The 72089-nt window shown below is 46.8% G+C and overlaps 1 protein-coding gene across 1 annotated transcript; it reads right to left on the reverse strand.

Moving 5' to 3' along the window:
• Window positions 1-21328: 21328 nt before the first annotated feature.
• On the reverse strand, window positions 21329-49607 carry LOC147725664 (kazal-type serine protease inhibitor domain-containing protein 1-like). Its single transcript, XM_086964568.1, has 4 exons — window positions 48652-49607; window positions 37468-37628; window positions 24927-25074; window positions 21329-22961 (listed from the first exon to the last, which is right to left on the reverse strand). Exons 1-4 carry the CDS (start codon window positions 49118-49120, stop codon window positions 22831-22833), a joined length of 909 nt encoding a protein of 302 aa, XP_086820694.1. The 5' UTR covers window positions 49121-49607; the 3' UTR covers window positions 21329-22830.
• Window positions 49608-72089: the final 22482 nt, after the last annotated feature.

Consider the following 72089-nt stretch of genomic DNA (forward strand, 5'->3'; position numbering starts at 1 on the left):
CAGTATCAGGGACAGAGGTGACAGTCGCCCAGCGGGGGGTGGAGCCAGCATTGTGGCAGGCAGGCACAGCCCTTCACTATCAGGTGCCATCTCCTCCCACTTCCCTGGCAGCAGATGCTGCCTTTCATCCATGGGCTGACTCAGATAACCTCGTGGGCTCTCCAGCCCCTGTCACCCTCAAACCAGACAGTCAATCCACAAGCAGGCCCAGGCACTCCTGGACCAGGCTCACCAGCCAATCACACGCCAGACACAAATTACACAAATATGCCAACTTCTAAAAGTGGCACTTCTCCACTAGACACACTCATGCCGCATATACCATTTCGCAGCATTCAGTCTCACGAGTTCTCTCATACCAAACTCGCCCCTGCACTCCCCACACATCAGGAACTACCATGGGCATACATATTCCCCATTCATTCCTATGGGAGGGCAGGTCACTCACCACACAAACACAGAGAGCTCAAGCACTTTACACTGTACCACAGTGAAAAAGTGTGCAGAGGCCTAAAATCACCAACACCAGGTCATAGAAACAGGCTAGGAAAAAGAAAAAAGTCTCGGGGTGAACCTGCTTAAAGGGCCGGGCCCAACACTAACCTTTAGCTAACTCATCAAACTCATTAAACTCATTAACTCATTAAAAAACACTAACATTCTCTTCCATATGTATGCAGATGATACGCAACTCTATATGAAAATCTCTTCCCCGTAAAACATCATCTCACTCAACACTACCCTAACATCTACTCAAAACTGGTTAACTGAGAACCATCTCTTGCTCAACACCTCCAAAAGGGAATTCCTGCTCATCTCCCCTCACAACCACATCCCCAAGCTTGACATGTGGCGGAGTCACCTCACTGCCTTCAACTGCACTCCTCTCATCATAGACTCAGCCAAATCGCTCCGAGTCACCATGGACAAGCACCTAAATATGAAAAATCATATCAGCAAGGTGTGTAAGGGAGCAAACCACTTGATGAGGACACTCAGAAACATCAAACCTATCCTTCCACAAAATGATTTCAAGCAGGTGGTCCAAGCGCTTGCCTTGCCGATGCTTGACTACGGCAGCGCTACCCTCTGTGGTCTTTGCAAATACACCATGGCTCGACTAAGGGCATCACTAAACACAGCGGCTAGACTGGTTACAGGCACCAAACGAAATGAGCACAAATCCCATGTCCTAAAATCTCTTAAATGGTTCTCCTACGAAGCACGAAATCAGTTAAAGAGTGCTGTTCTGGCACACAAAGCCATCCACTTCAATACTCCCAGGTATCTTGCGCAAATACTTGAGCTATCTTGTGGTGGAAGAGCCTCAAGAAGCGCCACTACTTTCCTCTTGAAACCACTCATCCTTAGCAAAAAGAGAACTTGTCACCGAGCCTTCTCCGATGCTGCCCAAAGATATGGAACTCTCTTCCACCGGAAGTACTCAGACTCTCCTTGACGACAGAGTTCAAATTGAAAGCCAAAAGATTCCTTATGAATAAATTCCTACCCTAATCGGGCACGGCTCATCTGTTCGAAGACATCTTTTCCTACGTCCATTGTGCCATCGTTTGTTGCTGCTCTTCTTTATCGCAGACTGCGACCCCCTTCATTGCCCGCTTATACTTGTTTTATAGTATTACCTTCCATGGTGAAATTGTCCTGGAATCTGTGATCAATCCTGTTTTTTGTCTTTTTTACTCCTTGATGACAATTTTGTATTTATATCCTACCTTCTATCCTATTGTAAAGCAGTCTGATATCCCGCGGGATCTTTTTTGCGCTATATAAAACTTTATAAATGAATAAATAAATAAAGGAAGGCCTCAATCCCTGCCTAGGTCCAGTTAGAAATAGAGAGTGAGATTGTAAACGCGGACTCTCGAGACATCCCACCAAAGGCCCCTCAAGTGAATTCAACCAGCCTATCAGGAAGGGAGAAAAAAGCTAAAGAGGCAATCTGAGCAGCTACGCCGTCTAAGAAGATCCACAATTATGTACAATATTAATAAAACATCTGAGAAGCAGGATTGCACAAAGACAGACACATTATTTCCAATCGTCCTGCCCCCATCAATGCCAAAAGCTCAGCTCCCTGCCCAGGGACAGCAGCAGTTCAAACATCATTACGCGCTATAGTTAGCAGGGACGCAACTTATACCGTGGCACAATTAAGGATTCAGAGAGACCTCTCGGACCAAGGTATCAAATCCGATTGGAACCTACAGCATGACCCTTGAACCTTAGGAGCACAGTAGAGCACCCATGTCCAGGCAGAGAGAGCAGCACAGCCCAGGGAGAGCAAAGGGCGGAAACCGAGCATCAGTCGTAGGGAGGTTACTAATGGGAAGACGGAACTCATAGCATCATAGCATCCCCCCCTGAGTGCCCAGGGCTTAATGTACCATCAACGTCCAGGCAGTGGGAGATGAGCACAGCCCACAAAGAGCACAAGGCGGCAACTGACCAACAATGGCAGGGGGCTGCAAAGGTCCTACCCAGTGGACTGAGCGCATCGTTCACAGTGAACAGATGACTGAGTTCACCCCAGGCAGGCCAGCGGAGGTCTCTCCGCCGCCCACACTGAAGCCCAGCTGCCCTCTTAGGCCTCATTTATGAGGCCGTGCGTCACTTTTACGCCGCCGGTGTGTCACTTTTTGTGAATGAAATGAAAAGAATGAAATGGAGCCCAGGGTATGCGTCAGTGGTAGCAAGCTGGCCCATCAACCAGCCCCCTGGAACTGGATCAAGGGAGCAGGATCGGATCCAGAAATGGTGGGAGAAGACCACCAGAGGCCTTAAAACCCTTCTGAAAGGAGATGTAAACAGAACCCACCTGACACAAGCTGGTGGGGCCAGGAGACAGGCGCTCCAATACAACAAATCTATCATTTCGACAAGAAGGGCCTTTTCAGAGACAACAGTTATACCATCAAAAACCTACAACCAACACTGCGGCTGATGTTAAACAAAAGAGACGGATCCTCAAGAAAATAACCTAGAAACTCAAGGTGGCGAGAGATCAAAAGGAATTTCAGTTGCTGAAGGATCATAACCACTCATGCTTTTGGAAGCACTTGGACAAATTTAAGACCCATGATGACTCAAGGGAGAAAAGAGTTCCAGAAGCAGCCACGATACAAGCCTATATACCGACAACCTGATGTGGAAACTAGCAGAAATCACTGTTTGCACAAGCTGAAGCCATTTTGTTTGTGGCAGCCATTTTAGTTAGCCATGTGCTCGCCATGTGCTTTTCCCTCTTCACTGTCACCTGCTTTTCTATTCTGCTTGAGTCATCAGTTACAGTTAACTCCTTCAGCACTGAGCCAGAGCAGTGTATGATCAGAAAGGCCTGCAGCTGCCAGAGTGCATATTTCTAAGTATATAACTGTCAGGCTATTCCAACTGATGTGAGGGTTTTTGTTACTCCTCCTACTCTGTTGACTAAGTGAGTCGCGTGTACCCTGATATGTAAAAAGCTGTTTACACTTCTAATGCCTCTTTTTGAACCTCTGTGCTTACATTGCAACTATAACAGCATATAAGGCCCATAGTTTCTGTACTCCTTGGACTGCCTCATACAGTGGCCTGAGGGTACAGCGTTGACGTAGTCTCCCTCATGAGAGGTTAATACATCTATTTCTTTAATATTACAGCTTCCGTGCCAATCTCTACTTTGTCAGTCTAAAGGGGTATAGAGACAAAATATCGACTCCAAAATATCGACTGGACATAATATCGAGTTTTTAATATAGACTGGACAAAATATCGACTGGACATAATATCGACTACAAAAATATCGTTTTTCAGGTAAGTGAAGTAATATCGACTGTATAAAATATAGATAGCAAAAATATCGATTTTTTAATAATATATAAAATTTTATAGTGTATTTTTATGTAATAATATGTGTGAATAGTGTGTATTAATGTTATAAAATATTTTATTACATGAATTTTGTTTTTATAATAATTGCGTAATGTAATTCTGTAGCGGGTTGTGGGTTTATAGGGGAATAGGGTGGGAAGTAATTTAATAATAATTAATTAATTAATATATGTTTGTTAATATTTTTAATTAATAATTAATTGATAATTAATTAATATTAATTAGTTAATTAATTAATATAATTTTGAACATATTTTGTATTAGTAAATAATTGTTAATTAATTAATTGTAATTAGTTAATTACATTAATTAGAGTACATTTTTAATATATATAATTTTGTGTAATTTTTAAGTAATTAATTTTGAAAAAATAATATTAATTATTAAAATAATTACAGCTAATGTTCTAATATATTTACTTTATTGTCATTGTTAATTAATAATTAATTGCTAATTAAATAATATTGATAAATTTAGGGTAAAGGAGCATTTTTAGGGTTCAGGGTCAGTTTTCAGTTCATGGGTAAAGGGGTATTTTTAGGGTTCAGGGTCAGTTTTCAGTTCATGGGTAAAGGGGTATTTTTAGGGTTCAGGGTCAGTTTTCAGTTTATGGGTAAAGGGGTATTTTTAGGGTTCAGGGTCAGTTTTCAGTTCATGGGTAAAGGGGTATTTTTAGGGTTCAGGGTCAGTTTTCAGTTCATGGGTAAAGGGGTATTTTTAGGGTTCAGGGTCAGTTTTCAGTTCATGGGTAAAGGGGTATTTTTAGGGTTCAGGGTCAGTTTTCAGTTCATGGGTAAAGGGGCATTTTTAGGGTCAGGGTCAGTTTTCAGTTTTTGGGTAAAGGGGCATTTTTAGGGTTCAGGGTCAGTTTTCAGTTTTTGGGTAAAGGGGTATTTTTAGGGTTCAGGGTCAGTTTTCAGTTCATGGGTAAAGGGGTATTTTTAGGGTTCAGGGTCAGTTTTGGGTTTTTGGGTAAAGGGGTATTTTTAGGGTTCAGGGTCAGTTTTGGGTTTTTGGGTAAAGGGGTATTTTTAGGGTTCAGGGTCAACAAATAAGATTTTAAAAAATTATTTTTATTATTTTCATTTATTAGTTAATTATTATAATTTAATTTAAGTCGTTTTAAGTATATTTTAGTAATAAAAATTTAATATTAATTTAATTTAACACTGTTTTTAATAAAGTCGATATTTTTTACATCTATATTTTTGTTAACGATATTTTGTACTCGATATTTTTGTACTTACCTGTTTGTAGATACAAACTCGATATTTTGACTGTCGATATTTTGTCCACGATATTTTGGCAACTCGATATTATGTCCGTCGATATTATTTCAGTGATCCGTCTAAAGGACCAGTGCACAAAGAAGGGCGAACCCCTGCACCGGTGAGCCTCAGTACGGCTCACCCCCACAACTAACACTATCGATCGCGATTTCCCCGTGGATAGGAAATATGCTCAAGCAAACTGCCTCCATGGAGGAAGCTAGAGGGGGAAAACTATCAGGGGAGAAAGCCAGCATAATCACCAGGCACATGCGCTCCACCCCATCTGCCAAACCCGAACACACAGAACCTAAACATGCATCCCCCAGGAGGGTTGAAACAGTCATAAAGCACATAAGGAAGGATGGGTCCTACAGCCCCAATGGTCTGCCAGCATTTCTGTGTGAAGCAGCCCCAGACACCTGGACAAACACACTGACCCCACGTTACAAAACAGCGTCCTAGATGGGGCTGGGCCCAGAAATGTGGAGGTTGAATCAATATGGCCACTTTGCGTACACTGCATCCTTAGATAACGCCCTGGAACAAGCACACTGTGGGACTTGCTAAATAATCTTTCAACAACCTTGCTTTGTTCGTCATTCCAAGTTTAGACTGGATCTTGATTTGGTATCACAGACTTTAGATTGTAAAGAGGCCATGTTGAAGTACTACATTAGGGTAAGGATGGCAGACACACAATCATTAAAAAGCCATCTAAAGTATATTTATGAAACCCCAGGCAGTCCTTGGCATGACCAAGTAAACAACGCATTGTGCTCGCTTAAGATGAGAGGCTCGGTTCACCAGGTGGGAAGCGTCCCATTCACCACCTGGATATTTTTTATCAATCAGCAATTAAAGCCGACCTCGATGGACCAAGATCTGCTGAGCTTTAGGAACTCGGAAGTGACACAGGAATTAACCCCCAGATGCATCAAGAACCCATTTTGCGATTCCTTAATAGCGAAAATACCGATTCGCAATTAAGGAATAGCAAAATGGAATGCATCAAGAAATCACAAAAAATTGCGATTTCTTAGAATTCCTTAATTGCGACTCACAAATTGCGAGTTGCAATTAAGGAATACCTCCCCATTCATTTCTATGGGCCTAGAGGCCCATAGGAATGAATGGGAAGACAAGACACCCTGTTGCACCCCTGAAATTGATCGTGGCACATATGTTGCGCACACACATGGCCTTAGGGGCATGTGTGTGCGCAACATGAAACTTTGAAAAATGCACTTTAGTGCATTTTTCAAAGTTTTTGCAAATTACCATGAAGTTGTACTTCATGGTAATTTGCGTGCCCTATTAGCGAATTCGCTATTTTTAAAAACTTTCATGCATTGCATTTAAGGAATCTCAATTTGAGATTCCTTAAATGTAAATAATCGCAATTTAGTGATTTCTCAATTTGCGATTTTTGCATTTGGGATGATGCATCCCAAATGCAAAAATACCGGTCGCAAAGGGGCAGATTCTGAGAATCTGTCCCTTTGAGAGCAGATTTTTGTTTGATGCATCTAGCTGTAAATGTCTACAGCTCAGTCGGGACTCCACAGCCATACCTATGGGAAAGCTATAGATGCAGGTACTCGCAGTCAGATCCTTTATGAGATCACTAGCTCTGCCAATCACAGATTTCAATCCTTCCCAGGACAGCTTCAGAGGCAAGAGATCTTGTAGGTTGTGTCCCTTTCAAAACGAATCATGGTTACACCTGCTCTGTTGTTGCCCCCACCTGGAGCATCAGAGACGACAATTAATTAAACGGGTATGCCAGGCTGCGGGGATTGAACATGTCAGGAAGCTTCCAGCAACAGCTTTTCAAATCCTGCCCCCTGGGTTCTGGCAAGATGTGCAAAATGTGTGGCCAGACTCAGACGGTGTCCATCATCGAGCTCGTCGCAGGCGGCATGGAGATGCAAAGTCGAACAAAATAGACTGACCCTGCTCTACAGTCTGAGTTCTGGTTGAAGAATCCTGGGGGCATATTATCAAGCACATGCGATAATTATCACAAATCGCGCATAGTGCAATTGTCATTATCGCCGTGTATCACTGGATTTCTGTGCTGGATTAGCGACGTATTATTAATGCATTTCACCCAGGCAATGTGAAATCCAGCGATAGAGGGTGATAACATGCATTAATTAGCGTGAGAAAAGCAGTGAAAAATTACCTGTGATAATGTAAAGCTTGATAATAGGCAGGTGTGGATTAAGCTCTGAGATCCACCTCCCCATGTTACAGATGGCTAATTCAGATTAATAATTAAACAACAAGGGGTGGTGATGGACAGGGTTTCTGAATTAAGCAGAATACTCTCACCCAGTCAAGAGATCAGGGCTTGATCCAACAGCGTTTTTTAGCTCACTGCACCGGTAGCTTGTCTCCTTTCTGGTGAAGAATTGGCTTGGTAGTTTAGTCTGCCCTGTTCCCATCATGCACTGGGCCAGGGACAGACTGATTTGCATATAGCCAGGTTCTGAGCTGGGATGGTGCAGTGAGATAAATAACGGTGATGGATCAAGCCCTGATCTTTGGACTGGGTAAGAGTGGTCTGCTTAATTCAGACACTCTGTTCATCACTACCCCCTTTTCTGAATCGTTTTTGGCCACTATAGGTGTGGAAGGGTATACTCAGACATGAGTCCCTTTCTCACTGCACCATCAGGATTCAAGCAAGCCGGGCCGAAGAAAGCTGAAATGCCAGAAACCGGTCCCCGGTAGCTTGTCTCCTTTCTGGTGAAGAATTGGCTTGGTAGTTTAGTCTGCCCTGTTCCCATGATGCACTGGGCCAGGGACAGACTGATTTGCATATAGCCAGGTTCTGAGCTGGGATGGTGCAGTGAGATAAATAACGGTGATGGATCAAGCCCTGATCTTTGGACTGGGTAAGAGTGGTCTGCTTAATTCAGACACTCTGTTCATCACCACCCCCTTTTCTGAATCGTTTTTGGCCACTATAGGTGTGGCAGGGTATACTCAGACATGAGTCCCTTTCTCACTGCACCATCAGGATTCAAGCAAGCCGGGCTGAAGAAGTCTGAAATGCCAGAAACCGGTCCCCGGTAGCTTGTCTCCTTTCTGGTGAAGAATTGGCTTGGTAGTTTAGTCTGCCCGGTTCCCATGATGCACTGGGCCAGGGACAGACTGATTTGCATATAGCCAGGTTCTGAGCTGGGATGGTGAAGTGAGATAAATAACGGTGATAGATCAAGCCCTGATCTTTGGACTGGGTAAGAGTTGTCTGCTTAATTCAGACACTCTGTTCATCACCACCCCCTTTTCTGAATCGTAATTCAGATTAATAGCAGGAGTTTAAAATCCTGCGATAAAGAAACCTTAATGTGACTTTGATCATCGATTCATGGGTCTGGGGGATCCTTGTCAATATTGCGATACAGTTTTAGCGATGTTTACCCATATTGTTCTGTGAGGCACGCCCAATTTGCATGTCCTCAGGAATAATAATCGCTGACATGTAAAGTGGAGAAAAGACGGCTGCTAAATCAAGGAAACACACATTAGTGTGTCCTCGATAATAGAGGGATATTTAAATCGCCGCTTTTTGGCCGAAAACAGCAGCTAAAGCGACAAAATTGGGCTTGATAATATGCCCCCTGGAATGCCCTGATTGCCTCGGTAAACTTTAATGTACATAATTTAAGGGATGTATGACGTTACAACGCATACTTTTACTCCGCATACCATTACAACGTGGTATTTACAACGCATACCGTTACAACGCATAGCGCTTTGAGGTGCTGGATAGTGGTAAGTATAATTTACTATTCTAACTCCAGTCCCCGTGGACCCTAGGGAAGGTGTTGGATAGTAAATTATACTTATTCCCTATCCTAGAGCGCCCCCCAGCGCAATGCGTTGTAATGGTATGCGTTGTAATGCCTGCGTTGTAGTGGTAGTGCGTTGTAAAAAATGCGTTGTAACAGGTGTATACCTAATTTAAGCAGTAGAACTAAGGACTTATTCAACCGACAATGTTGTTACATATCAGGAAACACAAGTCGCACTACACCGACCAATTGTTTACAAATGATTCATTTGCACACATTATTATACACAGAATTTTTTAAAAGAATTTTATCGGATTATTGTTTTTACTCTTTATAGATCTCATCCATTGTACTGGTTTTAATTAACTAAACAATAAAGCTTACAATTATACACAACAACGAAAAGATACCGCAATGCTGTTGTGAAATGTTCAGAGATTATTGTTAGACTTTCATAATATCATTTTTCCTCCTAACTCTCCACAAACCTCTACTTTCCCTATTACTTCATCCTCCCAGCTCCTGCTCGTCGCCTCATCTGTTGGGGCACAGATGTAGTAAACTTCATGAAAACAGCGCGGCGGTGAAATGTGCTCTTCGATATTGTGTGAATGGAGAAGAAAGTTCAGTGCCGTATTTACAGTTTACATGAACAAAAGTTTTGCATTGTGCTAAACATTGAGGGGCTTATCTATGGGATTTGGGTGTATGGCATAGCTGCAAGGAACCTTGCTGAACTGCCCTACGCCAAAGAGAAAGGGCAGGAAGGCATCGTATTTATGCAGTCTGGCGCATTCTTATCTCCTTGCGTTGGTGCACGGGTGCCTCCGTTGCAGGCAGGGTTATTTTTGTGCAGGAAGTGACACCTTCTTGCACAAAAATAACTCCAGAGGAGTTTTCCTCGTTCTATGTGTGCTGCAGAATACAGCACACATGAAAAGAGGAATAAGTGAGGAGAAATGAAAATATTATTCCCTGTTACGGCTGAGGAGGCATAAAGTTTTGGCTCTTCCTGAGGTTTGCATGAATAAGTAAATCTGGGGCAACCTCAAAATCTATCGGTGTTGCAGGGGAAAAGCCACCGCAAGGGCCATGGGACACCTCCCCGGTGCAAAGTAGGACAAAGCAGTGACTTGCACCTGTTTGTCTTACTCCACATGCATGAGGCCAGTCAAGCCACGCAAAGGGGTTTTGAAAGGCCTCATAGATATGGTTGAGAGGTTTATGCTGCCGCAGCATCCGAAAAAGTGGCGATACGGCGGCGCACGCCTCTCATGAATAAGCCCCTGAGTTTCAAGTCAAGCTATTGGTTTCTTGGGTGAATTTGAACTTAAGAAATTACCCCCAATCCAAATTTCTATGCAATGATGACGTCCAAGGATATGTCACATAAAATGTGTAAACTTTTGAGCAAATCTCAGCACATTATACTTTATGAAATCCGTCTTAATGTGAAATTCTATGAATGTTTACAATAGTTCCACCCACTTACGTCCCTTTTGCATAGATAATAGGGTGGTTGGTACTCTGTGCTGAAATGCCATTTTGTGCTGTGCTGGTGCAAAGTATATTTTGATCCACACAAGCTCTAATGCTCAACAATAGTAAAGGAGGAACTTAGTTGAGTGTCTCATGGGGAGTGCTGGGAAATCTCAGGCTCACCCCTCCAAGTGTTACTGACTAGGCTACACCCTGCAAGGCAGCACACTGGAATAACCTTGGACCCATGAGGAGCGTCGGACGAGGCTGAATTAGTGCACAGTAATATTAAGATGTTAGCAGTACTCAGACCCAACCACTGGCAGGAGTTGGCCAGACATCAGGGGAGGGTCAGACATCAGCAGGAATTAGAAATCCAGGCCTCACTGACAAAATGTTGGCGCAGGGCAGCGCCGCAAGGTTTCTTGCAGTGCTGCCCCCCTATGCCAAAAGAAAAGGGCATGAATGTGCCATATTTATGAGATACGATTCAGAAAAGGGGGTGGTGATGAACAGAGTGTCTGAATTAAGCAGACCACTCTTACCCAGTCCAAAGATCAGGGCTTGATCCATCACGGTTTTTTAGCTCACTGCACCATCCCAGCTCAGAACTTGGCTATATGCAAATTAGTCTGACCCTGACCCAGTGCATCATGGGAACAGGGAAGACCAAACTACCAAGCAAATTCTTATACTGGGAAGGAAACAAGCTTCCGGGGACCGGTTTCTGGCATTTCAGCCGTCTTCGGCCCGGCTTGCTTGAATCCTGATGGTGCAATGAGCAAGGGACTCACATCTGAGTATACCCTTCCACGCTTATGGTGGACAAAAATGATTCAGAAAAGGGGGTGATGATGAACAGAGTGTCTGAATTAAGCAGACCACTCTTACCCAGTCCAAAGATCAGGGCTTGATCCATCACCGTTTTTTAGCTCACTGCACCATCCCAGCTCAGAACTTGGCTATATGCAAATTAGTCTGACCCTGACCCAGTGCATCATGGGAACAGGGCAGACCAAACTACCAAGCCAATTCTTATACTGGGAAGGAAACAAGCTTCCGGGGACCGGTTTCTGGCATTTCAGCCGTCTTCGGCCCGGCTTGCTTGAATCCTGATGGTGCAATGAGCAAGGGACTCACATCTGAGTATACCCTTCCCCGCTTATGGTGGACAAAAATGATTCCGAAAAGGGGGTGGTGATGAACAGAGTGTCTGAATTAAGCAGACCACTCTTACCCAGTCCAAAGATCAGGGCTTGATCCATCACCGTTTTTTAGCTCACTGCACCATCCCAGCTCAGAACTTGGCTATATGCAAATTAGTCTGACCCTGACCCAGTGCATCATGGGAACAGGGCAGACCAAACTACCAAGCCAATTCTTATACTGGGAAGGAAACAAGCTTCCGGGGACCGGTTTCTGGCATTTCAGCCGTCTTCGGCCCGGCTTGCTTGAATCCTGATGGTGCAATGAGCAAGGGACTCACATCTGAGTATACCCTTCCACGCTTATGGTGGACAAAAATGATTCAGAAAAGGGGGTGGTGATGAACAGAGTGTCTGAATTAAGCAGACCACTCTTACCCAGTCCAAAGATCAGGGCTTGATCCATCACCGTTGTTTAGCTCACTGCACCATCCCAGCTCAGAACTTGGCTATATGCAAATTAGTCTGACCCTGACCCAGTGCATCATGGGAACAGGGCAGACCAAACTACCAAGCCAATTCTTATACTGGGAAGGAAACAAGCTTCCGGGGACCGGTTTCTGGCATTTCAGCCATCTTCGGCCCGGCTTGCTTGAATCCTGATGGTGCAATGAGCAAGGGACTCACATCTGAGTTTACCCTTCCACGCTTATGGTGGACAAAAATGATTCAGAAAAGGGGGTGGTGATGAACAGAGTGTCTGAATTAAGCAGACCACTCTTACCCAGTCCAAAGATCAGGGCTTGATCCATCACCATTTTTTAGCTCACTGCACCATCCCAGCTCAGAACTTGGCTATATGCAAATTAGTCTGACCCTGACCCAGTGCATCATGGGAACAGGGCAGACCAAACTACCTAGCCAATTCTTATACTGGGAAGGAAACAAGCTTCCGGGGACTCGTTTCTGGCATTTCAGCCGTCTTCGACCCGGCTTGCTTGAATCCTGATGGTGCAATGAGCAAGGGACTCACATCTGAGTATACCCTTCCACGCTTATGGTGGACAAAAATGATTCCGAAAAGGGGGTGGTGATGAACAGAGTGTCTGAATTAAGCAGACCACTCTTACCCAGTCCAAAGATCAGGGCTTGATCCATCACCGTTTTTTAGCTCACTGCACCATCCCAGCTCAGAACTTGGCTATATGCAAATTAGTCTGACCCTGACCCAGTGCATCATGGGAACAGGGCAGACCAAACTACCAAGCCAATTCTTATACTGGGAAGGAAACAAGCTTCCGGGGACCGGTTTCTGGCATTTCAGCCGTCTTCGGCCCGGCTTGCTTGAATCCTGATGGTGCAATGAGCAAGGGACTCACATCTGAGTATACCCTTCCCCGCTTATGGTGGACAAAAATGATTCCGAAAAGGGGGTGGTGATGAACAGAGTGTCTGAATTAAGCAGACCACTCTTACCCAGTCCAAAGATCAGGGCTTGATCCATCACCGTTGTTTAGCTCACTGCACCATCCCAGCTCAGAACTTGGCTATATGCAAATTAGCCTGACCCTGACCCAGTGCATCATGGGAACAGGGCAGACCAAACTACCAAGCCAATTCTTATACTGGGAAGGAAACAAGCTTCCGGGGACCGGTTTCTGGCATTTCAGCCGTCTTCGGCCCGGCTTGCTTGAATCCTGATGGTGCAATGAGCAAGGGACTCACATCTGAGTATACCCTTCCACGCTTATGGTGGACAAAAATGATTCAGAAAAGGGGGGTGGTGATGAACAGAGTGTCTGAATTAAGCAGACCACTCTTACCCAGTCCAAAGATCAGGGCTTGATCCATCACCGTTTTTTAGCTCACTGCACCATCCCAGCTCAGAACTTGGCTATATGCAAATTAGTCTGACCCTGACCCAGTGCATCATGGGAACAGGGCAGACCAAACTACCAAGCCAATTCTTATACTGGGAAGGAAACAAGCTTCCGGGGACCGGTTTCTGGCATTTCAGCCGTCTTCGGCCCGGCTTGCTTGAATCCTGATGGTGCAATGAGCAAGGGACTCACATCTGAGTATACCCTTCCACGCTTATGGTGGACAAAAATGATTCAGAAAAGGGGGTGGTGATGAACAGAGTGTCTGAATTAAGCAGACCACTCTTACCCAGTCCAAAGATCAGGGCTTGATCCATCACCGTTTTTTAGCTCACTGCACCATCCCAGCTCAGAACTTGGCTATATGCAAATTAGTCTGACCCTGACCCAGTGCATCATGGGAACATGGCAGACCAAACTACCAAGCCAATTCTTATACTGGGAAGGAAACAAGCTTCCGGGGACCGGTTTCTGGCATTTCAGCCGTCTTCGGCCCGGCTTGCTTGAATCCTGATGGTGCAATGAGCAAGGGACTCACATCTGAGTATACCCTTCCACGCTTATGGTGGACAAAAATGATTCAGAAAAGGGGGTGGTGATGAACAGAGTGTCTGAATTAAGCAGACCACTCTTACCCAGTCCAAAGATCAGGGCTTGATCCATCACCGTTTTTTAGCTCACTGCACCATCCCAGCTCAGAACTTGGCTATATGCAAATTAGTCTGACCCTGACCCAGTGCATCATGGGAACAGGGCAGACCAAACTACCAAGCATATTCTCATACTGGGAAGGAAACAAGCTTCCGGGGACCGGTTTCTGGCATTTCAGCCGTCTTCGGCCCGGCTTGCTTGAATCTTGATGGTGCAATGAGCAAGGGACTCACATCTGAGTATACCCTTCCACGCTTATGGTGGACAAAAATGATTCAGAAAAGGGGGTGGTGATGAACAGAGTGTCTGAATTAAGCAGACCACTCTTACCCAGTCCAAATATCAGGGCTTGATCCATCACCGTTTTTTAGCTCAGTGCACCATCCCAGCTCAGAACTTGGCTATATGCAAATTAGTCTGACCCTGACCCAGTGCATCATGGGAACAGGGCAGACCAAACTACCAAGCCAATTCTTATACTGGGAAGGAAACAAGCTTCCGGGGACCGGTTTCTGGCATTTCAGCCGTCTTCGGCCCGGCTTGCTTGAATCCTGATGGTGCAATGAGCAAGGGACTCACATCTGAGTATACCCTTCCACGCTTATGGTGGACAAAAATTATTCAGAAAAGGGGGTGGTGATGAACAGAGTGTCTGAATTAAGCAGACCACTCTTACCCAGTCCTGATCTTTGGACTGGGTAAAAGTGGTCTGCTTAATTCAGACTCTCTGTTCATCACCACCCCCTTTTCTGAATCGTTTTTGGCCACTATAGGTGTGGCAGGGTATACTCAGACATGAGTCCCTTTCTCACTGCACCATCAGGATTCAAGCAAGCCGGGCCGAAGAAGGCTGAAATGCTAGAAACCGGTCCCCGGTAGCTTGTCTCCTTTCTGGTTGAGAATTGGCTTGGTAGTTTAGTCTGCCCTGTTCCCATGATGCACTGGGCCAGGGACAGACTGATTTGCATATAGCCAGGTTCTGAGCTGGGATGGTGCAGTGAGATAAATAACGGTGATGGATCAAGCCCTGATCTTTGGACTGGGTAAGAGTGGTCTGCTTAATTCAGACACTCTGTTCATCACCACCCCCTTTTCTGAATCGTTTTTGGCCACTATAGGTGTGGCAGGGTATACTCAGACATGAGTCCCTTTCTCACTGCACCATCAGGATTCAAGCAAGCCGGGCCGAAGAAGGCTGAAATGCCAGAAACCGGTCCCCGGTAGCTTGTCTCCTTTCTGGTGAAGAATTGGCTTGGTAGTTTAGTCTGCCCTGTTCCCATGATGCACTGGGCCAGGGACAGACTGATTTGCATATAGCCAGGTTCTGAGCTGGGATGGTGCAGTGAGATAAATAACGGTGATGGATCAAGCCCTGATCTTTGGACTGGGTAAGAGTGGTCTGCTTAATTCAGACACTCTGTTCATCACCACCCCCTTTTCTGAATTGTTTTTGGCCACTATAGGTGTGGCAGGGTATACTCAGACATGAGTCCCTTTCTCACTGCACCATCAGGATTCAAGCAAGCCGGGCCGAAGAAGGCTGAAATGCCAGAAACCGGTCCCCGGTAGCTTGTCTCCTTTTTGGTGAAGAATTGGCTTGGTAGTTTAGTCTGCCCTGTTCCCATGATGCACTGGGCCAGGGACAGACTGATTTGCATATAGCCAGGTTCTGAGCTGGGATGGTGCAGTGAGATAAATAACGGTGATGGATCAAGCCCTGATCTTTGGACTGGGTAAGAGTGGTCTGCTTAATTCAGACACTCTGTTCATCACCACCCCCTTTTCTGAATCGTTTTTGGCCACTATAAGTGTGGCAGGGTATACTCAGACATGAGTCCCTTTCTCACTGCGCCATCAGGATTCAAGCAAGCCGGGCCGAAGAAGGCTGAAATGCCAGAAACCGGTCCCCGGTAGCTTGTCTCCTTTCTGGTGAAGAATTGGCTTGGTAGTTTAGTCTGCCCTGTTCCCATGATGCACTGGGCCAGGGACAGACTGATTTGCATATAGCCAGGTTCTGAGCTGGGATGGTGCAGTGAGATAAATAACGGTGATGGATCAAGCCCTGATCTTTGGACTGGGTAAGAGTGGTCTGCTTAATTCAGACACTCTGTACATCACCACCCCCTTTTCTGAATCGTTTTTGGCCACTATAGGTGTGGCAGGGTATACTCAGACATGAGTCCCTTTCTCACTGCACCATCAGGATTCAAGCAAGCCGGGCCGAAGAAGGCTGAAATGCCAGAAACCGGTCCCCGGTAGCTTGTCTCCTTTCTGGTGAAGAATTGGCTTGGTAGTTTGGTCTGCCTTGTTCCCATGATGCACTGGGCCAGGGACAGACTGATTTGCATATAGCCAGGTTCTGAGCTGGGATGGTGCAGTGAGATAAATAACGGTGATGGATCAAGCCCTGATCTCTGGACTGGGTAAGAGTGGTCTGCTTAATTCAGACACTCTGTTCATCACCACCCCCTTTTCTGAATCGTTTTTGGCCACTATAGGTGTGGCAGGGTATACTCAGACATGAGTCCCTTTCTCACTGCACCATCAGGATTCAAGCAAGCCGGGCCGAAGAAGGCTGAAATGCCAGAAACCGGTCCCCGGTAGCTTGTCTCCTTTCTGGTGAAGAATTGGCTTGGTAGTTTAGTCTGCCCTGTTCCCATGATGCACTGGGCCAATGACAGACTGATTTGCATATAGCCAGGTTCTGAGCTGTGATGGTGCAGTGAGATAAATAACGGTGATGGATCAAGCCCTGATCTTTGGACTGTGTAAGAGTGGTCTGCCTAATTCAGACACTCTGTTCATCACCACCCCCTTTTCTGAATCGTTTTTGGCCACTATAGGTGTGGCAGGGTATACTCAGATATGAGTCCCTTTCTCACTGCACCATCAGGATTCAAGCAAGCCGGGCCAAAGAAGGCTGAAATGCCAGAAACCGGTCCCCGGTAGCTTGTCTCCTTTCTGGTGAAGAATTGGCTTGGCAGTTTAGTCTGCCCTGTTCCCATGATGCACTGGGCCAGGGACAGACTGATTTGCATATAGCCAGGTTCTGAGCTGGGATGGTGCAGTGAGATAAATAACGGTGATGGATCAAGCCCTGATCTTTGGACTGGGTAAGAGTGGTCTGCTTAATTCAGACACTCTGTTCATCACCACCCCCTTTTCTGAATCGTTTTTGGCCACTATAGGTGTGGCAGGGTATACTCAGATATGAGTCCCTTTCTCACTGCACCATCAGGATTCAAGCAAGCCGGGCCGAAGAAGGCTGAAATGCCAGAAACCGGTCCCCGGTAGCTTGTCTCCTTTCTGGTGAAGAATTGGCTTGGCAGTTTAGTCTGCCCTGTTCCCATGATGCACTGGGCCAGGGACAGACTGATTTGCATATAGCCAGGTTCTGAGCTGGGATGGTGCAGTGAGATAAATAACGGTGATGGATCAAGCCCTGATCTTTGGACTGGGTAAGAGTGGTCTGCTTAATTCAGACACTCTGTTCATCACCACCCCCTTTTCTGAATCGTTTTTGGCCACTATAGGTGTGGCAGGGTATACTCAGACATAAGTCCCTTTCTCACTGCACCATCAGGATTCAAGCAAGCCGGGCCGAAGAAGGCTGAAATGCCAGAAACCGGTCCCCGGTAGCATGTCTCCTTTCTGGTGAAGAATTGGCTTGGTAGTTTAGTCTGCCCTGTTCCCATGATGCACTGGGCCAGGGACAGACTGATTTGCATATAGCCAGGTTCTGAGCTGGGATGGTGCAGTGAGATAAATAACGGTGATGGATCAAGCCCTGATCTTTGGACTGGGTAAGAGTGGTCTGCTTAATTCAGACACTCTGTTCATCACCACCCCCTTTTCTGAATCGTTTTTGGCCACTATAGGTGTGGCAGGGTATACTCAGACATGAGTCCCTTTCTCACTGCACCATCAGGATTCAAGCAAGCCGGGCCGAAGAAGGCTGAAATGCCAGAAACCGGTCCCCGGTAGCTTGTCTCCTTTCTGGTGAAGAATTGGCTTGGTAGTTTAGTCTGCCCTGTTCCCATGATGCACTGGGCCGGGGACAGACTGATTTGCATATAGCCAGGTTCTGAGCTGGGATAGTGCAGTGAGATAAATAACGGTGATGGATCAAGCCCTGATCTTTGGACTGGGTAAGAGTGGTCTGCTTAATTCAGACACTCTGTTCATCACCACCCCCTTTTCTGAATCGTTTTTGGCCACTATAGGTGTGGCAGGGTATACTCAGACATGAGTCCCTTTCTCACTGCACCATCAGGTTTCAAGCAAGCCGGGCCGAAGAAGGCTGAAATGCCAGAAACCGGTCCCCGGTAGCTTGTCTCCTTTCTGGTGAAGAATTGGCTTGGTAGTTTAGTCTGCCCATTCCCATGATGCACTGGGCCAGGGACAGACTGATTTGCATATAGCCAGGTTCTGTGCTGGGATGGTGCAGTGAGATAAATAACGGTGATGGATCAAGCCCTGATCTTTGGACTGGGTAAGAGTGGTCTGCTTAATTCAGACACTCTGTTCATCACCACCCCCTTTTCTGAATCATATTTATGAGATACGGCGCATTCCTGTCCCCTTTCACTGAGCCCAGCGCCAACACAGGCCCCCATGCACCATGGTGCCAGGATGTCCACATGGTAGAAAGTATTGTTTCTGTGCAGGATGAGACTACTTCCTGCGCAAAAACAATCAATGGAGGCATTTTCCTCTTTCTATGTGTGCTGCAGAATGGAAAAAATGAGGAGAAATAATGTTATTTCTCCTCATTACGCTACCTCTGGGGAGGCACACGGTTTTCAAGAATGCCCAGAGTTACATTGTGTTGTAAATCTGGGAATGTCTGAAGTGATATGGGTGTTACATGGGAACACCCACCGCAATGCCCATGGCACGCCTCCCTGCGTGACTTGCAATGTGTTTCCTCACACTGTCTTTGCTAGGCCATAAAAAGCCACCCAGGGTGCCATTTTGTGGCCTCGTAGACATGGCTCTGCACTGTGCGCTGCCGGAACTTCAAAAAAAGCGACATTCCAGGGTGCACAGGGCTTGCTAGCATGGACAAGATCTCTGAGGGAGGATATAACCATCAGAAGGGGCCAGCACACGGGTGCAAACAAAGGAGGAGAGCATTCAGGCATCGGAAAAGGCTCAGGCAAAAATAACAAGCATTGCAAAACCAGAAGTTCTGGCCCATAATGGCCAGCTTCCAAAACTTGTATACACACAGGGGCCATAATTCAATGGGGTTCCCCTTCTTTATTATTTATAACGTATGTAAACACCTTTGAATGTGTTTTTAATATAGCCTTATGGCCCGCCGTAGCAGGCTATACCGGCTATTAAAGGTCCGCTCCACCGTTAAAGGCCCCGAGCCGAAGGCGAGGGACTTAAACGAGACAGCGGGACTTTAATAGCCAGTATAGCCCTGCTACAAAGGGGTATAAGGCTATTAGAACATTCTGCCACTAGAGGGCAGACTGTTCTAACAAATTAAACAAAGGGTTCTCGAAGCTTGTGAGGATTTAAATCCCCTAGAGCTTCGAGAAGCTTTTGCAGAACATTGGAATGTTGCTCTGCGGGCCTTTACCGGCCCGTAGAAGCAGGGAGCACTCCATTGTCTGCAATGGAGCTCCCAACATTCCAATGTTCTAATACTTTATAATTGTCGGGCAAATTGGAAGCATATTGGCCACCTTAGGATGATAAGGAGTGATGAAGTATTCAAACATCCTGTTAAAGCTAGCCGCAGTGGCACTTTTTGGAATACTTTATTAAAAATAAATAATGTGAAACCCAATCCAAGATGGACGCCGTAGCAGTGCCTGCATGGGAGACCGGGCACAGTAAACATCAGCGAGTGGCCACAAGGCAGTAAGTGAGAAGAGGTTGAGCCATTGATGAGATAAAATAAGAAAATCAAGTTTGTATGAAAGAAAAAGTCATCTTTATTTAAAATAAAAAATAGAAATCAAAGTGGGCCATCCCCTGTGGCACTGAAGAGGCTATTTCTAAGTCGGATGACCACATAGTGTGCAAGCGAAATGCCTTCAGTCACAGAGAGGGGAGCCCATGGCTGAAGTGGGCTGACCCCTTCATGAAGCAAACATGAATCACAACATAACAGACCATTGGATAAACTCCTCTCACCCAAAGTCTAAGAATATGAATATATTTTACTTACAATTTTTTTTAACGAGTTTTGCGAAATAAGTAAAGTTCTTTCGAAGGCCGGACCTAAAAAGCAGGGTGAATGAGTAGGGTCTGGGTCACGAAATCCAGCAAACTAAACCAGTCCCATGAGACGGGGCGCGCAATGGTCCTCTCTCTATATATCTTTGGTTGTTGATTGATTTTCCATTAAACACCCTGGGAGTTGCTGTGGTCTACAGTTGTTTCCAAAATGAACTGGACAATGTGGAATTAGCAGGCTTCCAAATGAGACATCATCTTGTGCCTCGTGTCGGCGTGCTCCATAGCGCCCAAGCCTGCCAGAGAATGGAGCCTTGCACTCTACGACACAGTCTATGTGGTGTCAGCCCACAAAGAGCCAGCGCGGAGCAGGTGCGGGTGGTGCTAGGGAACAGCAGCCAGGGAACAACAGGCCAAGGCATCCATTTCCTCACACCCTCATCTTAGTCTCCTAACCCTACCTCGGACACACATTCTTTCAGCGCCTCAGCTCCTCTCCTCTTTAGCTTGGGCAGGGCCAACAAGAATGCTCTGTTCTAAGACATCCTGTGATAACTGAGGGCCATATTATCAAGAAAGGGCGATACATTATCACCGCTTTTATCAGCAGGAAACTGCCACTAAAGCGGCGATAATGGGCTTGATAATATGCCCTTGTAAATTCCCATAGAAGCCCAATTTTTTTTTTTACATTTACAGGTTAACACCAGAACCTGGGCTGCTATGGGAATTCACAAGGGCATATTATCAAGCCCATTATCGCCGCTTTAGCGACAGTTTCCTGCCGATAAAAGCGTCAATAATGTATCGCCCTTTCTTGATAATATGGCCTTGAGGATCTGAGTCACATTAACTTACACTTTTGTGTAAGTTTACGATTGTTTACTATTCACTATGGACCTAATCCACAAAGATAAAGTTACACTTTTGTGTGAGTTTACTATTTTTTAGTACTCACAAACTTCAAGTTTAATTTTACTAATAGTGATTTAACAACTGTTGTGGATCTGCACTTGTGGAGGCGAACTCCGTTCATGAAAAGATAGGACAGGCAAATCTTTTTATGTGCGGATTTGTCAGCTGTGACTGCCGAGTCTCTGCGGTCGTAAAACTACTATTATCAAAATGAAGCTTGCATTTTGTGAATACCAAAAAATGGTAAACTTACACAAAAGTATAAGGTTACCTTTGTGAATCAGGTATTTTATAAGTAGTATCTTAACGACTGCGGAGTCTCCGCACATAAAAAGATAGAACTGTCCTATCTTTTAATGTGCGGGAACTCCTCAGTCGTAATGATAGTACTAGTAAAACACCCTTGTGAATTGCCAACAATGCTACATTTACTCAAAAGTGTAAGTTTACCTTTGTGAATCAGGCTCTGAGAGACTAATGCAAACTGCAAAACACAATGCACTTCTGTAGGCTTTTGAAAGAATGTAATAGAGTTTTTACCTGAGAAGTGCACTTTAAATTTTGTGTGACCTTGTGGTGAGATATTCCTTACAATTTCTCAGACCTTCCTGGGTATGAGTTAGCGGACATCAACTTGATTGTCCTTATCCATCTTTGCTCACTTAAGTCTACAAAGAGACCTTAGGGGGCTCTAGTGACTGCCATGGAGCTGCTGGAACTCACTAAGTCTACTCTTGAACTGTCGCTGACCAACCTGGTCTTTCTGCATTTGTAGTGATCCAAAATGGAACTCTGCTCACCCTGACATGAGCAGACATGAGCCGGCATGCACAGTGCTGATTTTCATCTAATCTACCAAAGTTCACCTCAGGCACAAAGTGACATGTTTTCTTTTTCTCACATCTTCTGCGCTGTCTCTAAGTAGTCATCCAAGGGCATCCAGGACCTCGAAGCTCTTCAACCCGCCTTCTGTGTTGGCGCCTGCAGTCTCTGAGTTGGAAACTGAAGCTCTTGACCAGCACCAGCCAACATCGTTCCTCCGGAAGCCTCCAACCACCTGTACATCTCAAAAGATCACTGTGTAGCACATACTAAGGTGAATGAGGCTACCAAGGAGTAACTCTACAAATGAGCTAGTCTAGTGTGTAACTTGTAGAAAAGACCAGTCAATGTGAAACAAAGACATTCACTTGGCCAGAGTCAAGCCCAGGCAGCTGGACAAATGATCCGACTGGTTATTACTGGACAGACCAGCGACACGTTTCAACTAGTTGTAAAGTAGATCATGTTAAGGGTCTCTGGCCATCTGCTAGGCTAGGCTATAACATGAAAAACTTGTGATCGGATGGTTGGATGGGTCATTGATCTTTTTGAAAACAGTATTTAATGTCACAAATTGCTAAATATCACAAATGCAAAAAGATAATAACTACTGGAATGTTGCAGAGCGATCAACACAGATGCATGAGGGGTTTTCAGGAACCAAGAATGTGAAGAATTTACACCATTTGCCAGTCATGAATTATCCTTCAATGCAAACAGACCAAGAATGAGTCTCATACTCTGTGGCAATGCTGCCACTTGTGTGTTGTGTTCGTCCTCAGTCTCTTTCTAGAGTCCCTTGTTCAAAAGAAAAGCTTGTTGAGCCTTCCACCTCTTCACTGTCTTCATCGTCGGAGATATCGTATACGCCAACCCGATAGGCTTGAACCTCAGCGGCTAGTGGAGAATCTAGGAGAAAAGAAAGAAGAGTGTTGAAAATGTGTCAAAACTGAAAATAAATATGAAAATGTCCCTTGGTGGAGTGGAGTGGTTGGGAGCTACTAAATAAGAGAATATCCCCAAAGCCACAAACCACAAGAAACTTGTTAATGAACAAAATCACCACTGCTAAGTCTTCTAAAACCAAAGGTTTCACTGTCACCAATCTCTCACAATCGGCAGGTAGAAAAAGGTAGTCAAGTCATCGCCTACATCTGCCTACCGGAGGAGGTCACCGGCCGTCGTTTTCTTTTTTTTTGCGTGTATTTGTGCGGAGTGTCATGTTGGATGGGTTTCATGCTGACTCCCATCTGTGGCTGGTATTTTTCTTCCTTTTCCCTTAATGTTGGGAATGAGACAGCTTGGACACACTAAAAGAATGCAAAAGCCCAAAGTATTTGTTCCTATCTATAGTCAGTGGTGTATCCTACAGAAATATTTAAAATATTAAGAAAAAACATCTCACCCACAAGATAGTGGCATGCTTCATCATTGGCATTTTTCTCTCCCTGGTAGGGCAGTACCGCTAGGGTGAGCTCAACCCATCTCAGGAGCGCTTGCATAATCATTTATTCTGGACATTTCTGGATGTCCAGTTCAGACTAAAAATGGTTGTGGATTTACCCAAATAACTTTATTAAGCTGGAACTCATACCATAATTAAAAAACTAAAATTCAGATGCTTATGAGGAATCCAATGCTTCCGGCATCTCTAATATGCCTACATGTTTCAGCCAATTCAAACATGCCGAATGGGTCACTCGTCCTTCTTCAGGGCACCTAGACCTCCCGGCCTACCCTCAACTAATTGTAAGGGAGTAGTGAATGTAAGAAGGTGTAAGGCTCTCCTACCTGTATATGCATAAACCTAAGTAAGGTTTTTAAACAGGCCCCGTCTACTCTGAGGGGGTAGACGCTTCCCCGTAGTCACACTTACTCCAAGGGCACAGCATCTTCACTCGGACCATTTTCCCTGCCTCGACTGAGTGTGAGCCCTAATTTGTGCTTGAAGGAAGGGTGAGTGTAACTTGAGCACCACTTGTTGGTCACATTGTAATAAGTCTGCTTAGAGCTGCGGTGCATAATTGAATTTTCAATATGCCTCTTTCACCTTAAACATCCAGAGTAAATGTAAATGCTGTTGTTTCTCCTCTTGCTTGTCACCATTCTCCTTCTCCATCTTGGAGTTAGTAAACCTGGGACACCAGCGCTGACCGGTCATTAGGAATCAGCTCAAGGGTTGCTATGGGAATGTCAATTTCTATCGGAGTGAGTGGGTGGAGCCATTATGCGCATTGACGTTCTGGGATCGTTTTCTAAATGTTTTTACATAATGCCTCTTTTTAAGATCTTAGATGATGCTTTATTAAATACCTTATATAATGCTATAAAATGAATTTGAAAGCTAGCAATGACTGTCTATCGTCTATCCTCTGTAGTTGTGTATATGTGTCTCACTCGAGTGCTGTCTATATTAAATTCCTATGTTTCCTTCCAAACATTTCATTGCAGTGCATTGTGCTACTCATATATTCAGTAAATATGATCTGAATTAAAATCACACACTAATGGACATGCTACAAAGGGAGAGACCTTGATGGGGAGATGAGATGAAAGATGCTTTGGGTGTGGAGGGGGGGAACCATCTCTGTGCTGCTCGACTCAAGCCGGAGGGCTGCGAAGAGGAACATATATCAGGGGGATGGAGCTGGATCTGCTCAATATTTGCTCCCATGAAAGGAATGCACCACATTGGCAGTTAAGTCAATCAGTCGATCAATTAATCAGGATTTATTAATCACGTGTGAGTGCCTCAAGGCGCTTGATCACTTAAGTAAAACAAATTCAATATGAATGCAGAGCTTGAAAAACAAGATTTGCTCTCTTGGCATAAAAGCCGCCTGCGCACCCCTCCATCTGGCCCCGCCTCCTTACCCAGGGGCACCACGCGTAGGCGGGCAGAGGACGATGTCTCCCCAAACTGGTTGCGGGTGTAGCACGTGTACAGCCCCTCGTCTTCTTTCTGGAGTGTCCGGATCTGAAGCCAGCTGGTGATCTCATAGCGTTGAGGGCCTCCTCTGGACTGGCAGGGAAAAAACAAAAGATCAGTCTCCATGGGGAGGAGCGGCCAATCAGAGAGCCTAACAGAATGGACTGCTACTCAACCAATCAGAGAGCCTAACAGCATAGACTGCCACTCAACCTATCAGAGAGCCTGGCATTCAGATGCTAAACAACACGGAAATCCAATCACAACACCTCCCATTCAGATGTCATAGTGCATGGAATGCCACTCAGCCAATCCCAGGGCTAAAATTGATACCTGACCTCTTTCAAAACTAAGAACATCCGTGATGAACTCTCACAAGACATCAAGAACTCGGCCGCATGTCATTTTACTAGGGGTGGCGGCCAATGAAAGCTCGAGCCAGATGCTTGGCTCTGGCTCAGCTCGAGGTCCTCTTGGAAACTCAAGCTGAAAACGAGCCGAGCTCTCATGGGAGGGGAAGTGGTTTAGTGGCTACAGCTGCTGTCTAAGTAAAATGGTGAACCAAGTTTGAATCATGTCAAATCGCTCTCTGACAACAACACAAAGCGCAACATAGTCTCTGTCTGTAGTGAAGTATCTTGAGCGAGGTTCACGCTGTGTAAAAGTGTGTAAAAGTGCCAGAAACAGTGGATTCCGCCTGTCACCCATGCACTAATCTCATACTCCAAGAAATAAAGACAACACATTTACTTTTTATGTCAGAAACTAGAAAATCTGAGACCAATCCCAGCTTCCCTGCTTGACCAAATTGTGTGATCCTTGGCACATGCTTTATTTTGTTGTCTCCTTTTTGTTCATTACCACATGAGAGCACCTTAAAAATGTGATAGTTCCACATGTGTGCTGCACAAATACCTCTTTATTTTGCTTTAATAGACTATGAAGCTGCTTGCAGTGGTTGTTGCCTTACCGGGATTTCTACCTGTTTTGCTGGCCATTGAGGGAGAGATGGAGCAAAGCGGGACTCCAACGACCAGGAGCCCCGCAACCACCATCACCTGTGCTCCTCCCCCTGCTGCCTTCAAAACTGCTCGCGGCCCCCGCTTCGCGGGAGCCGCTCACAGCAGTTGTTGCCTTTCCGGGATTTCTACCTGTTTTGCTGGCCATTGAGGGCGAGAGGGAGCAATGCGGGACTCCAACGACCAGGAGCCCCGCAACCACCATCACCTGTGCTCCTCCCACTTATGTCCATAGCCTATATTTTTGGATACGCCACCCGCTACGCGGGACGCGCGCCGGGCGAAGCCCGAGCCAAGGGCGGGCCAGTTTGAGCCCGTTCGAGGCCAGAGTAGGCTGGGCTGGGCATACCCTCCAATGCCTGGTTTAGGACATTGGTGACATCACAGTGCTGTAAGATCCAAAGCCTTGGCTTAAGTCTCGCCAACTGGGGGGGGTTTAAACTGTGCAAACTGTTTAAATAACTGCGATGGCGAGTGGTGTCAACAAGGAAAAGATGGGCTCGAAAGGGGGGAGTATGATGGGAACATTGGACTATTTCATTACGAGAGCTTAGAATGTTCTCGCACAATAGATAGCAGTAACGGAACGACGGCTATCACTTGATTCACTTCCAACTAAGTGTCCGTCTGTGGGTGGGCTCTTGTCGGATCACTCTCCTGTCCAGGGTCCAATTACCAGCGATGACCATCCCCCTATGGTGGACACTTAAACGACAATTGTCTCTGTAGATTCTGTGCCAGAGAACATGGCTCAGGACCAGCTATCATGTGCCATAACCAGGTCAAAGACTGCACCTTCCACGAGAAGAAAGGAACCCCTAAAGGATACGCAAGGAGCTAACAAAAAGAAGTGGGAGGGGGGCCATTTGAAGAAAAACTGACCCAGTAAATCGAAGTTAACAAGGGTGGGTGAGGATGGACGGAAAACTCTGGGACATTACGAGGAGACGGAGCAAGAGACACCCCTAGTGGCCCGACTGTTCCCAACATAGCAGAGGTCTCTGTGCCCACTCTGAACAATGCTTTTTGGGACAAAGTGGGGGCTATAATTGCTGATTGTCTATTACCTCTTACTAATAGATTGGCTGCTATTGAAGCAAATTTACTATCTCTTACCAATGCTTCCGATCAGAACTCTGAGGTTCTAGCCAGACTAAGCAATGCTAGTAACAAGCACACATCTTTAACTCCACCTGATTTAAACATCACAGGTGTAGCGAGGTCTGTGGCAGACGATCAAAGTGTACAGGGGGCTGGGAGTTCAGAATTGGTCAAAACAGGGCCAGTAGCGAATGCTGCTAACTGCGGTCTGGAACAGCAACCCCAAAATAAATCTACATCTAGATAAGACCACAGTGCATCCTCACACTATCAGCGCAACAGCAAAAGATCACCCATAAGAATTGATTAACCCCCGAATCTAGCCCATATGTACTAGTTCTAGCGGGGTGCCTGAGCTGAAGAACGATGGCGAGGAATCACACATGTCACTAAAGAACAAAGTTACGGATTGGCTTAACAAAAATAGACCACTCCAGCCACATGTAACCAGTGAAATGTTGTTTGTCCGCAGGGTGTCATGGGTGGGTCACAGAGCAAAGGATACAATACGAGACTGTGTCCTGATAAATTTTAGAGACACACGGATGATGTCTCACATCTGTAAGTGGAGTCAGTTCAGACCCACGTCAGTTATTCAGTCTCTTCCCCTGTCGCACTTTTACCCCCCTGGTCTATTGTGCAGTAGGCGTGGCATTGAACAAGTTTGGAACACGGTAGTGTGCCCAACTGCGGGTGGTTCCAGTCAGGGAAGGCTTATAGAACCCATAGTTCCTGTGGCTGTCCGCCTACAAAATAGATTTAGCTGCCTACATATGGTGGATTGACTGAATCCTTTTAAGCTGGGGCCTACTCCTGGGGGTACAAATGGGACAGTCCCTGAGACAGAGCGGGGAGAGTTGGATGATGGCGGAAGAAACATTTCTAGCACCATAGGGGCCAGGAGTGTTGAAAGATGTATGGTGGATATACTGATCCCGGCCACTCTAAGTAGCAGCCCACTCCCCACTGATAGAATTAAGGAGCCTGTAGCTAACTCAGTTGTGGAAGGCAACCTATTGCCCCCCTTGTTATGTAAAGTGGGTTTAACTGAGGAGGGAAAGATGGAGTCAGCCGAGAATATGGTTATGGGACAAGGACAGAGTCACTTAAAATCTTATCCTGGAACCTGGCAGGTCTGCCTAATAAATTGACCTGTCCAGAATGGGGTTCTTTTGTGGATGAAAGTGATGTGTGCCTCTTCCAAGAGACCTGGGCTCGAACGGAGCAATATCGGGCAGGTTTTGCATCATTCTATGTCCCGGCAGTATGGAGTGGTGAGGTCGCCCGTCAGGGGGGCTCACTATTTGGGTTGGATCTCATTTGGGTTGTACTGTCAAGTCACTAAATACCTACTTCAAAGATATTCAATGCATAGTCCTTGCTTTGCCCAATGCTTTTAAGCTCGCACTGATTAATGTCTACTCACCCGCTGTCAGTATAGCCAAAGAGTCCAGCACTATTGAGGACCTGTCCCTCCTTATTCCAACAATCCAGAGTGACATCTACCTTCTGGTAGGTGGCAATTTGAATTGCCACTTCGAGCCTCTTGAGGGTATAAATGAAGACGTCTTATCGGCAGAGGTTGATCATTGGTCTATCCCTTTGATCCAAGCTCCATCTCCTAGGGCATGGTCCCCCGTTAGCCATACAGATCATGGCTCTAACTTTAACTCACTCCCTACGAGCATGCAATGGCCGCACCCCCTCTGACACCCCAGCCAAATGTACTTTTAACAAACCTGGACAAATGTCCCATCTTGATTACATTTTGGCTGAAACAAGGCTATGGCCAAAGGTAACAGATTTTAATGTTGTCACAAGAGTGGACAGCGATCACAACGCCCTAATTTTAGATCTGGGTTTGCCTAATACCAGTAGTAGCGGTGCCTCAGCTTCCGGGGATACCGACGTCGATCTTACCCTGTCTAATTACAGGCGCAAAGTAAGATGGCATAAACTATTGGAACGCCCGGAACAAATAGAAAAATTATATACCTTGACAATTCCCTCTTTTATAGAGGTTGCTGCGCTAGTAAATCAACCATCTCCCTCTGATTATCTAATTAAGCTGGAGGCTCTTCATGTGGGCTTAGTATCCAATCTGGCAGAGGTACTCAACCCTTGGTTTTCCAAGAAGGGAAATAGGGTTCCCCACTGCTCGTGGTATAACTCAGCAGGAAGGCCAAAACAAAACTATTGCAGGCCATAAAAGATAATAATAGTACTGCAATTAAAGACAGGAGGGCACACTACAAATGGTTAACTAAGTGTGCAAAGGAAGAGTGGGATTATGACAAGTGGTCTAGTTTATCCCTTGCGCTAGCTACCAAAGATTCTCGGAAATTTTGGTCCATAATTAATACTGGCTGCAGTGAGCCGAAAGCAGCCATTGAATCTAATATAGCGGCGGAAGTCTGGGAAGGCCATTACCGGGCCTTGCACTCTACTGAGGACCTCTCTGACGACTCTGAAAATACATCAATTCATTCTGCACCTATCACACAGTCAGAGGGGATTGAGTTTACGGTGGCAGAAGTTTGCAACGCAATTACCAAACTCGCCACAAGTAAAGCACCAGGCCTGGACAAACTCCTGGGTGACCTTTTTAAGCATGAGCGAAAATCTGGGGTCCGTATCTCCAAATCCGTTTTAATGCGGTCCTGAGAGGCATGGTGGTACCCTGTACTTGGCTGGGCGCAGAGATTGTCCCCATTTTAAAAAAAGGCTCTCCTCTGCTCCCATCAAACTACAGACCCATAAGCCTCATTGATGTCCCCCAGAAGATCTTTGCGAGACTCATTTTGGACCGGTTACAGGACTAGATAGAGGAGTTCACAATTCTTAGCCCCTATCGGGCAGGGTTTAGGAAGAATACCTCCACCGTGGACCAAATTTTCTGTTTACTACTCTTGTACTGGAAAACGGTGGGAATAGAGGGCGGCAGCCTCTATATGGTATTCGAGGACCTTCGCTCTGCCTTTGATCTTGTCCCCCGGGGGAAACTCTGGAGTGTTCTTCTCGAGCTGGGCATTCCTATCCATCTCCTGTCTGTCCTGATGAGGCTTCATGAGGCTAACTTTGCTCAAGTTAGATGCGGGAAAAACGGCGCATTGTCATCTCGATTCCCTGTTGGCAGGGGGGTAAGGCAGGGTTGTGTGCTCGCACCGACCCTGTTTTTCCTCTGTGTCAATGGGGTAATCGCGCATCTTAATGGAGTACAAGTTAGCCGGCGACAGGGTGCCTGCCATTATGTTCGCCGACGACACCCTCTTGCACTCTAAATCTCCAACGGGAATACAGCGAACATTGGATGGTTTTGAAGAATTCTGCACTGCCCGGGGACTGGAGATCAATTCCCTCAAAACGAAATTTATGATCTCCCCCCCCCCCAGAACAACCAGACCAAACCCAAGTCTAGGGACAAATGCCCACATGCATCAAGGTAAATTGCATTCGCAAACGGTGCGAATCGCAAAAAAAATTGGCTTTTTGTTTATTTTTTCGCAATTTAAGGAATCGCAATTATGTTGCGATTTCTTAAATTGTGATTGCATTTAAGAAATCGCAATTTGTGATTTCTTAAATGCAATGCATGAATATTTTTTTGGGCGAATTCACAAATAGGAAGAGGTAAATTACCATGAAGTTGAACTTCATGGTAATTTGCTAAAACTTTCAAAAATGCACAAAAGTGCATTGTTCAAAGTTTCATTTTACACACACACATGCCCTTGGGGCATGTGTGTGTGAAAAATGTTCTTAAAGTTAAATTTCAGGGGTGCAGGGGGGGGCCTTGGGTCCCCCCCTGCACCCTTGAAATAGCATTCTCATTTTGCGATTCCTTAATTGCGAATCGCAAAATGAGAATGACTTCCCATTCATTCCTATGGGCCTCTAGGCCCATAGGAATCAATGGGAAGGGATTCCTTAATTGCGATTCGCAAATTGTGAATCGCAATTAAGGAAAATTAAGGCATCGCAAAAAATATTGCGATTTCTTAATGCATAGCATTTTGAGATTTCTTAATTGCGATTCCTTAATTTTCGCAATTAAGAAATCGCAAAATGTAACAATGATGCATGTGGGTGTTTGAGACTTGAAAGGGTAAGCACCTTTGATTATCTGGGGGTTACCATCAATGAGAACCTGACGTGGGGCCCCCAGCAAACCAAGTCACAATTAAAACTGGCCCAACTTTTGGGCGGAATTCTCAAACTATCCAATAAGTCCACTATTAAACCTGTTGGTTCCCCGCTGGAAGATTATAAATCACAAGCAAGGGGTGCCATCATGTACGGGGGCGAACTATGGGGACACTGTAACAGGACCGAAATTACTAGGACCGAAAATACATTTTTAAGACAGCTGCTAGAACTTCCATCCAGCACCCCGCTCCTTCCTTTAAGGCTTGACCTGGGGATTAGATCAATTGATGAAGAGTTAGCTCTAAAACCTCTCAGGTTCTGGCGCAGCTTCGGGATAACACAAGAGCTGACAAATTACAGACAGGAACTCAAAGAAATACTTACCTTTCCGAGTGCTTGGAAAATTCCTTGGCTCACTTTTAGAAAGAATGAATTTACAAGGTTAGGAGTTCCTGCTCTACGGGCGGACCCAGAGAGGGGTTGTAAAACGATCTCACGTGCTTTGCTTACGAAAATTATTCCTTGCTGATTACCTCGATGTGGCACTATGTAATCCCCAATTCGGTTCTGTAACTGCTTCCTTTCTTCTGGTTAAAGATTTTTATTTCTTTGAGCGATTATTAGATGATATATATACTTTATTAGCAAAAAAATTGTATGTACAATTGAGGCATGGAGTTTTACCCCTTCGAGCCTTTACCAGCAAGTGGTCATCTCCTGCCCCGAAAAATTGTCCTGCATGCAATTGTGATACTGAAAATGAGCTTCATGTCTTCTTTTTTTGTCCGGTGTACAACAAACCTAGGAAGTACTGGCTCGTTCCCCTGTGCAAAAATGTGGGCTTTCGAAATTGCATTCAGGCACTCAGAGTGCTAAAGTCAGACACAACTGGACCTATTGTATTTGCCGTTTCACAATTTCTGGCAGCTATGTGGCATAAGCCCAGAATTTTAACCACCTGAGTTTAAGCCTGGAATGGCAGCCAACAGACATACATTGCTTTTTATAAATTTTCAGTGCTTTTTTAGAAACTTGTTTTTTCTTTCCATTTTAAGGGGTTTTTATATGTATGAATTTTGTCCAAATGTGTCTCGCTGAATAATACTCTGGAAATTATTTTTGTCACAATTGATTTACATTGCCATCTATATGTACTGTTTTTATATGTTTTTTTAGTCTACTTTTATGGTACATTACCGAAATAAAGATGTCTTGATGATGATGATGGTATAATAATACAGGCTGCGCATGGGGCACACGTGACCTTTGGCTCACCTCTTAGTTCACGAATAGCGCTATCATCAGGGCAGGGGCAGGAATGTTTCTCAGTTCACATTTAATACCTCTTATTTTTAATCCATACTTCTCTAACATTGCTTCAAAGATTAAACGCTTCCTCGTGTTAAAAAGATACACTTTTATTGATTTTTAAGACACTTTATCATATTTTAAAACGATCTTTGTTGCATGATTTACATGTCAAATATTTTCAAGGCTCGGCTCGTCCACAGGCTCTTAGAGCCAAAGGCAGCTCTGGCTCGGCCACCACGAGAGGTGGGTGGGGGAGGAGCTTTACTTCTTGACATAACTGGGGGGGACAGCGCTACCAGAAGGCAAGTGAAGGCAAACATGAAGCGGCGTTAATCTGCCACCTAGTGGAAAGACCAGCTTACTACAAAAGTCCTGAAATAGCCTTTTCAGTACCTGGGAGTTCCACGATGCCAAATTGCATTTTGCCTGGAGCACTAGAAATCCTTCCATTGTTGCAAGTGATAATCAAACTAAGTGTAACTTCTAGCTCCTCTGGTTAGCGGGTTGGAGCCAGGAGACGTGCATACAGGCGCTTTGGTAAATAAATGAAATAGCTGGAGACTTTGGTGGGCAGGGCCTGGGCTCGGTATCCTTCTGCCCACAACGTTGTGCTTTCCACACAGGCCTATTCCAACATGCCTGGCTCAGCTGAGGTTCCTCCAGGCTCCCCAAAAGCAGCAGAGCTTCATGGGAGTTCAATCTGCCACCCACCTCTGACCTCAGGCACCAACAAATGAAGACAAGCCATGACCTTTGTTGACAGAAAGAGGGGGCATCTAGTGGCAGGATCAGACAACCTGAAACCAGGAAACCTGGTAGCAATCCCGGCTTCCTCTACTGACAACATTGTGTGACACTAGGCAAATATTTGATTTCACTCAGCCGCTTTTTCTAATTATCACATGCACCACGTTCATATAGAGTGAGTTCAGGAAGTGACCTGTACATAAACCTCTTACATCTGATGCAATCTGTGTACATCTGTGTAAGAAGCTGCCCTGTCTACAATGAGAACCCAGGCCACGTGCAGGGTCACATGACAGCTGACTCGCCACCAAGAATGTTTCAATGTTCACTTTTAATAAACGCCTGTCACTGTAGTGATATCATAAAGCACACGCACCGCTAGCGCTTCGTGCAGCGCTGTTCACACAGCACTAAATAGTCAGTTACCTTCACAGACAATAAAAGATTCAATCCGGAGAAAAGATTAAATTATAGGTAGAAGTGCTCGAACAATTTTTAATTCTGAGAGAACGTGTGCACGGAGCGCCCTCACGTGGTAACGGCGCTAACTGCAGCTCTCAGCCAGAGGTTAGTGGTTGCTGCAGTATAAACTGGGCGGGTGTGGATGTTTCCACCTCATATATTCTGGAAGGTTCGAAGAGTGGCAAACTTGTGAATGACAGAAGTGTGTTTTACAAATGCTAATAAAATAACAGGTGTTGTGTATCACTGGTGCGCAGTGTACTGTGTGAGGCCAGCCTGCGCAGCGGTGGGTATTGATGTCTACAGAGAATGTTCGCCAATGCTGTACCCCAGTCTAACCCCCTGCACAAGACACTCACCCTGTATTCACCTAAGGTGCAGCCTCGTGGTTCTTGGACGCGGCACGCCACATTTTCCCAATAGGGCTGTTTTGGAAATTAAGGGCCACATGTAGGTAGCCAAATACCGAACGGTAACGGCCGAAAACCGGTAAATTTGCCGCTACCGACCAGCATTTAGCTTTTTCCAATGTAGGAGGGTATAAGTAAGGATTCGGTAATTTACCAATTTGGGAATTTAAGGAATCAGTAAATTACTGAATCCTTAAGATACCGAATCAGTAAATTTCCGAATCCTCAATGTAGGGAGCACTCAAGTGAGTGCATTTGTGATTTGAGGATTCGTTATTTACCACCAACTACAAGATGGTGGTAAATATCGAAAACCATTCAAAAAGCAAATTTGTGCTTTTTGAAAAGTACGATGTAGCAGACATACATGCCCTATGTGTGCCACATGTGCACACATGCACGATTCAGGGGTGCAACAGGGTGTCAAAGTGACACCCTGCCACTATTGCATATGATCCCCCTATTACTGATTCAGTATTTACCGAATCGGTAATAGTGAATGGCTTCCCATTGGGAATTACCGAATTGGTAAATACCGAATCGGTAATACCGAATATTACCGATTCGGTAAAATTTACCGAATTTTTACCTACATACTATTTACCGATTCTGAAATACCGAATCGGTAAAATTCAGTATTTTAGAATCGGTAAATTGGGATTACCTACATATGGCCCTAAGTTTCCAAAGACACGCCATTTACTAAAACCCACTCATGAGGCGAGTGCGCCGCCCGAGTGCACAGACTCCGCTCGAGTGCATAGACTGTGCCCAAGTAAACAAATTCCTCCAGAGTACACAGACTCCGGCCAAGTGCATCGACTCCGCCAAAGTGCAGAGACTCCGCCCGGGTGCAGAGACTCCGCCCGAGTGCACAGATTCCGCCCGAGTGCAGAGACTCCGCCCGAGTGCAGAGACTCCGCCCAAGTGCAGAGACTCCGCCCGAGTGCACAGATTCCGCCTGAGTGCACAGACTTCACCCGAGTGCAGAGACTCCACCCGAGTGCACAGATTCTGCCCGAGTGCACAGACTCCGCCCGAGTAAAAATTTAATTAATTTTGCATTTTGTTTTTCATGTGTCTAACTTTATTAATCTATTATTATTGCTGAATTTTCTTACAGTCAAAGACACCCTGAGTAGGTGTTGTGGACCCCAGACCACAGGTTAAGAACCCTTGCTATAGAGGAAAGAGTATTTGGTGATAATTTTAATTGAATAATTTCAGCTAGTGATAATTCTGAGTGACAAACTGAGAGCAACAAGCTTTTTAAACAAACAATAATGGTAACACATTTATTTCAACTCTGGTTAAAAGAAATTCAACATTCTGCCTGGCCCAGTGGCAAAGAGGTCTGGGAATAATTGTAATTACGCCCCAAAATATTAGAGTAATTTCAGTGATTCTGCATTACTCTTTGAAGAAGAATTACTGACAATAACGCAATTACAACCGCTCACCTATTTAAGAGTAATTTGAGGGAAACATCCTACTGTGAGAGCACATTAACCCCTTGGCAGCTGGGGTAATTCCCCCACGGTGCGGGAGAGGGTCGGGGGGGGGGGGGGGGGCAGCTCATCATGATTCACAGTGGAGCTGTGCTGAGCTCGTCACAGACCCGCCCACTCATTAATTCTCCCGCACAGGCGGGGAATTAGCCGCACGTGGGTGGGCCGCGGCCGTTATGACACGCTCAGCTCGTCATGAGCACAGCTCCACTGTGACTCATGTCGAAGAGACAGCGCATGCACTGTCTCAAGCGAGACCTAAAAAGATACATGGTCCAAGTCTTTCACAACACCCAACATGGACCAGACTTGCACGTTCTCGCCTTCACCTCAGAAAGGAGCTGAAAATACTTATCTTCAAGAAGCCCTTCGTCTGTCGTTGACAAGGGTCCTCCGGGCTCCGCCTGTCTCACGGGTTGTACTAAGATGCAGCAAACCTTCCTCCAGACTCGTGCATGATCGTGAATTGCTCCACACCCTACAAATGGTAGTAGTGTGTAAAGCTCACTATGGCTCCACAGCCAGTCCACTCACAAGTGTTGCAGGACTTGGGTCAAAACCGTGGTGGCGGGGCCGGCTGAGACTTCTTTGGTTTTTACCAGGTGTCATAAGCAAATGATTCTCAGTATGAAGAAATGTACTCCATGTAATGAAATACCAGCATTTGTAAAGCGCACAGCTACCTCCGGAGAGGTGTCCCAGCGCTGGGGGCTGTCGGGAATATTAAGTGAGCTATTGCCCAGAGTCACATAGTGCTGGGCTAACCTGCCGCCGGAGCCGGGGATCAAACCGTGAAGAGGTGTGGCGACGTGGCCAGGGCGACTGACACCGGAGACTGGGGATCACGGTTCGATCCCCGGTGCCGGCGGCAGGGGTCTGCCCAGCACCATGTGACTCTGGGCAATAGCTCGCTTAATCTTCCCAACGGCCCCCCATGCCGGGATGCCTCCGGTAGCTGTGCGCTTTACAAATACTGGATTTAAAAAATACTGGATTTAAAAACCCTGTGGTCCGGAGTCAGGCACCATGGCCGCTGTGCCACACCTCTTGTAAAGCAATAACGAGGGCTACATCATCTAGTGTGTGGCCATGTAAAACACCTCATTATTATTAAAAGGTAGCAAGCTTGCTTTAAATTATAAATAAGGCTTCCAGTTTTCCATTTTTACTGTTTTTTACAGATAAATACAGACAGAAAACAATCCATTTCCAGTCTGTATTTATTTTTAAAAGTGGAAAACTACAGAAAATTGTGTTTTTGCGGGTGACTCTCCTTGTCCTTCATGAATTCCAGACCAACTGCTGAGCGGATAGATACAATTGGAGATTTAAAAACAGTATCGGATTCCCTTAAATACTTGCATATGTTAACATATATCTGTATATAATGCTAATAGTTAACTATGGGTTAAGGTTTTTGTTATATTTGGCGGCTTCATTTGCTAAAATGTGATGGGCATCAAAGTATGAGTGCATGTTTATCAGTAAATTAAATGTTAAAACATGCTATTTTACGACTCCATTTATTCTCAAAACATAAAATAAAAATGGCTAAATACCAATAAAATGGCCAAAAATAAATATAGAAACAGATAGGCGGAAATGTTAAAAAAGTAAATACCATAAAACCGGGAGCTCTAATTATAAATCTATAAATAAAGTTTGGCTGGGGTGCAGTGCCCTAAAAATCAAAGGCCATAATTCGCCCAGTGCCCTCCCATTGTTAGATCCCAGCCCGTAAGTAGGTTCACACTCAAGTACTAGTAATCCATGCATCCTTACCTGCACTGTGATATGAGTACTGTCGCCGGGCAGAGCTCCGCGCTCCCCTCCTTTCCTCCACTCTATGAACACCACAGGGAAGGAAGACACCTCACAACCAAACATGACGTCATTTCCTTCAAGGCTCAAGATGTCACGGGGGGCCTTGACGATGACTGGAGCTTTAGAGGGCAGAAGCAAGAAAGAAATGACTCTTACAGAAGTAGTGGGGAAACACCCGACCATACATTTTTAGGACACCCCAAAACAATAAAAAACAAATGTATGACGTTACAACGCAAACATTTACAACGCATGCCTTTACAATGCAGTTTTTACATTGCAACATCCATTACAATGCATGATTTTACAATGCATGCCATCACAATGCATTTTTAGAAACTACATTTACAACCCATGTCACTACAACGCATACCATTACAACGCATATTAATTTTAAGCCAACAATAGGGTAAGTGTTGGATAGTGAGTGCAACAGTAGGGTTAGTGTTGGTTAGTGGAGAGGTAAAAATTACTATTCCCATTACTTACCTTAAAATGTGTTGTAATGGCATGCGTTGTAGTGACATGCGTTGTAATTGTATGCAATGTAAACGATGTTGCAATGTAATGACTGGGTTGTAAAGGTTGTTTCCCATTAAAAACACACCAGCACACACGAGCCCCAGATAAGGGTGGTTTTTGGGGGACCGGGGGATGGAGGGTGGCGGGGGCAGTAATGTATCCGGTCCAGGAACTAATTTATGTACAATACCACTTTGTTCTGTACCCATCACATATTGCAGTATAATTTGTACTAGGATGTTTACGACTGGGGCTACCGACCTGCTGGAATCCACAGAAGCCTGAATATATCACAATCTCCTCATTTCAAAGGAAAGAGGTTTTGAAATGTTTTGACTCAAATTTATACTGTAAAATGCACCCAAACATAAAATATAGCAGAGTCTGCACGAGAAAAAACAATCTAGCAAATCATCCTGCACTTCCGCTGTTTTTAAGCACGGTAAAAAAAAACTAAGGGCCATATTATCAAGAAAGGGCGATACATTATCACTGCTTTTATCGGCAGTAAACTGCCGATAAAGCGGCGAAAATGGGCTTGATAATATGCCCTTGTGAATTCCCATAGCAGCCCAGGTTAACCCCAGAACCTGGGCTGCTATGGAAATTCACATGGGCATATTCTCAAGCCCATTAGCGCCACTTTATCAGCAGTTTCCTGCCGATAAAAGCGGAGATAATGTATCGCCCTTTCTTGATAATATGGCCCTTAATGGCACTTAATTCATCAACTTTGAAAGGGAGGAAAGCTGGGCTGGGCTTGTCCGAGTTTGAACTCCTGGCCGGCAGATCATAGTAGAAATCAGCGGCAAGCATTCAACTCGCTGAGCAACTATGTGGGTTCATTAAAAATGTGGCCTCATTTGTAGGGAAGGGTATTATTTTAGGGTCTAAGCACTAAAAAAATGTAGACATTGGGGTCCAATGCTTTCTTAGACTGTTTCTCATGGTGAAGATTCACATAATTCCCATTACTTGATTAGGAATCTTGCAAAAGAACTAACATAACTATTTTATCGTCAGAAGCCTACCTAAGAATTGGCTCTCCTACATGACCTCTCGCAAGTGTTGAATGGGAGAGTCCCTGCGTCAGTAACAAGAACCGAGGGGCATATCATCAAGGCCATGCGATAATTATCGCTCAGCGCTCTTAGTGCGAGGATAATTATCACCGTTCAACTCTGAATTTTATCGCAGAGATAGTGTGCTATCAGCAACACTTATCTCCAAAGCGATAAAATTCGGAGCGCAAACTGCCGAAATACAGCGATAATCGCACAAGGTTTGGCGAAAGCTTGCTGATAGAGCAAGACATACTTAGCCATGATATCCACCCTACATAGGATATCATGGCTAAGTCAGTTTCAAAGCAGGCGTAAGGAAAGTAGCGATAACAGAGGTTATCGCTACTTTGCTTGTCGCTCTGCAGGTTAGCGTGCCCATTGATAACTGGAGAAATGTTGCTTAGCGACATTTCTCCAGTTATGTCAGGGCAGGAACGCCCACTTTGCATCTAATTAGAGATGCAAAAATGGGCGTTGGGGGAAAGGACGATAATGCAAGGATTCACATGATAGCGGGACCTTGCTGATTAGGTGATAAAATTGTTGCTGCTTTCCGTCCGAAAACGGACGCTAAAGCGCAATAATTTTATCTCCGGGGCTTGATGATATGCCCCCTGGTGTGCCAGGCAGGGCTGTCCCCTCTCACTTCTTCTATTAATTGTACCTTCAGCGTGTGATCTGGGAAAGAATGGGGCAATTAAAGTGGCAATTCTTGGTGCCCCGCAGTTGAGCTTATCCTCGGATGGAACAGTACTGTCTCTTCAATCTGATATTAGAGTAATGGATTATCTCTTTGATTTAATAGTGTCTTTCACTCCCCTAGCAAATTATACGGTAAACACCAGCAAAACTGAAATGTTGCTCTTTAATACTGATATACAATCCCTTTCTCATACTTTGCAAACAAACTTTAAAAGGATACCAATAAGCTATTTAAGAATCAAAATCTCTGCAAAGTATGAAGATCTGTATACAGTAAATGTTATCCCTCCAATGGCTCCTTGCTTAAAAAGCGTGTAAGTGCCCATTGAGTGTTTTATTTTAAATGGTGGAATTACTTGGACAGAGTTTGTGTGCAGGGCCAGCAGATTTACCAGATAGGCAGAAATATAAGGTGTTTTCTAAAGTTTTTTCCACTGCAGCGTCAAATCATGAATCAGAAGGAACTTTTCTCTCCAGGTTTAAGGATATATTTTCGATCTCGTGAACCCGACAGATAATCTCATCCCATAACAGGTGCACTATGGAAAATTCAACAAAAGCTGAGCCTGTGACACCTGGCGGCAGAACACCCCTACCAGCTGTCTCTGGGGTCCTCTGTGATCCTCGGTGGCGGTTCCCCCGCTAAGGTAGAGGAGCGTCGCCCCAAAGCTCTGCAAGCAGTGTAAAAAGGAAAGTGAAAACAATATTAACTAACTTTATTATAGTTTTTGTTTTCCTTCCTGCTCGGGTGCGGGCGGGGCAGGTGGGCCGGGCTGGCCCGTGTAGGGGGCTAGTGTAAAGCACACTCTAAAGCTCAAATGGTGGTTTGACTAACTCAAGAGGGCCGGTCAAACCGTCCTGCGCACTATGCCAAGCGCGAGCATCGTGAAGCGCGCACTTAGGGCCTGGCCCCCCGGCCCCCGCCCCTACCTCGTATAGTCATGGCAGCCGGTCAGCCCAACACGGCGACCGGCTGCATAGCACTGCCAGGGCATGAGGTGACGTACTTCCGGTGGGCAGAGGGCGGGGACTGTGGGACCTATTTAGGTTCCTGGGTCAGGGACCCCAGTCTCTTTTACCTCTGCACCACTGGACCGGTCGCTCCCAGAAGCGTCTCCCTTCCCTCTTTCCCGGAATAGACGGGAGTCCGCCTTGCGTACTCCCTAGGCCAGCACTGAGGGGGGAGAGGGTGAGCTCTCCGCTGGAAAATATGGCCCCGGCTGGGGAGGCTAGGGCGACAGGTTACGAGCCTCCTGGGTCCCTGGTCAGCCTGGTGGTCTGAGGGTGGGCCCCGGGATAGGGCGTACAAGGATCAGAGGCCTGGGGCCCACTCCTCCTGTGCGCAGGTGGGTGGCGCCTTGCGTTGATGCTCTGCGTTGAAGATGCGAGCTGGAAGGCCCCTTAGTGCTGGAGCATTAGAAGATTGCTGAAGAAGATCTTGAAAGTCAATAATAAAGTTGTGTTGATAACTGTAAATAATGAATTTGAAATGCCTTGTCATGTTTATGAAATGTCAAATATTAAACATGGCCGTTTTACACCCACTAGAATCTCTGTCGATTATTTGATTGTGGGTGGACAAAGTTATCAGAAGGGAGCGGGGAGCATGCTGGGGGATCCAGGTCCTATGTATCTTCCCCAATGGGCTGCATTACAGAGCCTGGTGGGGAACATGCAAAGCCTCCGGGATCCTCTCTGAGCGACGATCCACAGTGCTCAGACCAATCACAACGCTGCTTAAGGCAGCATTGTGATTGGACAGAGCCTTCTGGGAGGCTGGGAGCTTCCTGTTGTGGTGCGGAGGAGATGAAGCAGAGGCAGCATGTACTCCTGGAGTCAGGGTGGCACCTATTAACCTAGAGGCAGGTGACAAATGTACTCCTGGAGTCAGGGTGGCACCTAGTCACCTGGGGGCAGGGAATCAATGTACTCCTGGAGTCAGGGTGGCACCTATTCACCTGGGGGCAGGGGACAAATGTACTCTTGGAGTCAGGGTGGCACCTGGTCACCTGGGGGCAGGGGATCAATGTACTCCTGGAGTCAGGGTGGCACCTATTCTCTTGGGGACAGGGGACAAATGTACTCCTGGAGTCAGGGTGGCACCTATTCACCTGGGGGCGGGGGACAAATGTACTCCTGGAGTCAGGGTGGCACCTATTCACCTGGGGCAGGTGACAAATGTACTCCTGGAGTCAGGGTGGCACCTATTCACCAGGAGGCAGGGTACAAATGTACTCCAGGAGTCAGGGTGGCACCTATTCACCAGGAGGCAGGGTACAAATGTACTCCTGGAGTCAGGGTGGTCCCTATTCACCAGGAGGCAGCGGACAAATGTACTCCTGGAGTCAGGGTGGCACCTATTCACCTGGGGGCGAGGCATCAATGTACTTCTGGAGTCGCGGTGGCACCTATTCACCTGGGGGCGAGGCATCAATGTACTTCTGGAGTCAAGGTGGCACCTATTCACCTGGGGGCGAGGCATCAATGTACTCTTGGAGTCAGGGTGGCACCTATTCACCAGGGGCAGGGAGTAGTGCCCCCCCACCCCGCCCCTTTGGAGGCAGGTGCAGCGACTGTTCCTGTGAAGGCGGGTTGGTAAATTTTCACCTCTTTGTGGACAGATCTATGCGAGGTTTGGCAGTGGCAACGAACACAGGAAGAGGCTTCCGGCGGCTATTTAAAATTAGGAGGCGGTGTGGGCATTACATACCAGCAAGGCCGCTCTTCCTTTCATCATGTTGATAACATGAGTACGCTGACTTGGGTACCAGAACGAACCAGCATGGACGGGCCTGGAAACAATGACGTTTGTGGCGTGTGCCGTCTTAAGCTCAGTATCATAACCCAAGACAAGGAATGATTCGGGTCAGAGGTCACGCATCGCGCGACATCTCCACGTGATAGGGCCCAGCTCGGCCCTCTGCCGCCCCCTGCAGTGCTCGGAGCGCGCTGCAGGTCTCACAGCTCTGATACAACAAGCACTGGTGTGTGCCCTCCATGGATGGTATGAAGTGCCCCAGAGGGGGCTAATGAGGCCGTGACCCCCGCGACGCCCCCCTGATTGGCTGGGAGAGCAGAGTGTGTTAAAGTGATTAATGACTGCCCCCCCCCCCCCCCCCTTTCAGGGCTGATTGCATCTGCATGTGTCCTGCTGCGGTGTTTGGGTGACAATAAAACAACAGAGTGAAGTCAATTAAACAGACCCGCCCCCCTGACCTGTTTGTAAGGGTTTGTTTATTTACATCTCAGGGGGATATCAGAGCGCGGCTGTGAGAACAGCTCACCAAAGTGGCCTCCATGGGTGGGGGGCGCATCTGGGTGCCCCGGGGCAGGGAGGGGCCGAGGGGGCTGCAGGGTGTGAATGTAAAACGCCAGGGGTGATAATCATGTACCCAAGGACAAGAATGAGGGGTGCGACCACCCCTCCCACCCCTGCAGCCCCCCTCCCGGGACTCAAGGGGTGAGAGACGAGATAAACAGGTTAGGGAAGCACTGAACGGGGGGGGGGGGGGGGGTATCAAAGCCATGTTTATCCCCGGAGGGACGGAGACAAACAGTCATTAATTGAACATACAGCAGGCGCGGTGGCGCTCAGTGAGGGTGACATGAGGGGCAAGAAGAGGCGCGAGTCCCACCAGCCCCTGAGCCCCTATCTGAGTGTCCGCCCCTCTCTGTGCAGCGCTTAATGCAATAGGAAGCGGGCCTCGGGGCGCTAGATTGTGACAGAAGAGTACATGTATTCGTGTATAAGGCGCATAAAAAGCGCCGACGGGCCTCGGGTGTATTAATCAGGCAGTACGAAGAATTAAGTTAACTTTGAAGTGATTTTAAAAGTAACTTTTTGAAGGGGTCTTTAAAGTCCTGGTAGGTTTATTGATGTCAGTCCTTTCGGTTGCAGCCAATTTAGGGGCATGGAGGCCACACCTGTAAATCCCGGCGGCCAGACTCATGCTTTCATCTTCAGCGAGACAATGATATGGGCACTATCGAACTGAGTATTTGTAGCACCTAAAACAACAGAGCGTGTAACTATGCGCTATATGAATTCGCTGCTCTTGTGCGTCTTTCGCCCATAAAGTGCTTCATGGGCTTTTTAGGCGCTTCAATGTAATGAAAAGTAGAGCTCTGAGACAGACCTGTTTTCAACCCCCCGCCCCCCCCCCCCCCCATCGCAACCTGTCCGTGCAAGTAAAAGCAAGGCTTTCTTTGGACACTGTAGTAAGTTGCGATTCATTTAAGTGCAGGTAAAGTGCAGCAGGAGCCTTCCGCCGCCGGGAGTCCCTGCGGTAAGTGTCTGTCAGTCATTACAGCCCCGTTCCCTGTGTGGGACGGAGTGCGCCAAGAGTCCTGTGCGCAGCGCCCATGCCCTGAATCTGCCTGCAGGAGGTGGGGGCGAGTGAGGGGGGGGGGGGGGGGGGGGGCCGGGCTGCGGGGTCCATGAAACAACCACAGACCGCGCAGAGGTTCCTGTGATGGTGTGTATTCACAAGCATTGTGAACGGGTCTCCCACCTTTCAACACAAGTACATCTATTCCTGAATTCACATCAAGGAGTTACTTATATAGCGCCCGATATCACAGCTTGTCGTTTTGGTGGAATGTAAACCAGACCCTCCTCTTACCCTCCCCACCCCCTCCCCCGTGTCTGGGACACCCTCCCCTCTCTCACTCGCCCCCTACCGGCGATATTGACAGTGAACACAATTATTTTATATTGGCTGAAATTCCAGTCGACCAGTTACAAGTGGTTTCGAGTGGATCCAGGTGCTGAGTGTGGAGTGTTCGAAATTCTGGCGCTGCGTGTCAACAGAAAAGTACAATAAAGTTGTACTCGTGAAAAGCGAACATTTACAGTAAAAGCACAACTGAGAGGTTCGTAATAATTTTAATAGCAAAGCGGGGTGCTTAAAAAGAATACAACGGCGGCAGAGCAGGGGCGCTGCCGGACCCGGGAGGGTGTGAGATGGGGGTCCGGCTGGGGCAGTGGGCACGGGGTGGTTCTTTCCACCCCAGCAAGGTGGGCGCTCTCTGGGTCGACAGAAGTCACGGTGGGGCCAACATGATGGGGGAGGGTAGGGGTGTTGCAGTGAAGACACAGCAATAAGGAACACGGGCCGAGTGAGGCTGCCGTGGGACCCTGGTGCATAAAAAGGACAGTCTAGGCCCCGGTGCCACTGAACCTGCCGCACATTAATAGCTTCGCGCCTGAACACAGGACTTGCGATGCTGGTATAACACAGATAGAAGGAAGTGGAGGCGAAAGCAGGCCGTGGGCTTGAATTTACAACAAATGGGGCCATGATGGCTTTGGCGAGATGTGTGTCATTAACAACAAACAACCAGAACCCGGGGACTCTGCGGTGACTTCTTGGATTTGCGCCACTGAACCAATCCCTTGGATTCATAAACCTATCAGATGGGGGCATTTTCTGCGTTTGGTTTATGTGACTAGGAGCGCAGTCAAAGTTTAATTTCCTATGAGGCTCAGCAGCGAGACACGACTTTAAGAGGTTCTTCCATCCGGGCTCTCACTGGCACCGCCTGCTTCTTGGGAGAGCAGACCAGCGGGATGTGCTAGCGCTGAGAATCTCAGTGACGAAGAATGCGCCTACCATGTAATGAAAGGTCGATGTGCATTAAAAAGTCGGGAAGTGTGGGGGTGGAGTGGCTGCAGGGTCAACGGCGAGGGTAAAAAAACTAACTATTCGGTAACTTTTTTCTTTTTTTAATATCCCGGTGTGTGCACATAAACTAGCGCACAGCGCAATTTAAAAATAAATGTGAGCTAAATTAATCAGTGGGAAGTGCACTGTCAGGCATTGTGAAACTTCTGTCAGTGAATGCGCCGCAGAGCTCTGCACGTGACCAGAGACACAGCACTGAGACCTGGTTAGTGCAGTGGAGAATAGTGACGTGTGTATGTTTAGTGCTACGAGGTCCCAGCCTGAGACAGACAGCACTGTGAATATAAAAGTCATTTCTAAAACTAACATTACACACAGAACAAGATCGGCTGCTACAAAAAGCACAAAACGGTTTCAGATAAGAAGGTGCTTCAAAAGTTTAGATTTTAGTAAGCCCTGGCTGTACGCAATGCAATATATATATATATATATATATATATATATATATATATATATATATATATATATATATATATATATATATATATATATATATATATATAAAAGCAAGCACGTCACATCCCAGCTGGTAACACACTTGCAGGACGGACCACTCAAAAAGAAGAAGGCTGTGTCATAGGACAGTGGTTCGTCAAGTAAAGCCAATCCGGGCCTCCAGACTCCCTTCACCTGTAGCACACATTTGTATTTCTTTCTGGCAGCAGCACCCTGGCAGGAAGGCTCGTTCAGCTGTCTGCCCTCCCTCGGTTTCACAGCACAGGCCCCTCCCTTGCCCCTCACTTCAGCTGAGGCATTTCAGCTGCAGAATTAACCGTCCGGGCGGTTGTCTCTTAAACAAAAGTCGGGGAACGGTTTTATTGAGTTAAAAAGTATGGGCCAGTCGTGCCCCTCAGATCCCCCCCACTCCGACCCCTGGATGTAACACAGAGCTGCCCTGTATCCAGAGGCAAGGCCTTGACGTGTCCTTGACGTGTCTGAGAGAAAGGGCAGGCCCCGGCCTCTGGGGCACCGGGCAGGCCGTGGACATGTCCATGGCCCCTCTGGGGCACCGGGCAGGCCCTGGACATATCCAAGGGCCCCTCTGGGGCATCGGGCAGGCCCTGGACATGTCCATGGCCCCTCTGGGGGCACCGGGCAGGCCCTGGACATGTCCAAGGGCCCCTCTGGTGGCACCGGGCAGGCCCTGGACATGTCCAAGGGCCCCTCTGGGGGCCCCGGGCAGGCCCTGGACGTGTCCAAGGGCCCCTCTGGGGGCACCGGGCAGGCCCTGGACATGTCCAAGGGCCCCTCTGGGGGCACCGGGCAGGCCCTGGACATGTCCAAGGGCCCCTCTGCATGCACTGGGCAGGCCCTGGACATGTCCAAGGGCCCCTCTGGGGGCACTGGGCAGGCCCTTGACATGTCCAAGGGCCCCTCTGGGGTCCCCGGGCAGGCCCTGGACATGTCCAAGGGCCCCTCTGGGGCACAGGCCAGGTCCTCGACATGTCCAGGGATCCTCTGGGGCACCGGGCAGGCCTTGGACATGTCCAGGGACCCTCTGGGGGGGCACTGGGCAGGTCTGTCCATTAATCAGCAAGAAAGGTCCTTATGCTGCGAATCCCTCTGACGCCTCTCATAAAAGGATCATGGAAACGGATGTAAATGGAAGCGGAAGTGACGTCAGCTCGTACCTCTCTCTTGGACTGTTGTCCAATAGCTGATAAGGGAAATAAAATACAGAACAGAGAGACTTGAAATCGCATGCCAGGCGCGTAGATATGCTTATAGGGCCCGATTCACAGAACTAACTTAAGACAAAATCCTAAATTTACTACCATTTAGGTATTCACAGAAGTTAAGATTTTGTCTTAAGTTTGTTTTAAGAGAAATTTAAGACAAAATCCCAACTTCTGTGAATTCCAAAAGTAGTAAGTTTAGTATTTTGTCTTCGTGCCGAGTGCGGGCCATCCACCTCTAATCCCTGGTGGTATTTTGAGGTACTTCCCGATGTATATAACATATGTCAGAGTTGTTCAACAACAATAGCCCTGATTGGAACAAAGCGATTAGTCGATTATTTGTGATATAATAATGAGTACTCTCCTGTGAGATAATTTAAATGACGCGGTGCATTCGCAGAAAATATCTCCCGAAACCTACAGCTTTGGAAATAACGATAAAATCAAGGTCATATCGACGAAATGACTCATTGAACAGCTGTCGATCCCAAATAATTATCCCGAAAAAATAACACAAGATAGAAATTGCCGCAGACCAGGGTCTGTATAGATGAGATCATTCCCTGACAAATGTAAATGTGATTTTGAAGGTGGCGGTGGCATTCAGGGGTCCCCTCCCCCCTTTAAATAGACGCTCTGTACACTCGACTCTGTGGCTCTGTAGTGCGCGCGATGCGCTCGGACTTGTAAATGTTAAAATTATGAAAGGGGTTTGAAGGAAGCCTGGATTGTGGCGCGTGCGGCCTGGACCAGTTAAAAACATGGAGGGTTGTGGAGTGGTCCTGTTGGGCAGGCTGTCACAGGAGACACAACACACGCACATGTACACAGAACGCGGGTCACCCACGTCAAATCCCTCTATTCTTTATTTCACTTATTAACTATTGGACAAAGTTACGGGAAAGATACATTTGCGAGCTGACGTCATCGCCTCATTCATTCACACCAGGCTACATTTCTGGGATCATATGTGTGTGTATTCTTAGTATTTTGCCTTTTACGCACCCCGAATTGGGCTATTATGGGATTTCGGACACAGGATGCGCTATTTGCTCAGGATAAAACATTTTGGTGAAGTGCAGAAGCCGGGATTACAAGGCAGGCCTCTTGGTTCCAGGGACACTGCCTCAGCCACGGACGAGGGGATGTTCCACAGACCTTGGCCCACCGCCAGGATGTGTTGTGCAGTCAGGGGACACACGCCCGAGACACTCTCCTCCTCTCCCTCGCGCCCCTCGACCTTGGGATGTGACACAGCTCCCTGCTCTACATTTACAAACACGTCACCCAAACCTGCACAGACACTACATATTCAAGCACATGGCACCTCTGTTAGCGCATAAAATTGCATTTGGCACAAAGGATTACCCTGTATTTGCGCGTTTAGTAATAAGAAACACGCGGTTGGCACTGCACGTTGTCATTCTGATGCCCTTTCCGCACACGCTGGCATTACAGCATACACATGGCATACACTCGCGGCTCACTCACCTGCCTTGCAGGGGCCCCTGTGGGCCTGCGCTAGGCCCGGCTCCCCCTGGCTGTTGCGCGCCTCCCGCAGGTGGCAGCTGTTCCGATAGGTCTTCCTGTCCGTGCCACACAGCACCTCCTTCTTGGCACAGACGCAGCGGGCCTCCGGGGACCTGGCACCGGGGCTCTGCGGCTCTGGTGCCCGGCACACCAGGCCCTCGCCGCACAGGCCGTAGAGCCGGTCAGCCCGGGGGTTGGCATCGCAGAGCCAGCCTTCGGCCTTGGCGCACTCCCAGCAGCAGCCGCAGCGGTCCCGCACCCTGCCAGCCGGGCACGAGGGGGGCAAGGCAGGGCAGAGTGCCTCCTGGCACGCCGGGCACTCCTCGGGCATCAGGATCTGGTTCTGCCATCCCTGGAAGGGCCACTGCCGGGGGAAAGAGGCCGCCAAGCCAGCCAGGAGCAGGAGGGCGAGGCACATCATGGCAGCCATTGAGCCCCACCGCAACGGACCCGGGGGTCTCTGATCTCCCCGTCAGGTGTGAATGTGCAATGGAGCTGTGATGGTGTAGAAGGCCTCGCCTCAGTGCCCCGGGGCTGTGCCAACCCAGGGGCCTCTCTGCCCGGCCTGCGCCAAAACGGGGTCAGAATGGGGTAACACGGTTCAAAGGCGGGGGCAAGCGCGGACACAGGGGCCTGGGAGTCTCGGAGCTGGGCACTTGGACGGGCACAAGGTTGAGAGTGCCCTGCAGCTGGGCACAAAGATGGGACAGGTCCCTTCAAGGGGCACCAGGGGGGAAGGTCCTGCAGCTGGGCGCACGGAAGGGGCCCTTTAACTTGAGATATTGAGGGGCCCCAGGGGGCCGTGGAGCGGGTCACAAGGCTGAGGGGACCCCGCAGCTGGAGTCGTAGACGGGCCACAGGTGGCAGGGGGGCTTGGAGCGGGTCACAGGGCTTGGAGGACCCCCAGAGCAGCAGGAGCGGAGGTTCTGGATCGGGGGGAGCCTAGCCCTACCTCAAGTAAAGGGGGAGCGGCGCAGATATACCCGAGGCCTCCTGGGGGAAGGGGCTCAGAGAAGAGGGGAGGGGCGGGGGAGGAGCTGCCAGCCCCCACCTCCACCCCAACAAAGACAAACATGACTTTCAAATTAAACTCTTTAAGCCAACCTGAGTGGCGAGGAAGCCGCGAGCTGTGGCTTGTGAACCCCGGGCGGGCGGTGTCTGATTCACCCTCTTCCGGTTATTGAAGATTAAAAAAATACAAGCTCTGCTGGGAGGTTTAAATCCCACTGGGCACCTTTGCTCTGTCCCTGGGGGGCCCCGGGTCCGGGCAGAGCGGCCTGTCCAGAGTGGACCCGAGAGCGGGCGCATGGACCGCGGCCTGTCCAGACAGGGGGCAGCGAGGAGGCAGGGCGCACAAAGGACACGAGAGGGGGGAGGGGGGTCGGGAGGAACAGTACAGGGTGAGGGGGACAGAGTACAGGAGGGACAGTAGAGGACAGGGAGGGGGTACCGGGGAACAGGATGGGGTGAGGGTGGGTCCACAGAGTACTGGAGAGCGGCACTGAACTGGAGGAACAGTGGAGGACGGGGAAGAGGTACTGGAGGGACAGTACAGAGGGAGGGCAGGGTGCACAGAGTACTGGAGGGACAGTACAGAGGGAGGGCAGGGTGCACAGAGTACTGGAGGGATAGTACAGAGGGAGGGCAGGGTGCACAGAGTACTGGAGGGACAGTACAGAGGGAAGGCTGGGTGCACAGAGTACTGGAGGGACTGTACAGAGGGAGGGCAGGGTGCACATAGTACTGGAGGGACAGTACAGAGGGAGGGCTGGGTGCACAGAGTACTGGAGGGACAGTACAGAGGGAGGGCTGGGTGCACAGAGTACTGGAGGGACAGTACAGAGGGAAGGCTGGGTGCACAGAGTACTGGAGGGACTGTACAGAGGGAGGGCAGGGTGCACATAGTACTGGAGGGACAGTACAGAGGGAGGGCTGGGTGCACAAAGTACTGGAGGGACAGTACAGAGGGAGGGCAGGGTGCACAGAGTACTGGAGGGACAGTACAGAGGGAGGGCTGGGTGCACAGAGTACTGGAGGGACAGTACAGAGGGAGGGCAGGGTGCACAGAGTACTGGAGGGACAGTACAGAGGGAGGGCAGGGTGCACAAAGTACTGGAGGGACAGTACAGAGGGAGGGCTGGGTGCACAGAGTACTGGAGGGACAGTACAGAGGGAGGGCAGGGTGCACAGAGTACTGGAGGGACAGTACAGAGGGAGGGCAGGGTGCACAGAGTACTGGAGGGACAGCACAGAGGGAGGGCTGGGTGCACAGAGTACTGGAGGGACAGTACAGAGGGAGGGCAGGGTGCACAGAGTACTGGGGGGACAGCACAGAGGGAGGGCTGGGTGCACAAAGTACTGGAGGGACAGCACAGAGGGAGGGCTGGGTGCACATAGTACTGGAGGGACAGTACAGAGGGAGGGCAGGGTGGACAGAGTACTGGAGGGACAGTACAGAGGGAGGGCTGGGTGCACAGAGTACTGGAGGGACAGTACAGAGGGAGGGCTGGGTGCACATAGTACTGGAGGGACAGTACAGAGGGAGGGCAGGGTGCACATAGTACTGGAGGGACAGTACAAGACGGGGGCTGGGTGCACATAGTACTGGAGGGACAGTACAGAGGGAGGGCAGGGTGCACACAGTACTGGAGGGACAGTACAAGACAGGAGGTGGTACTGGAAGAACAGGGCAGGAAGGGGAGGAGTTCTGAGAAAATAGTACAGGGCCGTAGGGGGATCTGGAGGAACAGTACAGGACGGCCTGGGGTACTGGCAGAATAGTGCACAGGGAGGATGGGGTACTGGAGGAACAGTGCTGGACAAAGAGGGGACCTGGGGGACCCTACAGGGTGGGGACGGGTATGGGGGACAGGTACAGAGTGGGATGGGGTGCAGAGGGTACTGGAGAGACAGTGCTGGGGAGGGGTCCTAGAATACCAGTACAGGGTGAGGATTGGGACAGAAAGTACTGGAGGAACAGTGTTGAATAGAGAGGGTTCCTGGAGGACCAGTACAGGGTGGGATTGGTGCAGGAGTATCAGTGCAGGGTCTGGGGGTGCAGAGGGTACTGGATATCAAACACAAACGGTGACAGAAGAAATCCGTGCTATGGTTATAACCACTGACATGTTCTTATCAATGAGGACTAGTCTATTGAGACGTGTAGGGAGTCACAAGAGTGTATGTTAGATGATGTATGAATAAGGAAAAGTGTTTTTCCTTTTTATCAAGCCCTCGTGGTGGCATGCTTCGTCATCGGGCTTACCCGAGTGTGTCCCGGTGTGCTTCTACGCCTGGTTACAGCGGAACAGGTATAATACTGAGTGTGCAGTGTGGGTAATGTGAAAAGTGAAAGGTTTAAAAACTGTCCAGTGGTCCCAAAAGGAATTACTTTATTATTTGGGCCTCTGGCAGTAGTAAAGCAAGGCATTGAATGTAAGTTATGTTATGTTAAAACAGATTTTTTATAGCGCACGGCTACTCCGAGGAGTGTCCCGGCGTTTGACAAAACCCGAGAAAGAAAATCCAGGGCAGATGCGAGGGCGAGCAGGAAAATTACTGGGTAAAAAGCCACGTCTTCAGCTCCTTCCTAAAAGCCAGTAGGTTGCTGATTTTCCTTAGAGAGACGGGCAGAGAGTTCCAACATCGAGGTGCCAAGGTGGAGTCGTGTTTAGGGTACTCCTGCATTAAGTGGGGATCAGGACTAGTAATTCCTCTCTCTCCTTTTGATAAATAATAATATAACCACTGACAAACACTGGAGTCCAACCCATTGTTCTTATGCCACATGCAAATCACTCTCAACCCTGCTCCAATAGCATCGCTACAACCCGGCCTGCCATGATAGGTCCTCCCCAAACCCGCACACAAGCCTCCTCGGCTGGTCTCACTCTGATTGGGGCTCGTCAGTCGGCTGTAGCTTGGCTCAAGTGGCACAGCAAGCACAGGGCCCACCCAAGTGGCCAAGGTATGCCCAGACGTGGGTGTCATGCTCACTACACCACTGGACCAAGCTCCACCCAACAGAAACCCACAATCAGGATGAAACCGGTCTTGGGTTGCCTGTGATCCGGGTCAGGAAGGCTCTGGCCTGGCAGTTTGGAATGGACTGTTCCTATTGGAGCAGCGTCAAGAGTGATTTGCATGTGGCTGGATCCAACTTGAGGTGGCAACAGAAGGATGGGGTGAAATGCTCCTCAAGCAATTGCCAGTGGTTAGAGTTACTGGAAGCATTGCTCTCATCACCGTTTGTGTTTGCCCCAATAGGAACAGTCCAGCCCAAACTGAAAAGCCAGGTCCTCACTCAACAGGAACACAAGCCACCCGGGGCTGGTTTCGGCTCGCTTCGGCCTCCTTGGTCAGGTGTAGCTCGGTTCCAGTGGCACGGTGAGCAAGGAACACACTTCTGGGCCAGTATGCCGTAGAATCCACGCCATACCTCGCGGATTAAGTCTAAGAAAGCCCAAACCGGTCTAGGGTTGTTTGTGGCCTCATCGGGACAGTGCCCCCATGGCAGGTCCATATGGACTGTTCCCATTATAAGTAGGGTCACTACTGATTTGCATAAGATGGGACTTTGTCTAGAGTAGCACAGTGGGTGAAAAACGATCGGTTGCAATGCTACCCGAGTGATTGCTGGTGGTTAGACATTTAACAAACAGCCCTTCCATTATCCTTTACGTGTATTATGAGGGTGCTGGATAAATGGTGCAGGGATGGGATGGTACCGGTGGTCCTGTACAGTGTGATGATGATGAGATGTATTTATAAAGCGTGTCTGTTACCCTATGATGGTGAAGAAGAAAATAACAAGAATAGGGCGGGAGAGGAGGAAGTGAATTCTGTCTCCCCTAGTAATCTTATTAAACAAAAAGGAATCCACTCTTACAGTGGTAGTGGTCCCTACAAAGGTGGGGAGCACACAGTGTTGTATAAATACCCCTCACACACCAACAGGCCCCTTGGTGTCATGCTTTATCATCGGGGTCTTCGCACCCCTCTACGGGATGCGGCGTGCTACGACTCACGACCACGTAGGAGCACTGGAAGTGGACTATGTGTTGATGTGTGTGAAGGGAATAAAGGTGAGTGGTGAGGTGAAAGACAATGATAGTTAAAAGATACCTGGCTCGTAGGAGAAAAAATAATAAAACGTTTTTATTAAGCCCTCGGCTGGTATCGTTAAAAAAGTGCAGTGTGAGGTTGTTTATACTAATTAGGGTACAACAACCTCTCTAGTGCGTCGACATGTTTCAGAGTGACAAGGACTCCTTCTTCAGGACGAGGATGTGCACTATTATCCCCACCTTACTCACATGTATGTAGATGTCAAAGTGTGCTCTACAAAAATAAAATAGGTGAAATGTACCTATTCGTGTTATATTGAATGTAAATGTAAATGTATTTGAGCTTATATAGCGCACAGCTACCCGCAGTGGGTTTCCTGGCGCTTACTTAGGGAACCCGTCCAGGTATTCCCCTGTGAGATAACCCCGGCAGGGTATCCACAAGGTGAAAGCCAGGCATCCCGCCGCGAGGGGCCGTTGTGGAGATTAAGCAAGCTATTGCCCAGAGTCGCAGAGTGTGAACCCGTGAGTCGAGAAGGTTCCGGAGCGAGAATTATCGAGTCCGTGGAATTTTTAGCCCAAGACCCGCTGAGGCGGGGAATTGAACCCTGGTCCAGGGCCGATCTCAGCTTCCGGGTCTGCCGCCTCTAACCCCGGAGCCACACTTCTCCACTGAAGTCTGTTGCGCCCAATTGGGGTTGTTAATACAGAACTTCTGGACTAAGGCTAACTGGGCTCATGAGCCAAGGCGTAGTATTGGGGGTTCTGTTGCCTCCTTGCTCAATGTAGCAACGGTTACTGCCAAATGTGGTAGGCTGTTATCCCCTCAACGCGGCTCCGACGTTGAGGGGATGACAGCCTACCACATTTGGCAGTAACCGTTGCTACATTGAGCAAGGAGGCAACAGAACCCCCAATACTACGCCTTGGCTCATGAGGCCAGTTAGCCTTAGTACAGAAGTTCTGTATTAACAACGCCAATTGGGCGCAACAGACTTCATTCAATATAACACGAATAGGTACATTTCACCTATTTTATTTTTGTAGAGCACACTTTGACATCTACATACATGTGAGTAAGGTGGGGATAATAGTGCACATCCTCGTCCTGAAGAAGGAGTCCTTGTCACTCCGAAACATGTCGACGCACTAGAGAGGTTGTTGTACCCTAATTAGTATAAACAACCTCACACTGCACTTTTTTAACGATACCAGCCGAGGGCTTAATAAAAACTTTTTATTATTTTTTCTGCTACAAGCCAGGTATCTTTTAACTATCACTGTCTTTCACCTCACCACTCACCTTTATTCCCTTCACACACATCAACACATAGTCCACTTCCAGTGCTCCTACGTAGTCGTGAGTCGTAGCACGCCGCACCCCGTAGAGGGGTGCGAAGACCCCGATGATGAAGCATGACACCAAGGGGCCTGTTGGTGTGTGAGGGGTATTTATACAACACTGTGTGCTCCCCACCTTTGTAGGAACCACTACCACTGTAAGAGTGGATTCCTTTTTGTTTAATAAAAAAATTAAAAAAAAAAAAATAACCCTATGATGGTGTCCTGGTACTAAATAACAGGGAACTGTTTATATTTTTGAAACAGCCAGGTTCTCAAACTCCTGCAAAACCTCAAATGATTGATTTCGGCTCAGCTAAAGATCTGCTCGGTTTGTATCTCTTAGGTATTCTGAGATAATGTCGGCCCACATTTCTAGATGGCCCTGTGGTCCAGGCATGCGGATAGAACCAGTGAAGGTCCCTCAGAGCTGGATGACAGAGGGCCTGCTTATGATATTGGCAGATGGAATACTCCATCACAAATGTGACAGATATCTCGTCCAACGCGTTACAAGTTCCATAGGATATAATGGAATTGTAATTTGTGGGACGTGATATCCGTCTCGTTTGTGATTGATCAACCCTGTCCGCCAAGATGGGAGTCATGCTTCTTTCTTCAGGTTAGTAATCTTGTCGCCCAATTCTGAACTCTTTGTCATCTTCTCATAGTTTTGACCAGGAGTCCTAAGTACAAAGCATTGCCATAGTCCAAGTGAGATGAAATTGTAACCTGGACTGTAGATATATGTGTCGGCCTAGGAAGCATGGAGAGCCCTTCATGCAGCATCCTTCGATACCGAAAGCAGGAGGCCGGGACCAGGTTCACTTGCTTGTTCATGTTGAGCTCAATGTCAGTAGTGAAGTCCAGGTGTTTTGTGGTTGGCAGCAGGAAAGAGGGATTTCCCAAAAACACGGGCCATCAACAAATTGAACGTGTAATAGATAGGTGGCCAAAGCATTAGAATCCATTTTTGTCCCTATTCACGTTCAGTGCATTGGTGAACATCCATTGCGTTTCGGCCTGCGCAGTCATGGAAAGTAGCGGCCTTCTTCATTTCATCTGCCACTGACAGTCCAATCTGGGTGTCATCGGCATAAGACGTGAGAGAACCCAAATTTCTGTACTAGTTTTGCCAGCGGTGAGATGTACACGTTGAATAGAGCGGGGCTTAAAAATCAAACACAGAGGTACTCCACACAGTAGGACTCATGTTTTTTAGGAGAAGGAAAATATCCTGACTGTTTGGGTGCGATTAATTAGAAATGACGTGTGCCAGTCCACAGCATTTTCATGCACTCTCAATGTTTTTAATCTTGAGATCAGAATCAGGTAGGAAACAGTGTCAAATGCAGCTCTGAGATCTAATAGTACCGGTGCTGCACTCGGACCCTTGTTGAAGAGGAGTCCTATATCGCCCATCACTGTTGCGCATACCTTCTCCGTGCAATCCCCTGAAACCAACCTGTTTGTTTTGGGATGGGGTGCAAAAGGTGATGGTGGAACAATACAGGGTATCAATGGGTACTGGAGTACAGGTATTGGATAGAGACGAGGTGCAGAGGATATTGGAGGAAGACAGCAGGGTCAGGGTGGGATGCAGAGGGTGCTGAACAAGCAGTGTAGAGTAGGGATGATATTGGAGGACCAGTAGAGGGTAAGGGTCAGGGTCAGACTGGCTCTATTAGGCACCAGATGTTTCATCGGTGGGCTGTCAGGGTGGGGGGCGGTTTTGGGGCCCTGGGGGGCAGTGTTTTTACTAGGACCGGTTCCGCATCATAGCTGCAATATCAGCCCCGTAAAAAAATTGGGCGAAACGGGCCCTGGCAAACAAAACATGACTAGCTCAGTTCGTCATCAGCCACGGTGGTCGTGTGCGGATGACGAGCTGAGCTCGTCATGTTTCGCGGTATTTATCAAAATGCCGCACAGCGGAAAAATAACCGCCGCAGGGATGCGGCTAAACCATGCAGCGTAGGGATGGGTACTGAAGTACAAGTACAGGGTTGGGAGGGGTGGGGTGGAGAGGGTACTGGAGTATCACTGCAGGGTAGGGATGGAGTGCAGAGCGTGCTGGAGGTACAGTGCAGGGTAGGTAGGGATGCAAAAGGTACTGGAGTATCTGTGCAGTGTAGGGACGGGGTGCAGAGCGTGCTGAGATACAGTGCTGGGTAGGGATGGGGAACAGAAAGTACTGGAGAACCAGTACAGAGTAGGGAGGAGTGCCGAAGGTACTAGAGTACAAGTACAGAGTAGGGAGGAGTGCCGAAGGTACTGGAGTACAAGTACAGAGTAGGGAGGGATGCCGAAGGTATTGGAGTACAAGTACAGAATAGGGAGGAGTGCCGAAGGTACTGGAATACCAGTACAGAGTAGGGAGGAGTGCAGAAGGTAGTGGAGTACCAGTACAGAGGAGGGAGGAGTGCCAAAGGTATTGGAGTACAAGTACAGAGTAGGGAGGAGTGCCGAAGGTACTGGAATACCAGTACAGAGTAGGGAGGAGTGTAGAAGGTAGTGGAGTACCAGTACAGAGTAGGGAGGAGTGCGAAGGTACTGGAGTACCAGTACAGAGTAGGGAGGAGTGCCGAAGGTACTGGAGTACCAGTACAGAGTAGGGAGGAGTGCTGAAGGTACTGGAGTACCAGTACAGACTAGGGAGGAGTGCGAAGGTACTGGAGTACCAGTACAGAGTAGGGAGGAGTGCCGAAGGTACTGGAGTACCAGTATAGAGGAGGGAGGAGTGCCGAAGGTACTGGAGTACCAGTACAGAGTAGGGAGGAGTGCGAAGGTACTGGAGTACCAGTACAGAGTATGGGAGGAGTGCCGAAGGTACTGGAGTACTAGTACAGAGTAGGGAGGAATGCCGAAGGTGCTGGAGTACCAGTACAGAGTAGGGAGTAGTGCCAAAGGTACTGGAGTACCAGTACAGAGTAGGGAAGAGTGCGAAGGTACTGGAGTACCAGTACAGAGGAGGGAGGAGTGCCGAAGGTACTGGAGTACCAGTACAGAGTAGGGAGGAATGCGAAGGTACTGGAGTACCAGTACAGAGTAAGGGAGGAGTGCTGAAGGTACTGGAGTACTAGTACAGAGTAGGGAGGAGTGCCGATGATGCTGGAGTACCAGTACAGAGTAGGGAGGAGTACCGAAGGTACTGGAGTACCAGTACAGAGTAGGGAGGAGTGCGAAGGTACTGGAGTACCAGTACAGAGTAAGGGAGGAGTGCCGAAGGTACTGGAGTACCAGTACAGGGTAGGGAGGAGTGCCAAAGGTACTGCAGTACCAGTACAGAGTAGGGAGGAGTGCGAAGGTACTGGAGTACCAGTAAAGAGTAGGGAGGAGTGCCGAAGGTACTGGAGTACCAGTACAGAGGAGGGAGGAGTGCCGAAGGTACTGGAGTACCAGTACAGAGTAGGGAGGAGTGCGAAGATACTGGAGGACCAATAAAGAGTAAGGGAGGAGTGCCGAAGGTACTGGAGTACTAGTACAGAGTAGGGAGGAGTGCCGAAGGTGCTGGAGTACCAGTACAGAGTAGGGAGGAGTGCCGAAGGTACTGGAGTACCAGTACAGAGTAGGGAGGAGTGCGAAAGTACTGGAGCATCAGTACAGAGGAGGGAGGAGTGCCGAAGGTACTGGAGTACCAGTACAGAGTAGGGAGGAGTGCAGAAGGTACTGGAGTACCAGTACAGAGTAAGGGAGGAGTGCCGAAGGTACTGGAGTACCAGTACAGAGTAGGGAGGAGTACGAAGGTACTGGAGTACCAGTACTGAGTAGGGAGGAGTGCGAAGGTACTGGAGTACCAGTACAGAGTAAGGGAGGAGTGCCGAAGGTACTGGAGTACTAGTACAGAGTAGGGAGGAGTTCCGAAGGTGCTGGCGTACCAGTACAGAGTAGGGAGGAGTGCCAAAGGTACTGGAGTACCTGTACAGAGTAGGGAGGAGTGCGAAGGTACTGGAGTATCAGTACAGAGGAGGGAGGAGTGCCGAAGGCACTGGAGTACCAGTACAGAGTAGGGACGAGTGCAGAAGGTACTGGAGTACCAGTACAGAGTAGGGAGGAGTGCGAAGGTACTGGAGTACCAGTACAGAGGAGTGCGAAGGTACTGGAGTACCAGTACAGAGTAGGGAGGACTGCAGAAGGTAGTGAAGTACCAGTACAGAGTAAGGGAGGAGTGCCGGAGGTACTGGAGTACCAGTACAGAGTAGGGAGGAGTTCCGAAGGTACTGGAGTACCAGTACAGAGTAGGGAGGAGTGCCAAAGGAACTGGAGTACCAGTACGTCGTAGGGATGGGGCGCAGAGCGTGCTGGAGGTACGGTGCAGGGCAGGGAGCGGTACAGGAGTGGTAGATGGTAGCTCTGCTCGGATGGTCGCATCGCTTGGGAGGGTTATGTTCTGGAATATGTGAGCCGGGCATGGGTCTGCGGGGGACCCCGCTCAGCCCCCAGTCTGGTCACCTTGTTAGGATACAGGTTGGCTGCTGGGGTGAAAGGTCATCAGAGGGGTGGACTCGGTTTTCTTTTTTTTCTCTGTTGTATCTTTGACTCGCTCTAGTTTTCGAGCACCTCCGCTTTCGCAGAGTTCCTGAGACTCCACAGGTGATGCAGCTTGAGTTATTGAAATCAGATATTATTTTGTGAAGTTCCTAAGAGAGACAGTTGGCGTCTTACCTGTGGCAGAGGTAGTGAGTCCTCAGGGCTCTGATGGGAGTAGTAATGTCTTCTGATCTGAGACAGGAGTGGTGACATCTTCTGGGCTCTGATAAAAGTAGGGAAGTCTTCAGAGCAGTGACATGAGTGGTGATGTCTTCTGAGCTGTGACAGAATTAGGAAAATCTTGCGAGCTGTGACTGGAGAAGTGAAGTCTTCTGGGCTTGATGCAGCGCAGTCTAAACATACATCCCTCAATCTATATCACTAAACCAGGAACGACTTATTTTACTCGTCGGTGGGGCCCATAACACCGCGAGTCATTCATACACACATTCTCCCAGCATACACTGTCCCTGAATGAGTGATAAGTAGACGAGCTGCAAGGAATGCGGGGTACCTCTTTAACCTATACATTAACTTTATACATTATATACATTGAGTTTCTAGACACTCGATAGTTATAGAGAACAACATGAAGGCACTCCGTTATTCGGTCGATGGACCAACTAGTAGGAATCAGTTGGTGGCAATTAAGTCCAGCTCAATCACATTATTCTCACAACTTTTAGCATTTTAATAAACATGACTTATTTTAATAATCACAGACTCGAGTTTATATTTCATACACTTTCATCAAAATCATTAAGAGGAATTCTTTTTATATTGCGATAGATTTATTAAACAAGTACATTCTAAGCATTTAGTAATACATTTAGGCAAAATTTGGATAAAAAAAAGACTCATTACTCCTTGGCCATAGGGTCGACTGTAGAATAGCAGAATATAGAACACGTTCCCAAGCTGACTGTCTTTTCTAACCTCCTCGATGTCTCCCTCCTGACATAGAATCTCTGCAACAAATCGTGTTTCTTTTCCCCATCAAAAGTTAAAGTCCCAAAAATTCAAAGGGGCAGATTTACAATTACTGGCGCATCCCAGCATATCGTCAAGGATGCGTCAGTAATTATGCGCCGTAGCTCCGCCACCCTAGATGCGCCGCATTTACAATGCGGCCACCATGGGGCAAAAACGGCACAGATGTGTAACGCATCTGTGCCGTAAAAGCGGCGCATTGCTGGAGTTGCGTCGCAAGCGCGACGCAGCTCCAGCAATAATCAGGGGGGCCCTATGTGCACAATGCTGCGTCAATCCTTACGCCTGCTTCAAGCAGGCGCAGGGTTTTGACGCAGCATGGGCCCAAAAGTGACTGAGTGAAATCTTGTAGATTTCACTCAGCCACTTTTGGGAGGCGTTCCAGCGCCGGACGCCTCCCCCTGCCATGGAACGCCTCTTCTGGCGCAGGGCTTTACAACGTGACGCATCTGGGAGATGCGCCACATTGTAAATAACCCGCACCATGGTGCATCTTTTGCACCGCCGCTGGGTCACAAAAGTGACGCAACGGCGGCGTAAAAGCAGCGCAAGGGGCTTGTAAATCGGCCCCAAAGTCTTTTGCACCATAAGAAAAATCGTCCCAACCGACAGCATGTCGTGGTGCATTTCAAAAGGCCACACCAAGGTCACTTTTACAAGACATTTCATACCCTTTCACTAGCTATCCAAAATCAAAATTGAAACTTTTAGGGGCTTCACTCATTTCTCATTGGCCCATTTGAGGGGTGGTGATGATCACCTCATGTCCTTCTCGCTCAAACCAGTTCGAAATTTTTAAGATTCATGCCAGGGTTTCCCATGAGCTAATTCAATTGATTTACATGCACTTGTATATTTTTTTCCTCCAATGGTTGTATCAATTCCTCACACACAGTCCTAGAAACTCATTCTTTCCCAGGCTCTTAGATCCATTCAACTTGGCACAACTTCCGTCTGTAGGCCATGCTGGCCCTGACATCTCTCGACCTGGGCATAAGCCGTTTTCACTCGTGACCACTCTTTCTCATGACGCATGCGTGGGGGCCGTCTTTCATGTCTCCTCGCCACCAATTGCGTTTTAGCAGCCACTTTTCAGACTAGGCCTCTCGGGCCAAAAGGGAACTATTATGAAAATAAACTTAACAAAAATTAGACCAAGCAAAATAAACCTTTCTGTTTACCTCCCACCTTTCTAAACTTTCCCTGGTTAGATGTAACCTAGTGAAGCAAACATATATGCTATTTTTACTTACCATCTGAATTCTTTTGCCACAATACAATTCTACCATAAGCACAAATACATGCATTTTCTCTTTTATATTTACGTCATCGCAGTTCTATATTAGTTTGACTCATTTTTCATTAGTAAATTAGATTTAGCAAAACAGCAGTTAGTTTTTCCCACGTGTTGTGTCTAATTCAGGTGCATTTTGTTGATTAGTTTAAATGCTAAACACAATTAATATTATTACGGGTATGAGAGAATAACTTTACAAGGGGTACACAAAAAGCTTTGTCTCTCCCCTGCTCCATCAGGCTCTGACAGGTGTAGGGACATTTTCTGGGCTCTGACAGGAGTAGGGAAGTCTTCTGGGCTCTGACAGGAGTAGGGAAGTCTTCTGGGCTCTGACATGAGTAGGGAAGTCTTCTGGGCTCTCACAGGAGTAGGGACATTTTCTGGGCTCTGACAGGAGTAGGGAAGTCTTCTGGGCTCGGACAGGAGTAGGGAAGTCTTCTGGGCTCTGACAGGAGTAGGGAAGTCTTCTGAGCTCTGACAGGAGTAGGGAAGTCTTCTGGGCTCTGACAGGAGTAGGGAAGTCTTCTGGGCTCTGACAGGAGTAGGGAAGTCTTCTGGGCTGTGACAGAAGTATGGACATTTTCTAGGCTATGACAGGAGTAGCGAAGTCTTCTGGGCTCAGACAGAGTAGTGAAATCTTCTGGACTGTGACAGTAGTAGGGACATTTCTGGCTCTGACAGGAGTATGGAAGTTTTCTGGGATCTGACAGGAGTAGGGAAGTCTTCTGGGGTCTGACAGGAGTAGGGAAGTCTTGCAAGTTGTGAGAGGAGTAGTAAAGTCTTCTGGGCTTCTACAGGAGTAGTGAAGGCTTCGCGGCTGTGACAGTAGTGTAGTGTCTTGAGTGTAAAGACGACAGACACGTAATGTATATTTCAGGAGCTTTATTCTGTCACTCCTACCTCGTCCCTGTCCCTACTCTAACTAACTTCTTTCCTGTCCAGGCCCCTCCTCTTCCTCCAACCCAGTAACTCCTCCCATCCCAACTACTAGACTGTTCACATCATCACATCCCCCCCTTTGTTAACAAAAGAAACAAACTGACTTGATTATAGTTCTTCAATCAGTCTTTTGGGCTTGTCTATGTCTCTTCGAGGTTGGAGACTCATTCCAATATCTGCAGACGCAGCTTCTGTCTGATGATCAGGTCTCTGTGATGTACCCAGTTGACTAAGTCTCTCTGCATCTCGTTGGTCCGGGTCTCTGTCAAGGACCTCTTTCATGGCTGGGGTACATTTTTTAAAATGGGACACATTTCGGGTGATCCGTCTGTTCTCAGACTCTGCAGTAATCATGGTACCCTTTTGCTGAGTGATAGTTAAAGGTTCATCTTTGAATCTACAGTCCGTTTTCTTTGACTGTTCTTGTTTGACCACCACACAGTCTCCTGTATGAAGAGATGGAGACTTTGCTCTCCGTCTAGTGTCTGCATACGATTTCATTTTGCTCTTGCCAGCTTGATCAGCCACTGCTAGTTCTCGGTGGACGCGTGTCGGAGACACCGGTCGTAGTGCTCCTTCCTATGTCGGGATCCGTGTTCTGATGGGTCGCCCCAACATGAGAGTGGCAGGACATTTTCCGGTAGTCGCATGTGGTGTTGTTCGATAGGCTCTTAGGACCTCATTGAGAGCCACTTGTAAGTCTTTTTTTTCCAAGGTGGCTTGTTGAAATGTCTTCTTCAACGTGGCCATGAATCGTTCAATGGTGCCATTGGCTTGTGGCCACAGAGGCGTGACCTTGCGATGTCGAAAGTTGAGATGTTTTGCGAATTCACTAAACTCATGTCCGTTAAAAGGGGGATCATGAGGTTCCGTGAAATCTGAACCTGGGTCATAAAGGTCGTGGTTCCGTTATGATTTTGGTAACGGCGAACCGTAAACAGTGAGCTCAGAAAGTATAAGTGTTTTCGTCATGTTACACCGATGGATTCACTGTGTATTTGAAGATTTCGTTCTGAACCCTTGGGTTCTATTTTGTGCATGGCAGCCATTTTGTGGTTGCCCTCACATAGGCCAATGACTTTAACTGACTTCTGGATGACCTGAGTGAACTGACCCTGTTGCCTGAAGCTGACCTTGTTAGACCAGTTCCTTGCCCAGTAGCTGATCAAGATTAAGGATCAGAGAACAGGAGATTGTAAAGTTTGGTATGCACATACACACCCCTTATCCTACTTCTCATCTGTTTCTGTTCCTTCCTTTTATGGCTTGTTTACGATATGGGTTGTGGTCTTTTATTATGGGTTTGTTCGGCTTGTGTAAGAAGGAATGTTGTTTTTTTTGCATGCTTGCTTGCAAAAGCTAGGACTGCCCCTAACTTTTGTGCTGAGTTTTGTAACCCTAAGCATATAAAAGGCCTCTGTTCTCTGTATTCCTCAGACTACCTCATTCAGTTGCCACAGCTTCTGTGTGACGTGGCCTCACTTAATTACGTTTAATAAATATGTCTTTTCATATTTCAGCTTCTGTGCCAAGTTCTTTATTGATATTAGTAAGACCCTTGAGAATGAAGATTTTAGCATTTCCTCAAATGGAGCAGCCAACGCGGGGCTCATCAGAGAAGTGACTTTCTGTGGGAGTGATCTTGTCAGGAGACTGAAATCTACTGAGGAGGACAGAACAGGATTCTACTAAGAAGGTACTCTGTGCACAGGGATTCTGGAGATTCTTTGTTTCTGCAGCCCAGTATATTTCTGATCTTCCTGATTTTGATCCTCCACATGATGTCACTCCTGATTGAGAACCTTTTTGGCGTGACTATTCTAAAAAGACTGTTAGGTCATGTAGAACTTGACAGTTAGAATTTGAATAACCTTTTGATTAGTAAAAGTTAAGTATAAGTGGGTCGCTCCCAGTCCTTAGTTTTTGGTCTTTGATTTGGTTATTGCAATTTTCAAAGCCCAGGGGTTGGTTTCTTGGTTTTTGATTTGGTTATTGCAATTACCATAGCCTTGGGGCTCGTATATTTGCGAGTGTATTGGTAGAGATAACCCCTTGAAGTTTGAAGCTAGATTAGTGAGCTATAAGATGCCTGATCTTAGCAAATTTGGAAATGTAGCTTTGGAACTTTGGAATTTGTGTTCGTCAACTTTTGGTTTGTATAGGTTTGGATATGCGAATTGCAATTTGTGTAGACAGGTAATGAGGAGAATTTTCTCTATTTGGTCCTTAGGAGCGGTGCACGTACGAAAAGTACCTTATGCACTACCGTGATTATAATACTTGCATATTCCGCAGTATTTTTGGCATGCCTGTTTTAAGCTCACATGAAAAATGTGTTGCTTTTTTGAAAGGTACCATAGTATGATGTGAAGTAAATTAGCCGGCTTCCCCTAAAGGGAATATCTAAATAGGTTAGATTTAAAAACATATTTCTTCCTTGGTGATTTTGTATCCCCAGGGAATTAAAATATGACATAATACAAAACAAGGATCCTTTGTTCTGCGCAGTTTTATGAATGAAGATATGCAGAACGATTTTGTTTAGGTGTTCTGCTAGCCAAAGCTAGTGAATTGAGTGTATTTTCGCTTTTTGGATATACATCAGTCTGTTGGGCTGTTTTTGCAGTCTTTTGGAACACTATTGAGAAGCGTTTCTTATAAATATGACTTACAACTAGTATTTGCAAATGGTTTGGTTCAAGTACAGTCTGTGGGCTGTTCTTTGTTTTTGTTCTGAGTATTCATTTGTGGGTCAAATGTGTGTTTAAATGTCTATGTAGTTTTCCCATTAGTGCAACTTCTGTACGTGAATAGCGATGGCGCAATTCATGAAATGCATGGCTAAAGCGCGCTGTATTGTGTGTCCTGAGTGTTTTTGACCCCTTTTCTGTTTATGTCTGAAACGAGCTCAAATGTGTGTTTGTGGTTTTTTATGTTTTCAGTCTATTAAGCAAAATTTTGTAAGCATATTCTTGGGTCTGTTGCTAATTAAAAATTGTCCTTTTAAAGTGGCGCAAACAGTTTGTCATGTTATAAGTTAGGCTTCTGTGCTTAGGCTTATAAATGAATGCGTCTAAAATGATAGGCAAGGGATGCAGCTCGCTTTTATATGTGGAATTATCAAAAATGATTGGGTTTATTAAAAATAATTAATACATTTTGAAAAATTATTATTAAAAAAGTGCTACAAAATTAGTTTTTTACTATTCATAAAGCTTAATGCTCATACTGTGACCTCCTAGCATTATAATTTAATTTACGTTGTGTTACACTGCATAATAAGAACATTAGCATATGGAATTTCACTTAGCGCAGGCGTACAAAACTCATTTTTCTAAGGATGTACATGAGATATGTCTAATGTTCAATCTCTTCAGTTTGTAAAGAACATTCTGAGGATGATTAATATGTAACACAATTATAGAATATTTATTTTTAAGTGCCCCTAATATCAAAGTCGAATTTGGGTAAAATAGACCATTTAAAACAGCATTCTTGCCATTTTTAATAGCTTTAAAGTGCTTTAGGCTTCAGTAAATGCATACATTTAGGTATAATACAAATTTGCAGGTTGCCCCCATTTGGGTTTACTTTTAAATAGCCCAGCCATTGCAACAAGCATTTGTTCTAAAATCTGGTATGTGTGTTATTGGGTTCTGTGAATTATTCACAGTAAATGTGGTTTAATAATCTGGGAACAGAGATCATTTTTTTAGCGCCTAAAAAGGAGAATTTTTTTTTTAAATAGAGTGAATTATTGCAGGTTAAACATTAGGAAGGCTTTTTGACTTTGTCAGCCTCACAGTGAGCAGAAGCTGGGGGCTGGGAGAAGCTGCAGAGGCCAGCTCAAGTCACGCTGAGATGCTATCTTTAGTTTCCCTGTAAACAATGGAAGGAGGCTCTCATGTTGACATTTGTGGCCTATTAAAGTAGGGCCTTGTCTCTGTGGAATGCAGAATGACCTTGCTAAACAGGCCTCTGAAATGTAGGATTTCTGGTTTCTCCACAGGAACATCAATACAATTAAAGAACTTAATTCCAAAGGGAAAATATAAAACAAGGTTTCTTTGAAAGTCCCAACATCATGTTAAATGCTCTGCAGAACTGATACATTTGTGTCTCTGCTCTGAAAAAAAATAATGTCTGCTAGTTGCTTTTATTTGACAGAAAATGAAGTGTTGCATTAAGTCTTAGACAAAAAAATAAGAAGCAGCCCTTTACTAAAATTTTGAAGGCTACATGCCTAAGTGAGACCGATTTGTCAATTAAGAATTATTTTTTTACAGTGGGAAATTGTAGGTGCCAAATTAATCTGGGGTGTCAGTGTAACAATTTTACTTTTAAAAAGGCAAAACTAAGGTGACTTGATGTTGCAAGCTGACTGACAAGATGGTAACATTTAAGTAATGGAAATTTATTTTTGTGTTTGTTAATGTGTATCAGGTTTTGCCTTCTGATTAAAAGTTATAATTGATTGTTTGTTATGAGAAATGTCTCTCTTTTGTGTGTTGTGTATGTTTTTTTTGTTTCTGCCTACAGATCATTCTTGGATTGTTCTGGGTGATTTTAAGGAAGTCAAGACACGTGAGTTTGGTTGGTTGAAAGGAGTTGTGTTTTTGCGTAACTCCTTTGGAAAGAAATGTTCATGTGTTTTTTTTATGTTTGCGTATGTGGTCCTATCATAAATTGTTCTTGCCGGTCCTGTATGTTAGAAAGTTGTATTTGACAGCAGATGTCCGCTAACTGGTGATCTACTGTCAAAAGGAGGGTAAGGATTTTAAACCTGACAAATTAAGCAGGCCCAAATTTCACAGTAACATAAAGTACATGACATGGTGTTGTGTGTCACCGCTCATTCACATATGTTATTGTTTTGTCTATGCTTTTTGTGCTTGATATACAGCACGTATATCTGTCATTCACATATGTTATTGTTTTGTCTATGCTTTTTGTGCTTGATATACAGCAAGTATATCTGTCATTCACATATGTTATTGTTTTGTCTATGCTTTTTGTGCTTGATATACAGCAAGTATATCTGGTGGCTGTTTTATGTTGCTGCTTTTGATACTATTACAAGTTTACCTATGTTGTGAAGGGATATACATGATGATGTGTATCCTGCACAACAGTTGGGTGGATTTGCTCTGACACTAAATTTCACAGATAGACAGACAACACTTCATCAGTGTATGTCAAATTTGGCCATAATGGTATTTGAAGAAAAATAAAAAAAAGATATACAGGATCAAAGTGTGTCACAGTCACTTACCGCCTCTTCCCTTAAAGGAACAGGCAGCACTAAATTTATGTATCCTGATTGGACGTAAGGATAAATTATAGATTTGTGACTCTTGTACATGGTGACCTAATTTCTATATTGCATTAGTCAGTTTTGTTCTGCTTCCTAAGTAGTGTATGGCTTTGTACCATAAAGGAAACCAGGTTTCATTTTTTTCCCTGAAGAAGGAACTGGAACATTAGCTGAGGTTACCGTATATGGTTTAGCGGCCAGCGGTAGATTGTGATTTTTTGTGTATCACTCATACTATTGGTATTGTGTCACATGCTTGACTATTACCCAAGTAATTTCTTGTTCTTCCTATACATTTTTCTTTCGTCACTTCTCCCCTGACCGATGTCGCATCATGCCTAGTTATTGGGGATTTTAGCTGTGACGTAGTCCCATTTCTCTTTTCCATATTTCTTTCACTAGTCAGCTTTTATTATTGTTGATGTATTGTTCAGGTTCACACTTCCAGATTGCAGTAATGTACCAGAGACCCCCATATTATATATAATTCCCTTTTGTATGACCAGACTGTTTTTTAAGAATTTTCTTTAGACTTAATCATGTCGCTATCTACCCTTAGATGATGGAGGATATGCTCTCACACGGAAACCCAATTCAAAAAGCCTAGAGGCACTGTTTTGCCTACTGCCTTTTTATTTATATTGTTTTTTTGAAAATGACAGTGTATTCTAGACCAGAATTGTCCCATGGCGTGTGGCTACTTCTTTGAAGATCGCAGACCACCTGTTTGCAGTCCCCTTGTTATACAATGAACTGTTTAAAGCATCGCACTTGCTCCATCAGACGGCCATGGACATCATAGAACCAGAATTTCAGTGTAAAAGAGCGCCTGTCATGTGCTGGTAACCTCTGACAGTGTGCAGTCCCTTGAACCCCCTTAATTTCAGTGAAAAAGAGCCCCTGTCATGTGCTAGTAACCTCTGACAGTGTGCAGTCCCTTGAGCCCCTTGGCCTGAGTTTTGGCCACACGCACCCCCCTTTTCCTTTACTCCAACGGAAGTGCAGTGCACCGGAGGATCCAAGATTGGCAAAAGGCACTACATTCTGGTGCCCATGAAAGAGCAGCCTGAGCGTCCTCTGACACTGAATGATGAGTGTTGGAGCCTGAGAATGGTCCCGGGTCTGCACGAGATGATCTGTGCCCATGACCAATGAAGAGCACAATATCTGTAGTGTCTGCCGCAGAGGAGAGATACTGGTGCACTGCATTGAGACATTGAGACTTTTAAGTGAGCTATGAGTGTTTGCCCGGAGGGCACTCCAACGGATACTGAGAAGCATTTTTTCCATGGGAGGCCTGAATCAAGAGGCCCATGCAACAACAGGAGCAGATTTGATGGACAATAGAAGCCTGCCAGAGAGGCTTTTTGAACGGACTCTGGGCATAATTGGTTTCATAAGAGGTTTCCGTGTGATTGTATAGACTTGGTTTTTTGCTGGCATTATTTTAAAGTAGTATTCTGTTTAGTAAAAGCAGAATAAAGTCCATTTTCTGTGGAAGAATATACCCTTTTTCACCTCAGAGCATTGATAAGGATCACCAATGTTTCACCTGAACATGTGATGGGTTACTGAAATGCACAGGAGCCATAAAAATGTTACTAGATAATTTTAGGATTTTCTTTCTGCTTAGGGTTGTAAAACAATTATAATCTTGTTCGTAATAGTGGTCACTACTTTTTCCTGTTGTCTATGTTTTCTAGTGTTTTTTTATACATGACGTTGTCTTTTATGGGTGGGATTGTTTTTTCTACTCAATTGACTTCTGCACCCACTTCCCAACCTATGTCTTTTCCTACTACTGCTTCATTGCATTCTTTTCACCCTTTTCCTGAACATGAGCAGGTTAGAAGATCAGAATTCATAAACAATTCTTTTGCACAGCTTCTGCATCAACAACAGTTAGTAGTGAACATCACTAATTGTTGGGTGTGTGGTCTTATGCCACATACTACAGATAGAGGTATTCCCTATTTGGTCCAGCCATATGTGGCCTTTGTGCTACTACGTGTGTAATGAGACCTGTCCCGAGAGAGTTGCTAAGTAACAGGATTATGCTCCAGCAACATCTTGATGATCTGATGAATATAGACCTGAATTCAGATTGACGCAAGTTTAGGTTATTGCCTATGTAAGGGCAAAAGGAGGGTGTGAGGTTCCGTGAATTCTGAACCTGGGTCATAAAGGTCGTGGTTCTGTTATGATTTTGGTAACGGCGAACCGTAAACAGTGAGCTCAGCAAGTATGAGTGTTTTCGTCATGTTACACCGATGGATTCACTGTGTATTTGAAGATTTCGTTCTGAACCCTTGGGTTCCAATTTGTGCATGGCAGCCATTTTGTGGTTGCCCTCACATAGGCCAATGACTTTAACTGACTTCTGGATGACCTGAGTGAACTGACCCTGTTGCCTGAAGCTGACCTTGTTAGACCAGTTCCTTGCCCAGTAGCTGATCAAGATTAAGGATCAGAGCACATGAGATTGTAAAGTTTGGTATGCACATACACACCCCTTATCCTACTTCTCATCTGTTTCTGTTCCTTCCTTTTATGGCTTGTTTACGATATGGGTTGTGGTCTTTTATTATGGGTTTGTCCGGCTTTTGTAAGAAGGAATGTTGGGTTTTTTGCATGCTTGCAAAAGCTAGGACTGCCCCTAACTTTTGTGCTGAGTTTTGTAACCCTAAGCATATAAAAGGCCTCTGTTCTCTGTATTCCTCAGACTACCTCATTCAGTTGCCACTGCTTCTGTGTGACGTGGCCTCACTTATTTTAAGTTTAATAAAGATGTCTTTTCATATTTCAGCTTCTGTGCCAAGTTCTTTATTGATATTAGTAAGACCCCTGAGAATGAAGATTTTTGCATTTCCTCAATCATTGTCTGTCTTGAGTTCTTTGGGACCACCCCATGTGGCAAACACTTTGTCTAGTATGGCGATTGTGCCGGTGGCGTTGGTAGAAGACACAAACTGGGCTATTGGAAATCTCGAGTATTCATCCATGATAGCCAATACGTATTTGCCTGACGGGAGTGGTCCATAAAAGTCCATGGCAAGTTCCTGCCATACCCCACTGGGTAGTTTAGTCATTTGAAGAGGAGCTGGGGAATCTCCATGCTTCACTAGTTGACACTGGGGGCAGTCCTTTAAGGTGAGCTCCACCATTTGGTCAAGTAGTGGGAATCATACTCGCTCCCGGAGAGCTCTCTTTGTTGCAACAACTCCACAATGACCCTCATGGGCGAGGTTAACCACACCTTGACGTAACTGCCTCGGGATGACAATCCGATGAACTCTCAGCAGGAGCCACTCTGAGGTAGCGGACAACTCTTCACTGACATGTCGGAAGGCTTGCATTTCTTGACGGATTTGAGGATCACTCTTTTCCTCCTCACTGACATGTCTCCAGCGATGTGTGCGCAGTTGGTGCAATACTTGCTGAAGAATGTTGTCTTGTGCAGTGGCTTCCTGCATCGCTTCCAAGGGGACTGCCGGTGGTCGGGCTACGCCTACCACAAAGTGTATGTATTCTTCAGCTATTGAAGAAAGTGAGGCCTGGGATGCTTGAGGGTGTCGGGACATGTAATCCGCCGGATTCTCTGCCTTTCCTGGTTTATGAATGATTGTGTAGGTATATTCCTGCAGGCGTAAACCCCACCTTTCAATGCGAGGTGGCATCTTGGCCTTGGGATTACCAAAGATGGTGACAAGCGCCTGGTGGTCCGTAATCATGGTGAAATATTTGCCGTAGATGAACACATGAAAATGCTCGCAAGCCCATACGACCGCTATGCTATCATTCTCGGGCTGAGAATAAGCCTTCTCGGAGTCTGATAGGATGCGACTGGCATACGCCACAATGTGTCGTCGATTAGTGTCATTATCGTACTGAGCCAGGATTGCACCCAACCCCACTGGACTGG

Source organism: Lissotriton vulgaris, chromosome 3_2, assembly GCF_964263255.1.
Source record: "Lissotriton vulgaris chromosome 3_2, aLisVul1.2, whole genome shotgun sequence".
Classification (NCBI taxonomy): domain Eukaryota; kingdom Metazoa; phylum Chordata; class Amphibia; order Caudata; family Salamandridae; genus Lissotriton; species Lissotriton vulgaris.

What these genes read in the sequence shown, in the direction of transcription:
- LOC147725664 (XM_086964568.1), bottom strand. Translation starts at nt 49,120, where the DNA reads ATGGCTGCCATGATGTGCCTCGCCCTCCTGCTCCTGGCTGGCTTGGCG. An exon ending in GTACTCATATCACAGTGCAG is followed by an intron (nt 25,075 to 37,467) that starts GTAAGGATGCAT and finishes TTTCCCTGCCAG; the next exon opens with TCCAGAGGAGGCCCTCAACG. An exon ending in CCTACGCGTGGTGCCCCTGG is followed by an intron (nt 22,962 to 24,926) that starts GTAAGGAGGCGG and finishes CTTTTCTCCTAG; the next exon opens with ATTCTCCACTAGCCGCTGAG.